The sequence below is a fragment of the Varroa jacobsoni genome, unplaced genomic scaffold (genome assembly GCF_002532875.2).
Source record: "Varroa jacobsoni isolate VJ856 unplaced genomic scaffold, vjacob_1.0 scaffold_735, whole genome shotgun sequence".
NCBI classification, from domain to species: Eukaryota; Metazoa; Arthropoda; class Arachnida; order Mesostigmata; family Varroidae; genus Varroa; species Varroa jacobsoni.
In genome coordinates, this window is record NW_019213637.1 from 215 (window position 1) to 72,303 (window position 72,089).

Here is a 72,089-nt window from a genome sequence, read left to right on the forward strand (position 1 = left end):
CAAACACACACACTTAGCCACAAAGGGTAATGGTACTTGTTAAGTATTTTATGAAGTCTAAACGGAACCTTATTGCTAAGATGTGCGCGGAAAAATTCTAGATTAGAGCAGACGATTGAGTCTAAATTGACAACTATTTGGACTTAAGTGTTCAATGAATTTGTGTTATAACGTTTTTCAGAAACCCCCAGTTTTCGTTCTTAAGTATTGAGATAACACTGTTATAGGCTAACATTTTCAACAGGCTTGTATCTAGCGGTAATCGCTGTCCTACGAACAATAATTTGTCTGTTGCCGCTTGGCGTGTCAACATTTAATTTTACGTGTTTCTGACTGCTCCGCTCACAGGCTAAACATGGCAAACCACTTGTTTGTGATAAAAAGACCGTCAAAGTCAACTTCATACGCCACGACCCACTGTACGTGTCAGGTGCGATCGATTTTTCAATAATGAGCGCTGATTTCTTCAGTGGCGGCAAATTTCAGAGCGTTTACCCGTGCCTAAAAAATGTGCACTATTGCTTAGGTTATTTAGCATATCAGCTCGTCTTACAAAGATTTTTTGGATGTTTACGCTGAAAGTTTGCGCATTCCGTTTCTCGCTGGCGCAGTTGTTTTAAAGCATTGAATAAAGGATAAAAAATGAGCAGCTCCTCTAGTCAGTACACATATTACATTAGGTTTAAATTTACCCTTAGGCTTCATAAAACGAGGTCTTGTTTTAAAAAAACTATCTCGTGCTGTATTCTCGAAGGTACGTCCGAGTTTGTCAAATATGACAGTTGGCTACCTAGTCAATTGCAGCCAGCTATGAACTTTATAGTTTCATGTACATTTCAGGTCTAGTTTGACCTTTAGTTTGAAATGTAATGACATGCTCAATATATTCTCTTTTTACAAAAATAGTTATCCAGATCAGCGTGGTAATAATGGTACTTAGTTTTTGAACCCGCTGGTGAATAGTTTGACCTGTTGGGTCTAAATAAACAAGTGTAGCTCTATTCAAAGCATCTATGACCGCATCTGTTTATTAACGGCGCAACTGAGCCCCATCATTTCTGTTTGGAGTATTGAAAAGGGTCTAGATGGCCCAGCTCCTATAATTATAATACCAAGCATCTTAAAAGTTTTATCAGCGCTTAACGATTATAAGATTTAAGATTAAAAGAATCAGTACAATCTAATTAATAAATTACATTTTATTTGTTTTTATTATAAACTCTATTCCAATTTTTTTCTTGTCTTCACTTTTTTTTAAATTATGTATTGGGCCATCGAGACATACGACGATATTTAGATGTATTCTGATGAGACTTAAACTTATGGCATGCTTAAAAGTTTGATGTCAAATAGATTTGCACACGATACTTGAGTAAGTTAAGTATCACATAATCAAAGGACTAATTTAGTCATATTAAGAATAAATATAACGGGCATTAACGGAATTTTCAAGATAAGCGACCATTTTTTTCGTCTGATGATCTGATCTCTGTCTAGATAAATGCCTGATAGCGAAAATCAAAATAGCATAGCACAAGTGTTTCGCCTATTTAAAAGTTTGGGTTGATTACTTTGCTGCTCGTTTTGATACAAGTGAAAGGAGTATTGCGTATCACACAAGACAAGTGTTTTTAAAGTATTACGTGCAGATCTTGACAGGCCCAGCCTTCACGCAATCAGCTTGACTTGACTTTCAACTGACTTGAATAACTAATATTCTTATATAGTCCTATCAGGAATTTTTCATGAGAAAGCTTACCTTTACGCATTGCATGCCAAAGGAACATCCAGGACACCAAATAGATGAGCATCGTCAGCAGCAGTGGTAGAAAATGGTTTTTACTATCTTTCATTAACAATAAGGCAGCTAAACGTTGCAGATAGCTTTTTACTTGTAAGAGCAAATTTTGCTGACCGAGCAGTGGCTATACATAAATGCGAGTTCTGTATGACAGATTTATCCCAAAGGTATTACATAGCTTGGCGGCAGAAACGTCTGGAGTCCATAGTGTATGCGATATACTTGTACGAGATTTCCAATTATTCGTCTTTCACTCGGCTCAATCATTTTTAAATCTGTATCTCTCCTTTACTTTGAAAAATTGCGTATTTGAAAATTTGAATAGAGCTATGTTGAACTTAGGTGTAAATAGCACAGAACAAAAAGCACTGGAAGCTCATTTTTAAGATGAGTTGCTATCAACAATTTACTTATTACGTGTGATCATATAACTAAAGATATTAGAATAAAATTTTTTATATGCTGGGAGAATTATAATATAGGACTAAACAATTATCGAGCCTAACCTGGTGTAAAGACAGTATCACATAATGTAGCTAATGTAGCATTTGCAATTCAAACGTCAGGATGTTTATATATTGTAGGAATAATTTTTACATTTCAAATGAGTGACCTAGCAGCTTTGCAGAATTTTACTCGGAGGGCATAATTCAGTTTTTTAATATTATCAGGACCAAATTTTCTTCATAGTGTTTATGTCCTCAGGAAGCGCGAGTTCAGTTGCTGTGCACTTAAAGAAAAACGTGTTGTTTTCTAATATTACGTCTTAGACACTTGGTATTGCCTGCTGCCTAATCAGTAAGATGGTGTATTATGTTATGCATGCACTCACAGCGAGCTTGAACTATTCAAGGCCCATGTACTGAACCTGAGCTGATTAGGCTACAAGTACTAAAGCAGATCGGGTGTTATCTGTCGTTACGGAAGTTTCAGTTGTCTGTTTAATTAAATTATTTTGACAATAATCGCTTAGAGCGTGTCAACCTTTAACGATAATTTGTATAACAACGGTTCTTAAAAAGAGTTTTCTTATTGGATTGTGGATTCACACACCCAGTAACTCAACACCTTTGGCCTGCATTTTTTTATATAAGATAGGATGTTGAATTGTCCGATATGTTTTTCTATTTGCCTATACCTTGTGTGTGTGTGTGAGCACTCTCGTGGAACGTTTCACACACTGTCATCTTCATGCAAGCAAGCTGGAAGACCGATTGAGCGAGATTGGCCGTTTAGCTTTCAAGATCGAACGCTGCCGACTCGGCAGTCCAGCAGCGAGATGAGCGACCATGCGTTATGCAGTCTTCTTTTAGTTGTTCTTGTTCTGCTTGTTCTTTACTGCCCGTTTGACGTCTTAATTCGCCGACTGTTCACGCCTTGTGTGCGGTTCGTTTTGGCCCGATAGTGATTTTACCAACTTGTATTTGCCAGCCGACTATCGTCACGAGTATAAACTAGTCATCCTCTGGATTTCAACACGGACACAGGGGAGTACCTTTAAATGAGGTCGTGCGATGACTGGACCATTGATAAGCGCGCTATTCGGACGAACACTCTTTCAACATTGACGAACTATCGAGAAAGCCGGAGGAAGAGGTCCTAGATAGTAAATGTTACTTTAAGCCGATAGCAACTACGGTGAAAGACCGCGGCTATCACAAGTGAAGCTAAAAAAAAACGGCTCGGCGAGGTAGTGACTAACCCTTTCAGGTATAAGTCAGACGACCATCTGTTGTGAGATTGTTCAAAGCTGCTTACTACACCTGGCTGTTCATCGTTCCTTGCTTAAGAGGACACATCATAATCCTATTGTAACCACAATATTTTCGATAACAAGGATTGTTTCAAACCGCATGAAGAAGGGCTGGGTGACTCGTGAGTAACTTTGAGCACGTTGCCATGGTAACCCCGAACGTGCAACTGTTGCTAGCTTAAATACCAGACGTAAAATCGCAGGTACTAGTCATTTGTTACCAATAACAAATATGTTTGTGTAAATTTGTCAGTCTTAACGAAATATGCTATATATAAAAACAAATAAAAATAATACAGTACTTTCGAATGATGTATAGATGTAGATAGTGCATGTGTATTTGTCTTACGTTTTTCCATTTTTGCTCTATGTGCTTACATTTTCCTTATAAACTATTGGCAATACTGCAAGTATTTTATGACTGAAAAATCATATCAATTCAACTAAACGTCGTAACAGGAACCGATTCACTGAACAGACAAATTACATCTAAACTGTTTTGACTAAAAACGGTATACATACGCGCAATTTTTCAATAAACTTTATAAGCCGGTCGAGATGGACCTATAATTTTTCTACTTAGGTATTGCAGAATTCCTCCGAACGCACTTATTTAACTGTATTTCACCAGCTTAGAGGGCAAGCCACACAAACGTAGGTAGGCTGGAAGTTAAATTCTGTTTAGTAATAATAATCATAAGTAAATCTTCACGTTGTTAAAGTCACGTAAGTATGTCGTTTGCCGTGAATACTGTCTTTATTGGGCGTCCAGCTAATGTGCGATATAATCGGTTGATACCCTGCCGTCTGCGTTGTTTGGATGGATTATTGTCACCTCTGCTAACTGAGATTCCGTGATATTATTTGTTTTTGTTTGAAATGCTGTATCTTTAAGGCTGTTAACTGATTGGAAAGAGTCCGTGTAAAATAATACATCATTAAATGTAAGAAAGGTTGCAGTGTAGGCGGTACAAGCACTCTCTATTTATAACGGTTGCGTCCGAAGTCGTTCGGGCAAGTTTATCGTTATCTTCTACTCTAAACAAATTATAGCAAGTGTTAGGGCTGGTCGCTCTGTACAATTTGAGAGCTGAATTTCAGGACGATCGGCGCGTCCTAAGATCAGGCCAAGAAGAAGAAGAAGAATGTTCAGAGTTTACAGTAACGCTGCTCAAACCTAGTCTTTTTTAGACGCATAGCTTCGAGTTCACACTGCCAATAGTAGCTGCTGAAAAGGGTCTGTGTCCTAAATGTCTGCTGCCACTGGAATCCACGAATCGCATCGGCGGTTCCTAGTGACAACAACTGGAAAAACTACAGCATCGAACCCTTCCGAACATTCTTCCTTTAGCTAATCTAGAGAATTTATTGTATTTAGGAAAACATAATACATATATTAATCGCTTAAGTATCATACAATCTATCTAATACAGTCGTATGTATGGGAAGCTTCTAACTGTGCTGAAATGCATGCAAATGACTCTAGGACACAGTGAAGGCGACGCAAATTTCAGACCCAGAAGCGGTCAGACGTTTCTACAGCTTGCACAACAATCACCTGACGGTAGCACGGGTTCGCTTATACTCCTCTTGTTGTGTATACCATGACAATATTAGTTTGTCTAACAAAAGGTCATTTGCATTTAACTAATAAGCATGGACAATAGTTCTCGTTACACATACACTGCATTACTGTTGTTATTTCTAATAACATATGAGTCGTACGCTGTTGTCGTGAAGTTTCTCGGTGGCGATTCTCACATGGTCCACACTTCTCTAATACCTGACGGGAGTGGGGGAGACGAGGTCGGTAATGAAGGAATTCTCATTAAGTCAATCTATGTTACACGTATGGCTACCGTCACTAGTACACCGCGAAGCCCGGACACACCAGCGACTTCCTCAATTGGAAAAAATTAAAGTTTTACTGAGCTCGACTCTACCAATAACCGTGAGAAAAGCAGTGCAATCGATAGTGGTTTTGACTCATTTTGCACGCGCAACAGACTGGTCGGCCAACGCAGTCTTTTCACTGTGCACTGTGTATGTACGCACGCGTAGTGGCAGCAATTGTCGATCTATTGAAGCAGTCAGTACCGTAGATACGCCGCTGTCGTATCCCTCTATGTTGTATTTTCTGCTGCGTAACTGTGTGTATGAATGTGTGCTTAGTTAACAACACACGATTGACTGCTTGCGCGTAAGCAATGCTGCCGCTTACGAAGCAACAGCGATGGCGGCGGCGGTAAGAATGCCAGAAGTCATCGTATTTGCTCGGGGAAGCGAAGCTTGTTCCTGATGTTGCCGCTATAGCGCAGCTGACAGCAACGGACTCAGATTGCCTTGCAGTCGCCATTAAACAACGAGGAAAGAGGGCCACAATGCAATCAGCCTGACCGTCGTTGTCGTTACGTTGCGACCGACGCTGCCTTTCCTCGCCACAGCCGCCGCCGCAAGTCACAACCTACCCGTAGACTCGAGTCTCTCATACAAATATACGCAGAAAGCACAGACAGATAGAAGAATTGTAGTGGTTATGCTGTACGATGTAACGATGCAAGCCAGCCGTCAACGATCGTTGGGGCAGTAACGGCTGTGCATGCCACAACCACGACAGGCAGCATAACTAGGCTCAGACAGGACCTCCGGTATCTTTGCCGAGCTAGCGGATATTCTCGGTTAGACAAGGCCCGAGCTACGGTTATTTGGCTATCGCAGATTTCTCATAGGCGTTTAGCTCGTGCGTCTATGGCCGTTCACTGGCACTTGTCGCGTTGAACTTCTCGTTGAGTAGCCTGCTGCGGAAGGCTTAAAGGAGAACACGTCGACAAGCGCAATCAGCTAGCCAGCACGCAAAGGCTTATGAGGACGAAAAGCGAGGGCTGTCGCGCCACTGCCGGAAGACACTGTTTATCGCACAGCCTGCTGTAGCGGCCGAAATTGCAGCTGCACGGTACCCGTGGCTGTGGTGGTAACAGTATTAACAGACCAAAGGAAGGCACGCAAATATCACGTCCTCGGCCACACGGCGTCGTCTTCGGGTGACGGCGAATCGGCCGCGCAGCTGCTGCTGCGTGCCTGTTTAGGCTGGTAGCAGTTGGGTGCCTATCTACTCTATCTGCAGGCTTAGCTTCGCTATCAAACAAGAATGGGGCTGCGGCCGGCTCCACTCACACTCCAGACTTCTGAGATACGAGTCGAATTGTGTTGCCCTTCTGTGCTAAGCGAAAAGGAATAGCACCGCCAACAGCAGCCATCCGTCTAGAAACCAACCTTTTCTACTTAACCATATTTTTCTTCGCAAGACAAATTCAATTACAAGCTCAACTTATAATGCCCTCTGACCGCCCCGACACCCGAGTATGCACTACCGCATTGTCACAGGATATCGTGCTAAGTAAACGTGAAGCCATAGCACCTATCCAGATAATTTAACCTCGTCATAAAGCTTCCTCCCCGCGTACGTCAGATCATACGCTCGAACCATTCTATCAAAGTTAAGAAACAAGTTAGTGCACGCATTGTTCAACTACGTAGTGACCAACTAACAGATCAGCCGACCTGCTTAGCTAGAGTTTATCCGTTGTGTTCATCGTTCCACTGAGTGTCGTCACTCGTCGCGAAGTTAGTGCGGCTGGCGGCCATCCTTTTGGAAAAATACTCAAATACGCGCTTACGAGCGCACGATAGAGAACACGCTCTTTGTGCTGGATTGGATGTTGAGCATTGTTGAAAGGTGGTAGTTGGTGATCATTGATCTCGACTCTGCTTGAAGCGTCCGGTCGTGCTGGAGGCTTTTACAAATAGAATAGTTCTTGTATTCACGTCCGTACAGGATAATATCTCACGTTAACATGAGGATCGTCGTGCCGTAATGACTGCTCATTTCCAAATTGGTGAGTCAGTCAGCATCCATTTACATGCATTGATGTTGCATGCATAGAACGCATCGATGCTCATCACAAAGCTTTAATACAAAACCACTGCGAATTCAGGAAGACCAGCAAGAACGTCAAGGATAGTAATTAAACGACAGGTTGTATTATTCTGTATATGAGTGAAAGCATCATCCAATGGCATTTTCGTATTTTTTTACTGACACTCATCGAAATTCTAACCGACCCATGGGAAAGAAATAGGCAGCAAGCACCCTCTATGTTCAGGATTAAATGTTGAGGAATTATCCATCGTAGTTCGCCTGCTGCTTATGCCTCTGTTCCTTTCATTGCGACCACCAAATCTCAAACTAAATATCCACCATTCAACTATATCAAAAACGCTAGATGATATTTGTTTGCAGGACGTCAGAAATATTAATGGTTGTTTTATGGACTAGAACATAAAAAAGAGTTGCTGTACTGATTGCCAATCAATGTCTTAGTCTCAGTGATTTCAAATCAGTCTTATTATAGCTATTAAGAGGCCTTACATTGGCCTTTTTTGTGGCAGGCTTAAATAATTTGTGACAGAACATAAAGCTTGGCCCCCAGCTTATATCCTTAGGTATTCTACGATCTACGACTAGAATTACCCCTGACCTATTGAATTTCGTCTGCTGTAGGTGCATTCGACCTTGTAAATAAAAAAAAAATACAGTTTGACACGATCTGAAGACTTTACAGCAATATTTTAGAGCGAGCTTTTTAGACAGGACTAGGAAAGTCCAGATAATATGCATTGGTGTTGCACTCTTGAAGGTGATACACCGTTTCTGAGATCTGACGCATTTTTAAAAAGAAGATTTTATTCGTAACTCCAAGACCACCGTCACTCGTTTTTCATTTAACGGTTCTGCAAAATATTAAATAGGGAAAGTTTGAGTTTTTGGCCTTTCATATCAACCAATGAAAAGAGACTAGCATTTTTAGCAATGATTTTTAAAAGCTTCCAAAAAACCTTTTTATCAGTACCTGAACAAGCGATCCTGTCGCTGTGAAAGTAGAGGGCTGATAAATCACTTAGATTAATGCTTCCGCTCTTAGATACACGTCTCTGTTATAGCTTTTGTATAAAATTGCGTAGATCTCGCTTTTGGAGTAATTTACTTGCCTAATTGCTATGTTATCGGTAACCTTGCATGACTTTTACAAATCATTGCTACGGTTTCAGCATATGGGGAAGATTTTAACGATTGGGTATAGAAGCCGTCAGACTATGTAATCCACTCGTTAGGGAGCACGATAAATATATACTGGTTTGGTTTTACTGCTTGTGCAAGGGCCTTATGCTGCAGTTATGCTTCCAGTTGTGCAACATGCTTCCTATTACTGACGCAACTGCCAACAGGATGTGAAGCGAGGTTAGATGCTGCGTTGTTGTTCCCGCACGGCGGCGGCGAGATAGCATATGCGAGAGGCATACGCCGACGACGTAAACCTTATTACCTGAAATGCTGTTGACTGACTCTCACGCTTTTTCTACTAGGGCCTATTCGGTAATAGTAGTTGTATTGCTAGTAGGAGACTGCGTGTGTATCTGAGCCTGAGAACATTTAAGTAGGCTTCCTCGATGCAAACAACGTCATTAAAAACATCTTTCAGTTCTATTTGTTCCGCACACCAAAATTAAGCAAATTATAATTAACAAACTTTTAAAACGCATAGATCAGATGCTGCCTCCGAGCGCAACAGAACCATAATTGCTTGACGACGACGGTGGCGCCTGAGGCATTGGTCAGTTAAACGTTACTTTGTAGCTAATGGAGAATATGATTATGAGCTCGAGCGATCTCCTTCACAAGAACGTTTCGGGAAGTGAAGCGCTTGTTCAGTAAAAAAAAATTTTCTTACTGCGAAGAGCCAGAGCGTTCGCTAAATTGCAGTTATAAAAAAATTGTACTGCGCAACGTGTAGTTATCCTCTGTTATTGCATAATAAAGTCCTCGATCTGATGCAGCTTTGCATGCCGTTATTGCCATTTGGTGGGCCCAAGAACGACTCTGGAAATAATCACATTCAGGTCGAAGTAAATTTTTTTATCGAAGTTTTTTGAAGCAGAACTGAGAGCCAAAGTAAACGCGTAGATCAGTAGGTTACTATTTTGTAAAACGGACTAAGAAGGGTAACTAAAAACACAAAATGCAATTTTTTTTATGTCAGTGCCTCCAACCGGGTGGCATAAAAATAGGGAAAGTTATTTCGACATAAATTTATGACTTCGTCTCGCGCAAATTTTGCGTCATACAGCGGACATATTACTTGTGGTGCGCTCGACAGGATTTCCTATATCATTGTTAGTTACAGTTCATTCAAAAATAATTCAAAGAGAGGTTTTTTTGTGGTGATACCGAGCATTCGTTAATTTCTGCTAGGACATGAATGGCAGCTTTGCTCGCTTTCTATATTAGTCACTATCCTTCATTATATCAAATGTATTTTACGATTTTAATAAAAAGCAAAAACACAATATTGAAGTTGTGCTTACAATTTAAAAATGCCGTTGAGTAAAATGAGTGTCACTAGGTATACGGAATATTAAGTTTTGATTAGTTGGGTTTCTATATTTTTAGATATCTATGATTATATGGCTGTGCGAGAATCCAATCTTCTATTTTGCTGCCATTTCTGATAAGGGTAAATAAACTGTATCCGATGCTCGAGCTTTGCATAAAATGAATATATCCCTGAGCAATGTCAAAACCAATCGCAGACAATTAAAGACTTACACAACGACTAACACTCGTAGAGCACAGAGTTATCTATATAAATAAACAGTGTACCTAAGTAATGTACATTCGGCTCTTATTATTGGCCGACGTTGATGTCAGTCCCCAGATAATAAGAGCTGATTCATTCGATCGTATCTGTTGTCTGCTTAAGCGGTCACTGTTGCCAGGGGATCAGCGCAAATGTGACGCGAGTTGACCCTGATGCGATCAGACTCTATACTGCGAAAGACTTCGACGATCCTCACTCACGATTCATTGTTCTTGTTGCCAAATCAGATCGGTCTCACTTTCGTCTCGTCACTGGGTTGTTATGATCACTAGTTGTGATCAGACCGTCACACTTAGAACAACAAACAATTAATTGTCTATTTTTCCCGTTTGACCGTGAGGCAATCGAGTAAGTATATAATCGTAATTAGGGAAATAAGGCCTTTGTTGAGATTGTCTTCTTCTGCCAAAGGTGTGGTGTGATCGCAGATTTGGGTTGTCTGTCGATATATTTTCAAAAAATTGAATTTCGTGTGAGTTTTTGTTAGATCGATGATATTCGCTTTGATGTATTTATGCATATCCTGTACGCAATTTTGTAGGACTAAATAAAAAAAAATGTCCATCTATTCATTTAGTTATGCACAGCATAAAACGTTTAACTAATACATTCACTTTGAACCGAGATCAAGAATTTTTAAATCACTTGGAATTACCACTTTGCGAAAAGCATACAGAAATTTTGGTTTAGTTTTTGTCCGCCCTCACAGTGCATCGAACTAAGGATTTGAAAAACCTAAAAGACAAAATTTAGAAGAGTGCAAAGCATACGCTCACGACGAATTTTAACAGCAAAAATAATTGGCAACGCAGTTTCTATAATCTTGAATAAATCATTATTTACTGGGTTGCATGATAGGTTACCTCGTTCGTACCATTTTTACAGTAGCTGGGCATAATTGTGTTACAGAACGATTCAACTAGGCCTTCAATGATATTCTAGGTCCCTTCTATTGTGGAACCTTATTATCATCATTATCGCCATATCTTTTTGTACGTATTTAATTTTATTTAGTACGTATTTAATCGATCGATTGATTGATTGATCGCGATGTGTGTGTGGCGGGAGCGAGTGGTGTCCCGATGCAATGGCGTAAACAAACAGATTTAAAATGATTTTTTTAATTTTTTTTGTTATTTATCCGCAAACGATGCCCTGGAAGCTTTTTTTTTCAATGCTTTCAAACCACGTGCATACATGCATGGCAAACAGAGCAAGTATAACCTCGCATGAAACATGCAGCTAATGGTGCCAACGGTTTACAAGCGATATAAACGTATACTACATTAGAAAATTAGTCAGTGAATCTTTTTGAATAATGCTGAGGCGTGTTGAATCTATTTTTAGCGGGCTTGCGTGTCCTTAGGACGGCAGGTACAGTAGCAACATAATCGCATTCCCCATATAATAATGATATTTACAAAACCGTTCGTCACTTTAGCTATTAGGTGAAGAGGCATGCGGAAAATCGTATAGAACAACAACGACTCTAATTAACCACACCTATACCAATATAATAAGCTCACGATAAGGCTCGGATGGATTGTGCATTGATTCAAAGTTAATAATTGGCTAAGTATTAGTTATATTTTGTAGATCCATTTGTATTGCCATAGGAATACCTTCGGTTGGTATGTTTACGCTGTCTGCCTTTACGTAACAGATCATGAAGTTGACAAAACGTGTTGAGATTTAACGACTTCCTTCCGGCCCTAATTGACAACAAATCGTAAAGAACAACTGTTCCACATTTATTTGGATATATTTATTCTGTTCTCCGAACTGGTACAAAGGTAAAGCTGTCCTCATGCAATGAAGCGTGTACAGGGTGATGAGGTCAGCGAGGGTACCGATGTAGTTCTATATGGTAGCTGAAGCATAATTTTTTCATACCGACACATTTGTGGACGATAATCCTTGTTTTCCGATCTAATAAACCGTGTTTTACGCCGATATCTAGATTCGACCACGCAACTTATACTAAAAACTGGCCCTATACAAACTTACTTACAATGTCATTACAAAGATCGTCCTTACAAAAAAAGCGTTTCTACTGTGCGAATAAGGCAAGCCCCGAGGGATAAGGAAGTTGCGTAGCCACAAGAGCAAACGCGCGCACGCCTTATGGCTTCCCTTATAGCAGTGATGAAATCAAAAGAGACTCCACAGGCAGAGGTAGTGACGAATTCTAAGCAGCAGAGGACCAATCAAGGAAAATTATTTATATAACAACGATATTAATATTAAAAATTAAAAGAAGTATATTTATAGTTCTAAGTCATATAATCAAGGCTGAGTGTTTTGCCGTTGTCTGTATGCGTTTGCCATATACACTAACCTTTACGACGCGAAAAAATATAGAATCCACATAAATCATCATCTGAGCTTAAGACACTGCTTTGTTTTTCTTTCTATTTGTGCTACTAACAACTTTTATTTTTGTTATCGATTTATCATTTAAGTCTTAATCTTGAAATAAAATTACAGATACCATTAGATTGTATGTCTTTTTTCTGTCAATCAGAGGTTTGACCGGGGCGGACGCACTGAACCACACGTCAGCTGTCTGCAGCTGATGGGCCCCGTTAGATCTGCGCAGCAGTTACTAATAAACTTTTTAAACATCGTATTTCAAATAGAAGGCGAAGAGCGATTTGGTATTTATGGTAACGATACCCGGACAGCAAACATCAGAATAGCATAGGATTACACAGGGTGCAGCTCAAAACGCGCTAGCCAATCGCATAAAGTAAATCCCTCACTAATTTTTTACTCTATTCTTTGAATAGCGCGTTAGCAGTTTACGGAAAATTGTTGTACATCTTAATATTTTGTAGGCACTAAATTCTGTTTTCGTTTTTCTGTTGCTATTCGAAAAAATAATATAAAAACCCAGCTTCAGAACTCAAACGTCCCTGCAAAATGTTCATAATATTTTGACGGAACGCAGTTATCTGAAAAAAGCCACTCATATACTATTAGACTTGCTAGCTGCCTGAACTAGACCTTGCGTCAGGGTCCAGGCCTTAAACGTTCAAGGACTCACGGTACCGGTCAAATAGCTTAGCAATAAGGTCCGATCCGCAAAATGCTTTGGTCCTTAACCTTTAAAAAAATTTGCTGGCCGTCTGAAACAATGCTTAGCGGCTGTAAACAACATAACACTCGAAAAATTTTGATTTTCTGAAGTTGCTGGAATGTACTATTAGCTTGTGGTCCAAATTAAGAAGTGCATGTCCAATGAACACGGGGTTAATCCAGGCCTTAGTGGGTGAGAGCAGTGTAGTAGCAGATGAATGCCATAGGACTGAAGTTCGCTCATCCGTGCAATAATATATTGGACTTTAAACTCCTCCTAAAAAATTACGTGCTCTCACAGTTTCGTGCTCCTCGAATAAAATTCAGTTTCTTTGACAATGGTGATAGCTTCTGAAATCAGGTAATGACTCAATCAGACTCTTGGAGATGATGAAGATTCTGTAGCATATTCATAACTGTGCTGTTCTTGTAATCGAAACATAGTAATCCGCCACTTACTTTTTGTGGTGAAACACAATGTCTAATTTGTCCCCTAGTCTGCGTCTGATTATCGCCATGTTTAAGCTTCTGTACACCTTAACTATCTCTCACTAGGTCTAATTTATAATTTTCTCTATGTCCAGATTCATATTCAGTCTCGCAGGGTCATGCCTTGTAATAATGGATCCATGCAACGGTTACACCTTTTTGCGTCTGTTGGATCAAGTAGCGTTAACGGTTCACGTTGCCTATTGAGACTGAGACAAATATAGGTCGCCCCGTTCTTCACATCTGCCCTTTAACGATCATGACGATAACAGCAACAAGAACGATGGAAATGGCGAGATCGTATCATTACACCACTCTTCCATTCTTGGCCTCTCTGAGTTCCTTGCACCTATCTATAACCATCTAGCTATAATATTAGCTGCTTAGCTAACAGATTAGTTCTTATAGCTACAAGCGTTACAAATAACCGAGTTACCAAACCCAAACACTACTGCTGTTCAGTATAAGAGACACGCTAATCCTTCTTTTATACCTTACATTATCTGCTGGGCCCTACTTCAAATAATATCAACCGACTGTCGTCATTGAGGTGGAGTGCCGATCACCGAGGCAAGAGAAAGTACTCGTTAACGTGACAAGCACATAGCGAGGTGGCTTGATTGTGGTGGGAACCCCCACGGCGACCTAAACACTGTCTAGCGGCGCTGCCGCTTCTGTGAATGCGGTCGTACACTATGGCCTCGAGGAAGGGTATATTTCAGCCGTCTCAAGCTTTCTGCTCTTGTCATCTAGCGGTGCTGCCATTACGCTGAAATTCAGTCTGTACTTATCGACCTACGGTCATCTATTAACGCAAACGGCGTGACTCAGGGAGTTGTTATGGCAATTATGACATCAGCCAAAGCTTTCGGAGTCTTTGACCTAAGCACACTACCTGGAACACAACGAAAAGCGTTAAAGATATACCAACTGACTTTGTACGAACACATAGATTATTCTAGTGAATCTCAGTGGTAGTCACGGTACACGAGTCTCCCAAGTCATTCAAAAAAAAAAACAGTGGTCAGATCCAGGCCAAAAAAAGGGGATGTCATTGGGGAAATAATCGGGAGTTATCACAACAGCTCAAAACGCACTTCTTCTGCTAGTCGGCGCGCTTTAGCGAATGGCCTGATCGCTTAAAGCAATATCTGGATTCTCAAGCAAGCATGCCTGCCTCGATCATTCGCACGCAAATCGCGCGCGAAGGATCCTATTGATCTATCCTGAGGGCAATAAACGTTCAAATGACTGACCGGACCACGGTGTAGTTCCAACACTGAAACAATGAACGCTATTAGGGCCTTTCTAGGAAAACAACAACGCCTTTTTTACACTAAATCACGGATGCAATTTGAGCATCTTTTACAGCAAGACAACTTAATAGTATGAGCAATATCAACATTTTTGCCCAGGTTGCGTTACTTTGTTTCTATATATTGGGTTTGTTTTTTAATGACGTCATTAAAATGCTTTTCTTGTAAGCTCTCACCTTGACAGCTTACAGGAAAAGCATTTTTTTTGGAAGCGGTTCTATCGATGCCTGTTGTACTGATTTCAGAGCCTCACGAAGTACGAGAGCCCCTAAGGCGGACTAGCCATTTTTTCCTCTATTAAAATTACATAGACAGGAGCAAAAATAGATAGACAGCAAATAATTATTATGTTTTGTTTATAATTACGCAATGTGTAGTTGAAAAAAAAAAAAAGAGATTTCTAAGCTACCTCTTGCATGCTGCTGCTGCTGCTTATGACACTTATTATTATTAGTTAAAGCATGTTGTAATTCTATTAAAACAAGAGATAATTGCTTACCTGTAATAAAAAAAGACGTAGCTTTTTTTTAAATTCAATTCATCGACTTATTACACAGTCGCAATGTCTTCCTGTTCTTAATAGCCTAATATTTTGATGATCGCGTCATCATCTTTTGTCTTGTTTTGAGTTGTGTTTAGCGTTCATGCGAGTTCAAAGTAATTTTTATACAATATATTATTAAATATAATAGAATATAAAGCAATGCTATTCTGTATGTTAAATGCTAAATGTCCTGTTGTTTTTGTTTTACATAAACTTGACTTTCAGACTGTGGATCGAGCTGAGACGTCTTCTGATACGATGCAGATAGACGCAGTAATAGTCTTGACGCTGTTCGAGAAAGTTCTTGTTCCATTTTGAAGGGGAGGTGGCGAGCTAGTTCAGTCGCGTGCAGACGCGTTAGGAATACGGTGGGCTATCTAAGCTAATTTCAATAGCAGTGCCAGCTTCTAGCAGTTTCCGTCTCTTATTCCAGATAAAAGAGAATCGCAGCCAATAGATTTCGATAATCGCTAAAATGGAGTCCGAAATTAGAGTCAAGGTAAGCGCCAACGATAGGATATGTCAAAAAATTTCTTATATGTTTCTTAAATAAAAACATAGATTTTTCAAAATTGCAGCAATGTATGGACGCGTGTCCGTTCGTTTTTTAATTTATTATTTATTAAATGCAGCTAGAAGCACAGTCTAGGTAATTGGTATATGTATATCTATGTATATTGTTATCAGAACAGTTTTAAGGCAACTCAGATAGCGTGCCAGGGATGTCGTCATTGTCACGCATCGCACACGTGTCACGATCTGCATAGATACACAGCTACTTGAAAGTGAAGAAATATTAGTTTATTATATAAATACTATTATGAGAGTAGTCTACTCCGAAGTATCTGCCGTCTTCTGTTAATGAGAGTTACGCAACACTTTATGTCGTTAATGGTTAAAAAAAACGCTACAACAAAAAGTTTTTAATTTTCATATTTATAGACTTCATAGAATAATAGCTACACATGCGTATATATATATATATATATATATATACATAGGAGAGACATGTGTAATTGGTTTAGTGCATTACGAATAAAATAAAAAAAATGAATGCTTCCTTAGCTGGCACCGATATTTTCTATGCACATTTGGCAAAGAACGTATGCAGGCTTAATAATATTTAAAAAAAAAAAAAAAAAAAAGCATAGTTAACCTATTTTATTAGAGCCTTGTGTATTTAAGTTTAACTCCTTGATTGTCAATACATTAAATTAAAAGGCGTTTACCTGTGTTTGTTAAACACTAGGAAGCTTGTGTTGATCTCCTGAAAATGGCGTGTGCACCACTATGTTTGACTACGTTTTGTTAATGTCGATGGACAAGCTATATTTATTAGAACCTTTTTTATTTGCATGTCTAAATGATACGGGAGGCAATATAATAAGCGTTCGCCTTCCTAGTACTTTTTAATTGCTATATCTGAGATCTCAGAAAATTCAGAAAAACGTTTCGTACTTTTTCGGTGAGATTTGGAGTTATTAAGCCTATTTCACAGAAAATCTCACTTCGTTCTTCCCCATACATTCACTACATGTAAATTTTTAACGTGTAGTATAGCGAATGGCAGTGTTTTTTTTTTTGGGGGGGGTTGGGGGGGGGTGGGGGGGGGGGATCTTCCTATCATATCAGAAACGCTAGTTTCCGCCATCGTGCAGCGCGTACTTAGGGATACCTAGTATTGACCAGGTTTAAAACTGGGCTCAGAGAGACATGCGGTTTTCCTGACGCTGAAAGGGACAAGCTGTTCAAGGCAGCAGCGCTCAACTCAGGTAGCAATATGACCAGAAACGAACCTCACCAAGCTATTTCGGAATAGCTCAAGACTTCACAGCTGAACTGTGATGGCTTTTCTATTCTGGATAGAGGAATCTTATTTGATTACTCTTAAATTACTGCTGGACAACAGATTATTCATTTCCCCTTAATAATTAAATAGCTTTTTCTACTAAAACGAATTGTATACCTTTTTGAATCACCTGCGGAACCACCATGAGGTTTTTACATTGCATTTGATGATATAACTAAATACCATAAAACCTACCTAGGCGTAAATAGGTCTATTTACACAGGACACTACAAACTATATAACAAAAAAAAAAAAAAACGTAGAACTAGTTCAGTTCGCGTCATGTAACAGAGAGATGTCATTAGATAAAGAAACAAAATAATAGATTTACGTAACACCATATACGCCGCACCGCCGCTATTATGATGTAGCTGCAGCATAGATTCAAATAAGTCCCAGCGATAAAATAACAATCATCTTAAAAATCTATTATTTTTCCATCGAATATTGGTAGGATAATTAAAGTCGCCGCTGATCTTTTGAAATATACCTTACAATCAAAAAGGACAAAGAATAAAACCGAATTTCTAGGTATGCAGCATTCTGTCAGGGCCACCATACAAGTTACACTCATCCGTTTACATTTCACTACGTACCTTGACGAAGAATATTATTAGGATTGGTGTATAAAGTGGCACATCAGGCTTTCCTTTAAGTAACAGGCTAATTATATAGTCGAACTGCTTAATGTATCTCCGATACATTGTCGTGTATAGCCCATCTAAGTAGATTATGCTCCTGATTTTGTAAGCAGTAGCAGCGGACTAGAATGGAGAACAGGTGTTGACCTATGCAAACGGCCGTAGTCGTGCGACTATGGGAGTGAAGCAAAATGATTCGACTGTTGTCTCTGTAACGTACTTAATCGTTTTGCGTTGATTTCAATCGAGCCTCTGTGGATCGTCTTTCTGTCGTCACAGCCTTGTACGATCGCGGCCGTTGTTTGCTAGAAACTATCCAGAAAATTAAGTGCACCCGTGGTAGAAGTATTGAATGCTACTATATAAATATCAGGTCACAATTAGTGTAATCTAACGATGCAATGAAGTCTGCCTTAAAGGAAGCTCAACGTAAGAAAGCGATGCAAAAACGGCCGACGGTAAACTGACTGGCGTCGAACAAAAAATATTCAACGAAAAGTCCTTGTGTTATTCTTCCTCACCTTCAAACGATCGACCCACCGCCACGCAACCATGAACCTGACCTTAGATCTTGTACGTCGTTGCTTGAATTATCTGCATCTAACTCAATTTTCCTTAACTAAAGGTAATCTGTTTCTTGTGTTTGCCAGGCGGCTGCATAATGAACGAATCGAATGGTTCGTTTTATTCCCGAAGACGCTTTATTCTCATAGCTTACAAGACACACGTAAAAATACATGGAAATCCTTATGTAGAGTTGAAAATTATTTTTGAAGAAAAGGCCCATAAGCGACCCATTGAACCCGTGTACACTGTCTATCGCATACTCCATCACCACGGTAAAGCGCGCGGACTAACAGTTTCCCATAAATTTCTTCAGCTTTATAGTTTATGCGATCAACAACAATCCTCAGTAGGAAAATGCTTACATATGGCTTGGCTTGGCTTGCCTTAACTTTATGCTAATGCGATCTGCAGGATAACATCTGCTAAAGTCAACAAGGTCTTTCCAGTTTGAGTTGTCGGTGTGGTATGCCGTACTTAAGGCACAGCTTGCCCAATGCTCTACATTTTTGACCCTATTCTCATAGCTCTGTATAACGCTAAAAGTATCTCGTTGGTCCTTCCAAAGGGGTGGTTACCCGTGTCATTAATATGGCGATTAGGTGTAGATCAAATGGATAAGTTCTCATGGGCGATATTTTTACAAAAAAAAAATGCTTATATTACCAGATCACAGGTAGAATAAGAAGTCACATCCAGCCAAGTGTTGCAATTTTTTTAGTACTTGTATAAAGTGTAAAGATACCTGGCGGTGGTAAGTATATAGTACGAGTCAAAACAAAAAAAAGCCTATTTTCAACGGTAGTTATCAATACTAATTGCGAAACGAGTAATTTGACAGCGATAGATTTAGTGGTGTTTGACAGGAGGTGTACGACCCTCTTAGCAGCAAAAGCATAGCAATAATTAGGAACAAGTTTTTTTTTTCGAAATTGTCAAAAGACAAACGTTTGTTCATGACGACAGCAATAGTAGCCAGTTTTCAATCTGAAGAAAACGAATTCGTCCGGCCATGGCGTTATATAAAGAGTTGAAATTTCAGTATTTAGGTTTTTTGTTCTTTACTCCAAAGCAAGTTGGTTCGGCTAAGACGATTACTTCAGTCTTGAAGCAAGGATTCGGTTTAAATTTTTTCTATAAACTTGCCACTTATGCACAGCGCTAGCTTTGCTACATTTTCATTAAAAGAGTAGAAAAAGAGATGCTTTTTATTTTATAGTAAAAGACTGTCTTTCAAGCTTTACGAAATATTGGATTTCAGAAAAAGATCAATTAACGATACGTCGATGATTTTTTCCCTTAATACTGATTATAATAATTTTTCATTTACTTTTTTCAAATGAGGAAATTCCCTTTTTAACTGAGGGCGCATTTGTTTTTCCTATAAGGGGGCGTTATGTTAATTTACTTAATCAGTAAAACGATATATAATGTAATATAACGATATATATCTCAACTATCTTGATGTATGACTTGTATTCTTAAATAAAATGAGTACTTTTTCTGAATGGTGAGAGTAACCGACACGAAAAAACAGTGTAAATACCACAGGGTATGGAGATCATGACACGTGTGCTGGTTCGCCTGCCTGTCCTAACTAAATCGTCCCCTTAGAGTAATGTAATTCGATTAATCTTTAGTAAGCCGCTAAAATTTTTTCGAAAAAATTCCCGCGTCAGATGAAGTTAATAGTTTTTCTGGGAGGAATTTGCTTTTGTTATAAAGAGTGATTTTAATTTGAGATATGCTCGATAACCGCTGATAATGTGTAAAAAGTTTATATCAAAAAGCTATTTGTAATCTCTGAGCTCTACAAACTGGATGTAACATTGGCTTTTTTTTTCAGGGTAATATCCGACTATCCATATGTTTTTCTGTTTAGGCGTAAAAGGTCAATTTTTGTCGAAACAGTTTATGCTTAATAAATTATGAACTAGCTATTTTTTTCAAAAATAAAATATTTCCTTCATGTATAAATATTTCAAAAATATTTCCTCTCGGGAAACAGTATTTTCTCTGATAGGCAACGTAATGCTTATTTGGTTAATTTGTAGAAATTATGTTCACATATCTTTACTGTATGAATGACGTTCATACCTATCCAATCAAATAATGTAAATTTAAACTTTCTCTTTAAGTTACGTCGTATGATTGAGCATAATGTCAATTTGCGATTCGCGATTTGAGCGACGATTTACTCAATAACGGTAGAAAATTTGCAAAACGTTTATATTGGAAAACTGTCTGTTTTTCAAACTTTTCAATTTAGCAATAAAATTGTGACCTTGACCCGAATAGGTCATAGACCATGAAATTTAAACCTTTATATTGACGATTCGGAAGTCAAGCTCAGTTGTCGCTTCAAGGAGCCCAGTACACGCAGCAGTTAAGGGATTAGTCGTGACAAAGTAATGGGATAACCCATCAACAGAACAGGGTAATTGAATAATTACACTATTACCATGAACTACACTACGGTGATGGGGTCACGATGAAATGACCGCGGGGTAACAATAGGACTGTTAAAATATTCTAGTGAGAGAACGAAATACGTAAATCAGGATAACTAGGACGTGACAGATGTTGCTAGTGGACTTACGGAACCGGAAAAATAATCTTACTACAAAAGCTTAATGCAATTAGTACTGTAAAATATTAGGAGAGTCGGATGGTGTAGGTCGGTTTTTTTAAAATTTTTTTCTTTATGTTAGGGTAAGCTAAAACAGGTTGAAAAAGTAGCTGCAAAAGGGTAACGAATTATGTGGGGCTCGTATTTGCAAGGGGAGCTCTTGGTATACATTATGGTTTACGTTTGACTGGATTTAGTATCAATGGGTCAGGTAAGTTAACGGAAGAACAGGCACGGGGCGAAGCTCGCGAGTCCGTCTCGTGTATTTGTAAGATCTTGTGTTTCCCTGTTTACTCATTTTGAGGTTTATCTTCGTATAGCTAGTAGACAGTGGCGTAGTGACATGGTCCATAGCAGCCTACGATCAAACCTTCCATGCAGTAATAAAATTAAATACGTAGTAATATCGGTGGTATGAATGGAAAGTGCCTCTTGTAAAATGCACGATATAATCAGCCTGGTTCTACATTTACGAAAATCATATATTGTATTTCGTCAACCGGTAAGGATGTTTTGCTGATCCTCTTCCAACTAAAGTCCAGACACTTCGCCTATGTGGCTGACATTTTGTTTCGTGATCTCTCAGCAAGGATCTAATCTCATGTTTATGTAACACACTGTTCCGATAAGGTGCACATTATTTGCTCTGATTGCCTCCGTCTGTGTTTCACGTTCATTTGATGGGTATTAGTGAATACAAACGTGGCTATATGCTGTGTTCAAGCGCGCTTTTCAAGCTTCTGCGAGATATAATGGAAATATCCTAAACTTGCCTGCTATTATTCTTATTATGTTGAGTAAGGCGACTACAAACTGGTGGGGTTTCATCGTTCTATGCGTGTTATAGCTAGAAGTTAGGATATATGTCTTCGGAGAAGATTCGTCAATTTTGCATCGCGTTTGGAGTTTGTATGGCTTTCCTTTTTTGTTACAGCTTCCGCGACTTTCACTTCACTTGTTTTGGCTTTGTAACACTTAATATAATTTCTGAGAGCTGGATTCAAAGCGTTTCTTGGCAGTACTAAAATGGCGGCGTTTATCGAAATTTGCCAATGGTGCAACTAATATATGATGCTTTAAAGTAGCATTAATGTGAAAAAAGCTTCATCAAAAGTAGAGCTTCGTTTCGCGCTTCTATTGACTTCCTGATGAATGACTGATGCGTTTGGGCGTGTGGACGGTGTCACATGATTCGCACCACATGACTAGCCAATCTTCATATTGTTGTGTAGGGCACGGTGATGAAGAGACGACGAAGCCAGCTCGTCGAGGATATAAATACCCACATGGCTAAAACCAACGACAAGTAAGTCTCTTCATGTGAAGCTTCCTTCGGTACAATTGCTTGCAGTATTGTTTTCGATAGAAGTAAAATTACATTGCTTTATGAAACTAATTTACGAAAAATATATTTTTTTTACACCTTTTTTCTTTCAAATAAGGAGCCAAATTTTTTTACTAATGAATCAAGTACTGGACCCTCTGCCTATGATCTAACAAACAATACGCGCCGCTTTCCCCCTTCAGGATGGCCATTTCAGAGTCGATATTGCGTGACATGCGCCGCTATGCGGACATGGACATCGATGATCTGCTCTCCAAACTAACAGACACTGAGATCGAACAGCTTTCAATGATGGTCGATCCTGACGACTCAATGATACCTCCCTCCGAAAGGTCATTAAATGATCCAATTTATGCAATAAGCTCAATTTGTATAATAAAGGCGGTATTATAGGTGGCAGTGCTATTATAGAGTTTTTCAGAAACAGACCAGAGTTACAAACCACGCAACCAATGCAAATGAAATTTAATGAAGTTACAAACTTAATATGTAGTTTGCGTTGTAATCTACACCATACTCCTAGATGTCCCTGGTAAAGTCGGAGTAGTGTAACATAGAGGCACGCTATAGTATAACCAGACTTTCTGTCTATTACCGCAACGGCTTTATCTGATAGACATAGATCGCCGGTCTTGGTAGATCGAACATCTAACAATGAAATAATTGAAGGCCAGTTTCAGGACAACATTGTAACGTGTGTACGTTATATTTCAGATGTAACTATCGTACGAATAAAGAACCAACAGGCCCTTTAAATCGGCAGAGGTTGCTGAAGTTTTTAGAAACCTATGCATCTCAACAGGAGGATGTACCCGAGGTGAACAGCAAATAGCTCGAAAGAATGGTGCCGCAATATAGTGTTGTCCAATCAGTTCCTAGTACATACGCTTCTCTTTCATTATTGTGTCATTTTTTTCCTGCTGCAGACCGAAACTATTAATTCTATCTCTATGTGATTCTTCTCGTCACTTCTAGGATCACACACACAAAGACTTTTCTATAATGCTAGTCATTCTGTTCTTCTGTATGGCGTCTGAAGAAGAAGACCACACCTTGCGCCTAGTGTGTTAATAGTTTTCCCTTTATAGATTATAGTGTAACTGTACGTACAAGTGAAACGATTATTTTGACTAAAATTTCCGTAAGAGTTTAGTGTTTATCTATCTATAACACTTACATAAGGGCATCAAAAAAGTTGACAAAATTAAAAATGCTTTTCTTTCAGTGTTAGATTAAAAAGTTATTAAATAGTTATCTTATCTCAGGTGGTGAAGTACCAGCCTGGGGTTAAAAGAGGTCGAGTTTGGGAGCCACCGACAAAAAAAGCCAGTGAACAGACAACAGATGACAGTGTTCCGGTGAGTTAGTCTGTAGTTGATAAATAGCCGATGTGTTATGATTAAATAAGGGTGAATAAAAATAGCTGCCTACTTGAGCGGTTACGTTAAATCGTCATTCCACCCCTTTTAGATTAGATGTAATACACAAATAGAATCAAATTGGAGTGTGAACTCTGAAATATTGGGCTTAGTAGGTAGAAATCTCAGTGCATCTTACAGGTATGTATAATTTTCTACAGGGTGATTTCGTTGCATCTTTAAGTCGGAGTCAAATTTAACCGGCCTATATTTTCGACAGAACTTAATGAAACATTACGCATTGTTTGACTAGTTCGTGTTTCTTAAAATTAGCATGCATCATGCTTAGGAAATTCATAATAGCAAGCTTTGGTCGCTTAAGCGCTCACATAAGAAATACAACATGCATTCTTAACAACGGCCTTCGATTATTGAAGCAATTACTATTGGTACCATATGAAAAATGTGAAAATAGAAAACAACTGAAAAATAAGTCAAAGAATAACCGGGAATAGTCAGAGAACTATATAATAATAAACACAAGTAAACATTTACGGAAGTATTACCAATCACGAAAGACTTGTATACAGAGGATAAATATAGATATCAACGCTTGAATGATACGAGGCTCTGACTAAACCGAATATTTCGAAGTACTGAGACGTGCACAATTATATTTTCATATTGATCTCCATTATTGTATAGTATCTGGACCGAGTGACCTTCACCACTTGCCACTTCGTAGGACCAATTGCTTTATGATGATGACTTATTTTCACCGCACCCCGTTACTTGTACTCGCCCACAGCAGCCACCTACTTACCGTAAATGTTTATAACTACGTGATTTACCAACTTTTCGCCGTTCTACTCAAAAACATTATTTTTCAAAATTTTTTTTTCGTTTTAGAATTCAGGCTTAGGTATAAATCTAAACAGCCACATAGCTATTAGCTCAACCGCACGGCCGAGCCAATAAAGGTTTGAATTTGCGGCGGAGCGCAGGGCTTACTTATGTACACGCATGTGATGTGAATAGCACATTAGCTCAGTTCAACACACCTCGATCTGCTGCAGATGTAAACATAGTGTATATACATGTGTTTCAGACGTACCTCCTGTGGCAATATCAGACGTTTCAAACGTAATATCGGTCTGCAATTATGTTCTCAAGTAGGCTTCTAAAATGTCCAAACACGAAAGTGAAATTTTCATCGTAGTCTTTCTCTCGAGCTCAGCCCAAATGGACACAATCGTTAATACTGTCAATTACTGGGGACGAGATCCCGGTTCTTTACTCCACCTAACAGGCATATTTCGGGTTACCTTTAAGACAGCTCGGCATATTACGCATATCGAAGGTCCTCCGTCTATATAAGAAACTTCTCCGAGTTGTCTCTAAGATTGTGCCAAAAAAAAAAAAAGGCGGATATCTCAAAGAATCTCTTTTCATGTGCCAGAGCTATCATCCCTGACAATCATGTTTATGAAACCAAACCACTATCCACAGTGATTGTGTCGTCGATTTAGGATCTGGCCCAGTCATTAGCCATTCTTAAATTGATATGAAACTAACTTTTTAAATACTAGCGATACGTGTACCGATACTAGTAGAAAGACTCGGTTTAAGTATTGCATAAATATGCTACATACAGGAGATTCAAAACAGAGTCCGAATAGCAAACCAGAAGTGCAAAAGATAGAAGGGCTCGAGACGGCAAAAGGCCAAAAAGACGAAAAATTACGCAAACCGGTGTGGAAAATAGGCAATAGCTGATCTTTTCTCAAATGCTGACGCGCTGCTGTGTCTTATGACGACTTCGTTGTTTTGTTGTTCGTGGTTTTCCTCATATACCGGGAATAAAAAATGAACAAATGCCTGCCACTTAAGTTCTCAGAGCACTTCTGCAGGTATATTTCTCTGATATTTTTGTCGATATAATTGTATTATCGAAACGAACAGCAAGTTTTTATTTACCTATTGCAAGCAAATTACAATATAGGCTCTCGCTGCCATGGGACAGTGAGCAAGAAGTTTGAAGGAACGAAAAACTTAAAACGTTCTTTTATGACAAGTAATACATATCTAAATAGAGGTATTCCAGTGCCACATGCACCCCCCTGTTGTTATGCTGGAACGTCTTATCTATCGAATGTATGTCTATCAGTTGATCCGCGTACCAAAGCATTTGATACATATACCAGTACTGAATAAAAATCGGATTGATCATTTCCATGCGCTAAATAGAGTATATGTATAGACGCAAAGTCTCTATATGCATATAGCCTGCTTTCAAAATTTTTTTAGCGCGTGTACATCCGTGTGTAGTTGTTTTAAGATTTCTGCATCGGTATGGAAGAATCTTTCTTGTAAAATATATGTTACATCATTCAAGCGTGGTAGATAATCCTATTCACTTACATGAGTTATAAGGTAGCACTGGTTGATTGATGGCACTGGCTGAAATTACCTGGTGCTTCATCGCTCTTTAAGGTGTTAATTTAAATTAGAGTGCGTCGCATCACTGGTAAACTTAGGCAGTATGACAAGTCTTTCTTATCCACTTCATTTCTTCTTACTCGTTTCTGAGGGCGGCCATTCACAGTGGATATAGAACTTTAGTGCCTAGATGTTCTGGAGAACAACTTTTTTACAGAGATACGTCCGCGACACTCCAAGCTTTAGCTTGATTAGCTGATTCTGATGTACGTTACTTGGCGGATACCTATCATGAATAGCAAATAATAAGTATGGACATGACGCCTGTAAACTCAAACCGTGACAGCATAGGGACAGTAAAAGCGAAGTCGCTGCTGGCTCTTAGAGCTTGTGTCTGCATATCCAAAAGAGGAGAGATGACAAATCCTCCGAACTAATGTAGTAATTAAGCGCTCTGTCTACCTGTTATACGAAATCATGGTAGTAACAGATAGACAGTACAGTATTTATATATTTAGATTAAAAACACGTTTCTTTATATTTGGCAACGTTTGGTAGGAAATCAGGTACGCAAAAATGCTACAAGGACCCTCAATAGTGTAGCCAATGTAACCATACTTTTCAAAGCCCGCTCTCTACTCAGTCCAATCTGAGCTTCGATTCGATACCTCAACCTTTCAATGCTTATACCATCGCCATTTCGGCTTAAGTTTTGTATATATTTATTATTACTTTGATTAGCTAAGCGAAACTAAACCGCCCGACATATCTTCGCTCGCATTTCCGACCTTAAAAAGGCCTGTTACCATAATGAATGCTGATTAAGCGGAACGATCTCCTTTCAATGCGATAATCAGAAAACGGTGTCAAGTGTATATATACATATATATATATATATATATATACTGAAAATAAAAGGACGTAATTACGGATCATATCGGGTGCATTCACTGCCTTTTAAGTTACACAATCGTCCATAAGGTATAACACGCACTTTCTCGTGTTTCTTTTTTACAATAGGTTTCATTCAATTGTACATGATCGTTTTGCACAACAGGCGAAGGTCCACTTCAGAGGTAACCTTCCGAGTGGGGACTGGGATCCCCACGCAGAGCGACAGTTATAAAATGCTGAAGTCTAACTAAGGGTGCTGTCTGGACTGCGTGCTTAAAAATAAATTCCAATGTAAAAAAACTTCTCTTCAAAAATTACCTTTGATTCACTGTTGTCGATTGGTGGAGCGTCCTGTTGCCATACGCATTACACAGGACCACAACAAACAAACATGGCATGTGAAACATACGATTCTTACCTTCCAGGACAGCGAAATTCAAGTTTGTTTTAATTTTTTCTCAAAACAGATTGTTAGTCGTAACATGCTGTTTTGTCGATAATCAACTATCCGAGCAACAATGAACTTACATGACGGACAGATCATGTAAGCGTATTCGCGCTACTTAAACTTGAGTCCGGGCTGAAGTTTAAGAAGAATAAGTTAACAGGTTTAAATATTGCGCAATGAATGTATGAGCGCAAGAAAAGTATGAAAACCGTTCTTTTGTTGAGATTTTCATTTTACTTTTTTTTTTTTATTTATTATGCTTTTATTTTATTTTATGTTGGTAATGCTACGATTCATTTATCACTCATTAAATTATGCATGAAATCAACCATCAGCTCATTGGCCTTTGCACTACTTGCAGATCGAGCTAGATATTGAAGAGTCACAAGCGCTGGCCAACGCGACGACAGCTGACCTCGTGGACCTCGCAGGTCTGATTGGCCTTTATTTCAATAGCTACATTTTCCCTTATGTACAAAACCTTAATCTATGACGACTATGATTAAAGCAGCTGTACACCTATTCGACCAGTAATGTTAAAAAAAAAAATGGTACGCGTGCAGTCGACCTCTTTTAGGACTTACTTGATTAATACAGACAAGTAGCTTTTGAGTTCCAGACTAGTCACGTGAGGGCATCGCCCAGAATGCTACTAGTATCAATATTTGCACTCTAGCTTCAGCGGCATACGAAATATAAAGAAAACACAGTTCCTAGCTAGTATTCAGCCCTATTTTATTATTTAGAAAACACTTGTGCCATTATTTTTCGGTTCAGTTATTTGATACAGTACATGATAAATAGGGTGCCGCTGTATGTATGGCGATGAATATATTGTCCTTTAATACTGTGCCATTGCAGCTATCTTGGGCCTACACAGCACGTGGGCAACGTTTGAAACTTTGGTGAAAGCTCACATGCCCCGACCCCTTCCGCCGCTACCCGACAACCCCACGAATCCCGAAAAAACCGCGCAAAAGGTTCGAGGAAAAAGAATATAGATAAATTGAATATTCTCGTTCGCTGGTGAAGTAGAGAGCGGGCAGAATCGCTGATGTTACTAACATCCTTGCATGTGCTTCCGACCAGGATTTACGAGGCGAAAGACCTGTTCCTGTTCAAATGTCTCTTTAATTGATTAATGTTTAAACAAAGTGATGTGTGTCCTTCACGCAAACTACGCTGATTTAGGTGTATAATGACGATGACGATATGGTCGAGCTGAACTGGAACAACATTTCAACAGTAAAGCGCGACGCTTTTCGAATGCTCTTTGACGGTCTTCGGCGCAACACAAACCTTACAGCGTTGTCTTTAGCCAATACGCGGCTAACGGACTCAGCGGCCGAACACTTGCTCGAGGCTCTTCGATCTAACAAACATCTACGTATTCTTAACGTTGAGTCTAACTACCTCTCAGGCAACATGCTCAAGGTAAGGCAAATGCACACATGCATACATGCGCACGCGGTATGTACACCATATAGAAAAGCACTGACTTATGACTCAAATACAACGAACTTCGTTAGCAATTTGACTGTATTTAACCGCATTTTGATTGTAACTATGCTTGCGAAGGAACTCGATAGGGGCACTAATCCGAAAAAGTCACCAATGATTGCAGAAGGTGACCTGCGTTTTTGACATTTTTGTGGGCCTCAAATTAGCCGATATCTCTTACCTTCGTGGCCAGCTAATGTTAATCAATACTTTTAATATACTTGTAGACTCAATGCGGCGGCGGCGGCGGCGGCGACTATACTGGGAAGCTTCATAAGACGTTGTGTAACGGCAGTCTGCTAATATCAGCATTAAGCCACTGCTATATCATGCGCGAAGATTTTCGTTAAAGTTGTTATGTCCCGTACGTGTTTATATGCAGCCCTCACCACCGTACGCACTATGGGGAGCCGAAAGATTTCATCTGCTTTTGAAAAGAATAAAAAAGTGGAACAAGCGAAGTTATTCAGCTTTCGTCGTGTTCCACTGAATGGCTTACTTGACGCTTAATCCTCCGTGGTGGAGCTCGTTTCGAAGTCTTCCTTATACGTTTTGTACTCTTACTAGGTACAGATTTCAGTTGAATTTTTCCGCCTTGCGGAGACCCCTGTAGGCGATTGGGTTCGTTTGCTTGCGACCGGCTTGGAGAGCTATATTCGGCACGCTTGTCCGGTGGTCTAATGCCACGCCTAAGCGTAGCACGAGCACCCTCAAATTTGTCCATCGAAAAAGTTCCTGCAACAGGCAAATTAATCGACTCAGAAAAAGGAGCAGTATAGAATTGCCTAGGTTTAACATACACTAAGGCCTAGTCATTCAACAAATGGTAATGCGATTCTGGATACATGACGCCAACATTCTGACATCTCCATCTACGGGTTACAGCACATCTTCGAAGCAATCAACGTTACCCAAACCGTTACGGAGTTTCGTGCGGCTAATCAGCGACCGTCCATTCTCGGCAGTAAGGTATTATCAGCACTATATTCATGCATTGTATTGTTCACAAAAACAAGGAAACTGCAAGTGTACGCCACAGTTTTATGTATAGATAATATTTGTGCTATACGCTTATAGTATATATAGATAGCGAACATGTGAGAACGACCTGAACACATTTTTCGCGCCCCTTTGATGCTCTTTGTCAGACCTGACAGATCCTACCACAATTAACGTTTGATTAAATTGAAAAAACAAAAAAAAAGTTTCGATTCTTATCTACAGGTGGAAATGGAGATTGCGCGGTTAGTAGAGCAAAACAGGACTATACTTTCGGTGGGCCTACATCTTAATTTCGCTGACGCACGAACACGAGTTGCCGTTCACTTGGAGCGTAACCTCGATAAAGGTACCATAGCTGGTGTCCACTGTGTAACTTTAGTAGAAGTTATTTTACTCCGAAATTAAGGTCAGGTCACGGATAGAAGTTACGTTATCTGATCATCGGCTTTCCTCATTGATTATTAGATTACTACACATAGTCTGTTCGAAAGCATCGTAAAGGAAAAACAAAAAGCTTACGAGACTATTCGTAACGATCTTTCTTTGCCTTCTTCATTCAGAACTCAGTCTAACGAGAAGAAAGTGACAACATTTCTGATAGAACATCATTTAGAGGATACTGAAGGTAGCAAATGCACACATTTTTCAAAAGACATAGCTGCTAAAGATTAAGACTGTATAAAACGTCTATACTCCTGGCGCGCTGTTCATTCGGAAACTTGGTTTTTCTTTTGCCTTGCAGTTCGGAAATTACGGGTAGGAAAAGATTGAGACCCAAAGGTATTAAGTCTCTAGTATACGACGCATGTGTAATAGAGTGGGCCTACGAAGCGGAAATCTGCGAAGCACACTGGGTTACAAACCATGGGGATGTGAGTGAAATCAACGATATCTTTAACTAGCAATCGTATACAGGTCCCTTATTTATTCTGGTTTTGGCTATTTATTGAAACAGAACAGCAGAGAGTGGTGGGCTGTTCTCGGCGCAAGGCGTTAGAAACATTGTAATATACATGATCGTAATAATTCTAACAGATTTTTTTTTCCGCTGTTGCTGTTATGCGAATAACAACTATAATATGATGACTTCAATAATGAAATTAAATAAGGAAAAAGAAATAACAAAGCGAGAAGTAATCCCGAAAACGTCTGGCTGTATGAAAAGGGAATACATAAGGACGTGAAGCGAGCGGTGTTGAATGAGACAATCCGTTTTTGATCGATGTAGCTGTCAAGTGGTAAACATGACAACGTTGGCTAAAGCGCTTGTAGCTATCGTGTCGTCTGATAGCAAACGGGTATATTTTATCTAATTGACAGTACGTTATCTGAATCGGTGTCCGGTGAAATCCGTCGCTAATGAAAATAAAAATGTTTTCCATTCCTAGCTGCCCCTTTTTCTTCTCAGGGAATCATATGTTAGATGTCACCGAAACAGCAGGTGCCGATCTAGGGCAAATTATTTGAAATTTCTGTTCAAGCAAATTCCAACAATGGCCAACTGGTAATTGAATATCAACTTGGGTGATGCAAAGGATATAATGAATAGCAATCATTGATTTTCAACCTTTTTTTTTGAATCTATTCTTAGCATAGCATGTTTCGCCCAAATTGATACTCGTATACTGAAAACTCGAAAGAAAAAAAAAAGTATTGAGCCTGCAATAGGCGTTTCTTCGTGAGCCTTAGACAGGCACAAATCATGATATCCGTATTTCTAGTTGCTCCTCCAAGCCAGTCGGTTACTGTAACACAAGATACACTCGAACGAAACTTCTTTTTATTAGACTACAAATCTGCATTTTCCTAACCTAGGAATATGCATACTTGACTCATTAGTAAAAAAATATCCATTTGTCGAAAGTATAATTCCACAATAACGGGAACGTTCCCGCTGCTCACTTATCTACCTTCTGCTATATTTTTCATCGCGTCTAAAACAGGCTTTTTCTGAAAGCAGTAACATGGAGACGTGCTATGGAAAATATATCTATAACAAGAAAAAAATCTTATTACTATAAAATGTTAATTAACTGACTATGCGGCGCAGCTTGAAATAACACTAAGTAATATTTTATCATGATAGACTTTATTGACGTACACGTTACAATAAGTATCGTACAAGAAAATAGGTAGGTAGCGCTATTCGTAAACGGAAGTGATTTTCTATCATCCTATCAAATAAACAACATTTACCATACTCCGAAAATGGCCTTTACTTTAACCCTGGCAAACGTTCCTATCAATCAGTCGTCATTAATGATATCGACAAACGAGATTTGTTCACTTAGCTTAGGACGTATCGTTTGTCATATCGCTTGTGTCTCGTCAATAACGTACGTCCTTCGACGTATTTAGGTTATGTAGAATATACGATTGCCTGCGACGTACGTCCTTCGACCTATTTAGGTTATATTCGACATAACCTAAATACATAAGATTGCCTGCAGCGTACGTCCCATATGTGTATGTCCCATATGTAATTTGTTTCATTTCAACAACGGCTGACGCTTTCGTTCACTCAGTCGAGCTTTGCTATTTTGCCACAACATATTCGGTACGCATCTGTGTGTGGGTATTCCTACATGACGTATTAGTGCTACTATATAGCAACAATCCGTTCACATCCACAGCTAAAGCTTCCATTGACGGCGAACCTCCTGTCTACGCTAGAGCCTCTTTCATATTGTACGGCGTTGCATTGCATCACTCAGTTTTTCAGCACCATTTCTCATCGCTAAGTTGATTTGGGCCCACTTCGACGAAACAGGTGCGTTCCAATTCACGAGGCGTCGTTCATTCGGAGATTGCTAGGACCCCACGAACAGCATTCTACAGTCAATCTATCACGGATTTCATGGCCGTGGGAAAACGGCCGATGGCAGTAATTGCTACCAAGCTTCGATGGGTACGCGTTGCACAAAATGTCCACACGGAAATGAAACACGGGATGGGATCGTTTCGAGTCAAGACAGACGACACTCATGGAGGTCTCCTTCGAATGTAGACCATCTAGTTACTGAGCGCTACAGCGAATCGTAAAAGCGGAGATGGCAAGGAACATTCAGTTACAGCAAAAACCTCTGAGAAAGGCCTCATTTATTTGATGCTGTATATACGACGGCAAAGCGGCCAGCTTGTAGTGCCACGATTATACTGCCTTTGACTTGTATATGCTGATTCCAATTAGATATGCACCGCTCATGTGACAGTTGTTGACACGAAGTTATTGATGACAATAGGTCTGCATACGTCGTCGGTTAGGTCGGACTTTAAAGTTACAACAAAGTTTTGACAAGTGTAACTGGCTGCTGTGCTAAAAATAGGATGTTTAAAAATAGATTTCATCTATTTTTAGGCTGCCTCGAGCCTCTTGGGGATTCGGCCAAACAGTTCGTTGGCTGGAAATGGCCTGAATGAATACTTTGCGACTTATCCTTTGTCCATAGTTTGATGCGCCATTTAAGTTTTGCATTATTTTGCTAATAAAGTTTAGCTAACTTTGTGCCAGCATTTGTCTTGTTGCCGGCAGTAAAGGCACAGGATTAGAGCGGCTTTGCAACTATCTGTATGTTAAGTTTCGGCAGTTTAACTGCGGCCTCTGTACTGATTATTACCAAAGATGATCCTATCTTTGGTAATAATCAGTAACGATGATCCTATCGTTCACAAAATGAGCCTTTTCATTGCCCACGCCTACGCCTCTCAGTATTTACAGCTACAGCGCCCAATAGCGATGCCGTATGCCGCCTACTAAGCATAAATTTAGGTAAAGTTTGTGATGAACCATATAATAATCTCGCTAGTCACACGCGACTCTGCCATGAGGTGAGCATCAAGAATAAATGAAAATCTCTTGGTCTCGGTTGGGGACCAAATCCTAAGCGTGGGCCCTTGTACTATAGATATAAAGCGTAGACGCATTGCAGCCTATGTATGCAGTTGACTGGGACTCAGTAGTTAATGGCAGAACGCCGTATCCTGTGGCGTGTACATCAATCTTCGGCAGGATTAATGCAAAAAAAATTGCCAGACACATCCGTGGGCTGACGATGCTTTACCCCGAACGTCATTCAGTCGTATCCTTGTACTGTATGATATAATATATCTAGTCTACGATATGATATGATAAAAAGCGTAAACTACAAACGTTTCCTACCTCGCTGAGGTACGCTCTTGGAAGCTGGCACGACCGGCTTTTGCTGAATAGGCTGACTTCGTTGAGCGGGGCCTTGATATGGCGGTAAAGCGGGTTCAGTAAGTTGGGCAGGTTGATTAGAATGAGATACCCCTCTGTTCATGAGGGAAGAAAATGCTTTCTTCAACAGCCTCATCACAAAGCTTATAGTCCAAGCCTATTTCGTCGAGAAGGATTGTGCGACAAGACGAAAGTAGAACACGAATTAATATCCAAACTCCTTTTGCAACGTGTTTATCTAACAGACAAAAGGCTTTTAACTTGAGGCCAGAAGAGACTTTCTACTTTTATAGGCGGTGGATATTTTGTTAAGATGAAACTGTAAAAACCGTAAAAAGTAAAAAGACCTTATCAAGTATATATCAAGAGTGGCTTATAAATACAACGTAGTACCAAGTCTATGACTTTGGTTAGTGTCGGTCCTGTGTATGTACCCTTGTAACTTTCGTTACAAGGGTACATACATAGGACACCATGTTCTATATTGCAATCAATGTTCAGTAAATAATTATATAATTCACTAGTACAGAATGATTGATTCGTACCTATTATAGCAAAGACACTACTATTGATAAAGGTACACAGTCCTCTGCTGTCAAGTGACTAACATTTGCAGAAAATTGATTGTAGCATAATAAGGTGTTCATATAATGTTAGACATTGATTTTCAATACCACAAAATGTTGTATGTTACAAAAGTTCGAGTTCGAATACTCGGTGTATCACTTCATGACAGATCGTCTCTGTTGTGTTGAGTTCCACGAGGAAGCGTCATAGGGGTCAGAATATGGCAACTAAGGCGCCCACAACTTAGTTTCATAGAAAGGCTATTTTGGAGGACAATCAATTACGTTTATTTACATGTTTCATATTGGTGCCTATATACACAGACACTATCACACTCCAGAAGTGAACCAGTGCCGCGTCGTTCAGGTAATGCTGTCTGATACTCCACGTTCAAATTTGTCTCTGTTGTTGGCAGTCAAAAAAAATGTGTATATTTCTATGTTTGCATCTAATATATGTATATATATATATTCGCACAAGCATATATACATACATATGCACACACATAAGCATACTCACCACCCCAGCCGCTAGAAGAATTACGACAAGTGATTCAAATATATTGGAAGCTTCCCAGATATTTCCACGATGTTTCTGACGAACAGCTGCATTTAGCCAGAGGATGCATGTGAAGGTGAAGTATAAAAGAGTGAAAACTAGCGCAAAGACATAATAGAAAATGTTGACCACAAATGTCAGCGTATTCCACAAGAGCATCTAAAAATAGAACAAACAAAAACACGACTTAAGTTTTTGCCTGACGAAACTTCTCTATGATTCCAATAGTGAACGTTAATTTCCATGCAATCAACTCTCTGCAAAGGACACTCATCATTTCAATTCTATGTCCTCCTGAAACGGTACTGCACAAACGTTTACTTCTGATTTGTACGCATGATTAGTGGCCATGTTGTACTTCATATGACCATTAACTTTGCCTACGGTCACCATATTCGCTTTCATACAGGCTTCATACGTAGCAGTGGATATCAGACGGGAAATTTTCAATTTATATCACTGATCCTCAAACTCTGCACCCTCTTCAAGCTGAATAGTATTTACTAGCAGTCTACATAGAATATCGTTAAGCGAATGCTTAAAAGACTGACCGTTTTGGAAGGCACCGAAATGGACAAGTTTGGGAGTAGGGTCAAACAGAAGTAAAAGCAGGATTCGATTGTTTGCGGATAGCCAAATGGAAAAGAATCATTAAGTCAATAAACATTCTTTTCGAGTTCTACTATCTACCGGCATTACCGTTGCAATCTCTGGGAGGATCCTGTACGTTCCATCACGATGTTAGATTATGTCGACTCAATTCAGCTGGTTTCCAAACAAAACATATGCATCGTTACAGGTAAACGGTGCTGAGTTGTGGGCGGTAAACATAATTAAAAAAAAACCATGATTTCTTTAAATTACCCATGCAGCCACGTAAACAAGTGTCCACAATACTTTACTCATGGTCGAGATGCCTTCGATCTGGTCAACGTATTAAAAAAATCAAAATTCTACACATCGTAGAAAAACAGTTGTGTCAACTTTTTATTTTCTAGAAACTTGCTAGGAACTGCTTTCGCTGTTCTTTTATTTTTCCCGTGCGCTACTGTGCGATCACTGGAACGCAAATTGGAAATTAACTGGAATTCTCACCTAATTTTTTTCACTAAACATATATATAATTGATGGTGAGTTAGGAGTTATACAGATTTTTGCTTGATGGAACTTGTGACTCCTACACTTCGGTGTCGGTAAGTCATCTAAGATAAAAGTCAAATGAAACCACGTTTCGAGCTATGAAGCTATAACATAAGGACATAACCATAAGGACACACACGCACAAGTATCGATGCCTTAAAAGGGACATGCTTCGGAGAATACCAACCAAAAAAGGTAAAACTGTGTCACTTTCACTTTGGCCTGTGCAAAATATTTTGTTACTGAGTGAAAAACTTTCAAGCAAGCGACCTTGTATATTCTTGAAAGACTACTACCGTACACCGTAATTTAAGAACTCATTAATTAGAAGCAATTACACTTCCTTCATGAAAGACAGCGTTTTCGGACGAATGCATTGCCCTCTAGTCGGAGGCAAATTCCGGTGAGACAGTTGGCCTTTTACAAGTTGTACTTAGCTGTATGACACTTGAACCCTAAAGAACGAAGCTTCGGAGGGTTCGGGGGGAAACGTGTATTCCATCGCACAAAGTGTGCAAAACTAGCTCTTGTACGGTGACAAATCTGAAAGTCTAGTAGAAACAGCTTCCGGCCGGTAGAGTGCACGGTCCAATACTACCCACTAGTGAAATTTTACTAAGAAATACATAATATTGGTTCTCAACTTTGAGCGCAGATCCTATAGTTCACTTACTGTTACTTCTCCCATGGCAACCACCACGTTATTGATCGTTATCGAGCCCACGAAGTTAGCTAATAGCTTTAATATGACGGTACAAAGTAGCCAAAGCGCATGAAACGGGGTCACGGCAATGTAGTGCAGGAAATTTTGCAGTATCAACACAGCGTTTTGTGCGTACATATCCTGCAAATTGTCGAAAAGATTGATATCGAATCTGAACTCCCTTAATCAATAATTTAACGCATTTTGATTCTAATTGAACATCATGAGAAACAAATTTCACATTGAATTTGTTGTGAGAAACTTTGTTTTTCTACGGTTAAAGGCACACTTCCAACGATAACCGTGAAGTAGGCCGTTTCCAGATGGATGTGCCAGAATGGCATGACCTACATGGAGTGACATCCACATTCTACAGAATACCACAGTAGTAAGGAGTTAAATGCAAAAGAAAGTATGCCTAGTATTTTTAACTTTGCACGGCTCAAAAATGATATGTTTGGCTATTTATAACCGCCCTATTGTATTTTTCTATTAGTGACAAAACTTCACTCTGAGAAACGTCCACCATTTTGTCATGTGTTCCAATTTACAGCGTTCACTACGACATTTCACTATTATGACGATTTCACAAACGCAGACTAGAATTATCCTTCCCAGCGAATAACTCAACGAGGGATATTTCGCCCTCGTCGCCCATTGACTCACTCAAATGGTACATGGGCGTGCATTTTATGCCCGCAGACCTAGGGCTGTGAAAGGTACAACATCGTCGTCCTCAGCAGTCAATTATCATGCTCATAAGGAGAGCACAAGGCGTGGCGCCATTGATCAGCTGCTATTGTAAAATAAGCGGGAATTCAAAGCACTTACAAAAGGGCATTATTATATATTCACATAACGATTAAGTGAAGATACCGCCTCTTGTACTAATATATAATAACGACCTTCAATGTAATCAATTGCGATATGCAAGCAAAGGCCTAATAGGGCAGTAGGTATTAGTAACCAACAAACTACACGGAGATTGACGATCAATGTTATTTACAATAACAAGCATCTGTGTTATTTACGTTTTGAACCGTTTTCAAATAAACGCTTCTTTTAAGGCATTAATTAGAAAATTCCGCACGGCAAACGCGAGAAGCAAAATACGTTCGCACGATATCTAATACTTACTGCATTGTTTGCGTATTTAGAGTTCCAAGTAATTAGGTAGGCATTACTAGAAGGGACAACTGATAATACTAGGGTACGTCCTTGCCTATTGGAAAACACTGAAGATTCATGATAAGCAGAAGATTTACTGGAGGTGCTAGCTTCGTAAGCTCCGTAAGAGCTTGCTAGACGAGTATCACAGAGACGGAGAGACCTAACAGAGGTGTTTGTGTTTTCCATTAACATACTTTACTTCGGAAATACCCTTGAGTTTTCCTGACTGTTAGCAGCATTTCATTCAATGGAGTACAACAATACACAAATTTAGTTTATACCAGAGCATATACACCATAGTGGCATATTCTGGCTTTCAACTACGGACCTAAAGAACTGATTGAATTATATTTGTAAGGTAAATATATTAATAATAAGCTCATAACAAGTTAAAATTATCTAATTGTACAAGATAGAGCACGCAGGCTCGTGGAAACGCAGGGCCCTATACGAGCCGTTATTAAACTTGACGTCCGGAAGAGGTTAAGATCAGACCACTTAAAACGAGATTCAAGTATATAGCAGACGTTTGTGTAAATACTTACGTCCCGAAAAGTCTCGACAACTCACATGATCTGCAAAAAATGCACTCAATAATGAGTGCCCAGAATTAATCTAGTGACGAATGGCTGAAACGCTCGCCGTCGCCATAGTTGGACATCACCTACCGTTCTACTACCGACTGCTAGATTAAATATCCATTCTCTACTACCTAGTAACTTTACATAAAGTTTCTACTTTTTGAGCATACAAGTTTACGGGCTGATTAGCTCAGCACGTTCATTTAACAGATCGTACTAAGACAGCATCCCGATAACAATCATGCTACGTAAATGCTGCCGAGTGTGTAAAATCATAAAAAATATACTAACTTGGAAATGATAATTCTCTTACGCTGCATCAATTTAATATTCTGAAAACGGTTCTAAGATTCGCGGATGCTTTATTGGCTTAATACAAGCTTAAATGGGAATACAGGCATACAAAACATTACTTTACCATCACATTACTTTTCCATCTTAACTTTAAATGTTGGTACAGTGCTAAAGTTCAACTAATAACAATATCCTCTTAGGGCGCTACTTTAACTGATTCGCTGTATATATACACAGTTAATGAGTTGTACAATATGCTTTTTATATCTGAGTAACTTAAATAAATTAGTGCGCTTTTCGTTTTCGAAGCGTCATCAAATATCTGCATTGGCTGTTCGTCTTCTGTTCTCAACTTAAGTACTTTTTTATCTGACGAATACTGAACGGTTGGTATCCCTCAATCAAATTTTCTACTAAAATAGACCCAGCACTGCTAGCGGCGAACGAGATGACTGCCATCGACAGGAAAAACATAGCAATGAGCACGAAGGAAGCTAACATTGGAACATTATCTACGTCCCGGCAACGCTCCTGGTAATTCTGACTATGACGGCCAAATTCAGCGGTCGTTTGACCAGTCTCTTGTGAAATTACCTCGTCGCCGACGACAGTACTTTTCAAGCTTGTCAGAGATGGAAAATCCGGTGATACCCTAGCCGTAGCATTTTGCTTGCTGTTATTTGAATCAACAGCGCTAGTGATGGAAAAACTGGGTGTGGAAACCTGTGGGTTTGCTTGCGACTTCCTCTTGTCAACGCATTCCCATTCATCACTGTCTCCTCCCTCGTCGCTATGCCGTTGCTTGACACCGCAGGCCCTAATGAGCTTTTCCCCTTCAAAGGCAGAGGCAAGTTTATCGATAACAAGGAAATTTTCTAGCACACGAGCGTCCCCGTCATCATTATCGAATTCTTCCGTTACCTCGTGATCAGTGGCTTCGCCTTCTGCGACTTGCCCGTTCGGTCCAGTGCAGGTCCATTCTTCTTGATTCGAAATGTTTTTTTCGGATCTTTCGTCTCCCCCGTATTCCTCAGAGTCTTCAAACTCAGAACCTCTGTACTTACAACCTTCATAGTCGTCGATCCCGTCGCAGCTTCCTGCACACCCGTCGTGTCCATAGTGATCTTCTTCAAAGTCGCAAATGCCACCGTCGTTGGAAGCACATTTTTGATCATCGGCTCGATCGTACTTAGAATTTTCTTCCTTTCCGCAATCAACACTATTTTCATTCACGACTTCGACACCTGTAAATATTCCATCACTGCTTTTGAACGCTGATTTAGGTCGGCTATGGCAATCGTGAATGGGATCGGACGTGCTTCCATTCGTTGGTTCAGCGGGGCAAAGTGGAACTGCGACATTGTCCACCTTACTCTTGTGTTCTTTAGAAAAAAGAAACGCAGCTAGCACGGCTTGCTCAGCCAGCTTCGAGTGGAAATTCTCGAACAGCTGATTCAGCTGCGAGTCTCCATAATTAAAAAGTAACCATCGAGACATGCTGCGATTCTCGTGGATAATTTGTAGGACGGCAGCACGCTGAAGACTCTCCCGCCCATTGTGAGCCTGGATATTCGATCGAATGTCAGCCAGCTCCAAGTCCATACCAGCGAGAACTTTTTTTAAGCCCGCACCAATAGCTCGCATGCGTCGCTGCTCAGAGATCATATCGAGATGTCTCATATGTGTAATCAAGGAACTGACATCCTTATTTATATTATTTCCCATGCTGTCATCGTTTGGGATTCCACACTGTGAAGCCATTTTGTACATTTCGTAGAATAATCACGAATTTTCCAGTAAACAACTACGCAACTCTTCGGAGATTCCCAGGGACACACTCAAAGGAATATTTATCGGACAGAACTGGCTTTTTACGAATTCGCAAGTTCACGACAGACATCTGTTTCCTCAGATTGACGAATTCCGCTTCGACTGTATACGCTGAATGCATTTAGGGATCATTAAACCAAAAGACAATTAACAATGATATCGCACAGACAATATATAACACTTGTGTTATTTAAGCCGAAGTTGATATTTTCCAACAGTCTTTTCACAATGTTTTTTTTTTTTTTTTTTTTAACTAATAATCGAGTTAAAATTATCGCAGTAAGCTAAAGGTTCTCAATGGTTAAAATGCGTCCTTTTAGAGCGAACGCGCCGCAATAACGACGTGTCTTCTGTGTTAAAGTATCAAATTTTCAGTGTGGCATCAGCCCATCAGTCCAGTCGTCTAGATATGGCTATGGGCTTAATGAGGGTTGAGCCGAAGCGAGAGACCTAGAAGTGGCTGTACGTATCCGTTCTATCACAGTCGTACAGAAAGGTACAATTTAAGAAAATGTTAGTGTATTTAAACAAAAATACGCAGGTTTAGGCGCGCCTAAACACATCCTTATCACTTGATGTAACAGTTGGCTTACGACAGTGCAAGGAACACATTTAACTAGAGTCATGGAAATATCGATGATTGCTCTGTGAATGATCAATCAGAGTATGGCGTGAACATATGGAATCATATTGTCGTAAAGGAAAGCAACTGCCATCGAGCAAAGATTATACATTGTGTGAAACAATAAATCGTTTATTTTCGAAGGGATAAATACAATTACTTACCAAAAATGCTACAATATATGATATAAAAATGTACGTACGAAAAACAATTGGATTGCAGTAAATTTTTAATTATTTTTTGCAAACGTGTACTTGTTTATAGAGAACACAAAGGTTAATATATACGCAGCACAGTTCGTAAAACAACGAAGTTGAATGTAACTGTGTCTGTTGTATACCTAAGCGAACGATTCTGCACCTTTAACAAGAACCGTATTAAGATTCTGCCGTGAGAATAACGGGTCAAAGACGAGCTTTAGCTCTTATTCCCGGCGGTGAGGGGGATTGGGGAAGGAGCTGTTTGAAAGGAGCTGTTTGCAATAAGGCGGTTGTTTTTGAAAATGAACAGCTATCCTGCTGAATGATATTTCGTGATAGCTCGACGGTTTCAGCGAATTATAAGTCGACTATGGCACGAAGCTCTCTAATGTGGTAGTTCTCTCTAGTGATAAGTTGCCAATCCGGGTACGTTCTCGATTGCGACATTCTTACCGTGGGTAGCGATAAAGTGCTGTTGAGCAGCTACTTCTAGTGCTTGCTAGAATAGTCGATGTGGATGCAATTTTCTGAAGCCAACTTGATTACGCTAAAGCCTGCATGAACCCTAGTGGTTAGCCATACTCAGCAGCTATAACCGAAATACAACGAATAATGGCGATCTTACAGCAGTCTTCGGACAACCTTTATGGTTTATATGGACGATTTTGCTGCTTTCCGGGCTTCCAGCGGACGCACTTATGCTAATGGGCATATTTGTTCCGTAAGAGACATAAAACGTGGCCGACATGTTTCCATTTCTGGACACAAAGGCGAACGATATAGCCGAAATTCCGCTCTGTTTAGATGTTACTTGAGCAACGAGTTTCGTACCGCTATTCCATGTGGAAGGCGTGCATATTAAAAATATCTAAAGGAATAGAATTCAGTATAGTGGATGACTTCACAAGCGCTTTGAGATTACATACGTAAAGTTACGGCTTGCTTGTTGAAGCTTATTACACGTGCAAAGGGCATGTTTAGGGGTTCCCAAGGAAAAGCCTTATCAATTCTCTTCTGCACTCCGATATTAACACCAACTGTGTGCTACGTTTAATAGACTTGTAGCGCGATCTACCTTATTTTAAACATGGCATAATTTTGCGTGGTCTTTTGCAAGTTGGACAAGACAATCTGTTAATACTGCTCACTTAGATTTCTAGCAGTTGGAGTGTTTTTTCTATAGCTCCGAGCTATCGGAGCAACGCTTCCTTATTTTGCTACAGATTCGATATGATTAAGAATATAATATAGGTCGACAACTTTCTACAGTGGTGACGATATAATACACTACGCGTCGAATCAATTCTATAGCAGTGCTTCGTACTCGTGAACCGTTGATATATAGTATATGAAGTTTACAACGCTACTTAGTCTTCATAGTGGGCCGTTGTGGGGTTTTCTCATTCAAGCCCGAAGTATTACTTACTATCCCAGATTGGTTATAGAATTGTAACTTGATTTGACTTTGCCTTTAAGAATGTACCTTTGAAAGGGGCAAAGCTGTTGCAGAGAAGCGTGCTGGTCATTTTTGCTTTTCTGTCACTCAACAAAAGTCCATCTGTTGATTTTAATGAACGGACGTGTGAATGTGCCCATGGAGCTTGGACATACAGAAGTAACACGCAATAAGATCTGTACTCATCTACTGCTAATATGAGATAACTGTAGTGTTAAATTCTGTTATCTTAATATTCTCAAAGGCTAGTTGTTAGCGTCGAGTAAAAAAATACAATGCGACAGGTCTGGTCTACATCATCTATGGATGGGTCCTATGTTATAAATGTTGCCTGTTATATAAATGCATTTGGCAATACCATATCGCGGCGGCGTTGTCACACTTTGTATCCTTACGTAGAGAGTACAGCATAAAGCTTAGGAAACTAAAGACAAGGCAAGTTAAGATATCAAAAGCGGCTTGAAGCTGTCAATCAAAGGTTTCTAGAAACAGCAAATAGTAACCAAAGTATTTTATCTGGAACAGATCAGGGCGAGCTCGAAACAAGCAGCTGTATGGTATGGAGTTTTTGCGGTGGGTTCAGAGCGAACAAGAACGAAGGTTTCTTTAATTTTGATTATCAATATATATATATATATATATATATATATATATACGTCTATAATTGTAGAACAGGTAACAACTGAAAAACCAAACAAAGTAACAACTTCTATACAATAGGTCAGATAAGACTATAACAATTACGTTGAAATCGAAACTAATATTTGGGTGTTTTACCGTGTGAGAAATATACCCTAGAATGTGCAATGTTCTCCTATTAATATATCATATTTGCCAGAAAATTCTGTTTATACAGATTAAGATAAACAATTTCAAGTTTTGAAACTTCCGCCATAAGGGCAAGCTACTTCGAACGCGCCATCCTTCAAAAAAATTCCAAAAATAATTCGACCGCTTCTTAAATGGTTATGTCTGATATACAGCATAACAATATACGGCTAGAATGAGTTCATATCCACCATATTATTCAAATATCATCGTTGACTTCATAGGTAAAGTTACCATGGTTACTTAGATATTACGTTATAATCGTAGATAGTAACTTATTGAATAAAAACAGCAACTGCGGTTTCGCTGTTTATGATAATTTATTACCTTACCTGGATCCTTATCGACTTTTTATAATTATTAGCATGTATGTACGCATAAATTTAGTGGTTGAACGGTGGCTTAGTTTTTTTTTAAAAAACTGTACGCTGCCGATACCGCCGATACAGATTATTGGCTAAAGGGATCTTTCTCGTTGTTTTTTTTTATGTTTGTGAGCATACTACATCGGCGGAATAGTCATGAATAAACACGACCCATGTACTTTTTTTTTATACAGATTGCAGGTGCAAATAATAGTGCGTCATTCCACACAAGTGTTCATTTGTGTTAAGAATTGTGTCCCATGTACATGTACCCTTTGAAATATTCTTTAGTTAACTTCATTTAGTAGCAATCATTTCACGCGAAAGCTAAAATCTCTCCCCATACTCTCGTATACTTATTTTTACTATCCCGGCCACCCGTGGCACCGTCATAAAGTACTAGCGGAAAAAATGCATCCCTATATCAAAATGCTTCACGATTTTTACACTATTCGAACTCAATATCAGCATAAGTACCATCATAATTACATGAATTCCATTATTTTCAAATCCAAGTTAAATATGTTGACTAAAATCTTGTACCTAAAACGCTCAAATAATTTACCTCACACGGGTGTCAAAGACACCTGGAACGTCAAACGTCTCACTTTATAAAAATGGAAACATTGAGACATGTACTTTCCCAAAACATCTCGCATCTTCTTAGGCGGCACCATTATGTCAAAAAAAAAAAAAAAAATTAAATAAACAATACGTAAATATTACTTCAGCCTTGCTTGAAATGGACCAGGAGTTGATCCATTAACGGCACATATTTCACAACCTGTGTGAATAAGGAACAAATATAAATATTATTTAGACCCCATGATGACGACGACGACGACTTTTTTCGAATGATAATAACTGATCTTGCAATCACCATTTGCGACGTACTCTTCCTGTCATCGTAGCTAATCTTATGTTTACTAGAGTCAAAGGCAGATGTGCTAACTAAAGGAAAAGATTTTCTCAGCGTCTAGCTAGCGTAACGCTAACCATTAGATCCGATTTCGTGAATGAATATGCTAGTAGTGAGGAAGGGCAGTTAAATTAGAGTGTACCGGCATATGTGACAAAGAAATGATCCGGCAGAAAAAACTCCATGTTGCATCACTGTGGAATCGCATTCGGACTATCGAATAATGGCCCATGTTTTTAAGCGCCACTAACCGTAGCAGCAGAAAGTTTCCAATAGCGTGCTCTACCTTCAGCAGTGAATCCGTAGGATTAGGGCTGCAGCTATTTAGCGTATCATGAATCTTTATTAGTAAGGAAATTCTTAATATTATGGTTTCAACAACGACGCAAATTTATTTGTGTCGTTGTGTGCCAGGTGGCTTGCCTCGATCGGTACATAGAAAAATCGGCTTTTGTCCTATGGACAAAAACATGCCTTCCGTTTAATCCACGTTGTATGCCAAGCCGGGGAGTAGTGGTACCAGTGGTGCGTTACAACAAGAATAATAATTAAGGTATATTAACATAAATAATTAGTATCTACAGATGAGAACACTATCGTTACGAAGATCCGTCATAGTATATAACGACTGTATTTAGTGCTTTTCATGATGCTGCCTAGATAGACGAAGCGTTGCCCCCAATGACGTCTACCCTATACTGGATCGATATTATCGCAAGTGACCGCTCAAACACCTGTCGGCCACGAGGAGAGATCATTAAAAGGATTGACGCTATCCCCGAACTCAATCGATCATACAGCAGAGTTGTCCTTTCAAAACACCACGCATGGGCACATGCACCCCATCCCACCCCCCACCCCGCATTAGCGATTATAACGAAATCTGAAGAGTGATACGCACTCAGTCCAAATGAACGTAACGAAGTTCAATTATTACAATCATCATTTCATTAGATACCATCTGTATGTTTGAACAGAGTTAAATACCTCCATAATACATCAATACACTATAGGCTATACACGGTTAGCTCACTGTGCGCCTCGCCATCAGCAAGAATACCTGCCCGACATCAACAAGCCCACAAGTGGTCCAGTCATATTGTTTAACGTATAAGTTACGTCATATATATATATATGTGCGTGCGTGTGTGTGTGTGTGTGTCTGGGTGGGTGGGTGTGTGTGTGTTTGCGTGTGTGTGTGTGTGTGTGTGTGTATTCCATCAAAGACCGACTCGTTCCATGCCTAAAGTAGAAAATCGTCCAAATCACCAACTGGGCAGCAGTACGGTCAAAGGGATAATAATCTTGTTGAATCGAATAGCTACATATTAAACATTTCGCTGTTGTCCGCACTTCTATTTGTAATAAAAAATGAAGAAATTATATCGCCAGGTTTATTTCTTAGCCTTGCGATATTCGCGTACGTTACAGACGTCACCCCGGGCATTGGAACTGAAGCCGAGGTTATAGTCTTGGTGCAATACGGCTCGAAATACCGATTCTTCAACAGGTTCTCGCTGAAGGCTTTCTTCTGCCGATGAATACATTCCATACAGCGTCGAAACATCTGGAATTGAAGCCGGGAGCTCATACAATTTACGAGTGCATTGTTCATTCCTGCAATCAAGGCAGACCAATATGAGAGACGATATTGTAAATGGAAAGCACTAGGCATCAATATGCACAATTCGTTTCTAGTTAAGTATATACAGCACCGACAGGTGTTAACACTCGAGGGTAAATAAAGATTTAAGCTTTCAATGCATCGCTTAATTACATCTCGTCCACACGACATAGTAATGTTCAACAGGTACAAACCTGCAATAATGAACGGGCAAAGCCGGCAGACCTTGGATGAATTCTCTGAGTAAAAAAATCTGCTCTCGAGAGCAGCCTTCATAACCCGCGGCTGGCGACCATTCTCCGTCATCGAGGTCGAGGCCTGCGCTCCCCACGAAGCGATACACAAAACCTGACAAAATCCGTTCGGTAATGCCGAGGGTCGCTGCAAGGAACTTTTTGCAGACTCGTATCTGGATGCGCATGAAACAGAAAATAAGCCAGTAAATACGATTGCTAGAGATAGGTATGTTTTGAGTAGCAGATTACGCGTCAAAATAAGTTACCGTAGGATTTAAGATATTGATTGTATTAATGTTAATGTATCAAGATACTACCAGATATCATAGTTGGCTGGCAAATCAATAAATATAATCTATACCTCTAGTATTTTCATATAACTAATACTAATTATAATATTGTAACTAGTGTAGACGGCATATCTGACATATATACCTTTTGCATGTTGTCGTCAGGCTGCGGTAGGAAGTAAAGGTAGACGAAGGTTCGATTTCGTGTTGAAGCCATCGACTTTGAGCTCACTTTCGGGATTGCCTTATCGATGCAATGTCTCTCCATCCACTTTTGTTGTTCCTGAAAAATCGAACGGCCCAAACAAACGCAAAACATACAAAAAGGGAAACTCTCAGTGGCAAGATTAAATCTACGATTGTTTAAGGGTAATGCTTCTCGACGGAATAAAACGACCTTTGTTAAATTTACCTTCGGCATCGATTCACATCTATAAAACTGCAGCCTACCATCATTAGTACTACAAATGTCATTACTGTCCGAACGTCTATATTCGACGTTGTCTGGTACTATATCTGCTACTATCCAAGAAAAGCCTCAATGCACTTCACGATCTCTCTAACAAAGTGGTCCTCAAAAATCTGATGGCCTTAATTTGAATTAAAGCAAAGTCGAATTATGTCGTCAAATAAGCGTTTCTCCATCTCTGGGAAGAGATCTGCATGTTTCACTACCCATTCCAATCCAATGCAATATACAGCTAGTGTGAAACAAGAGCTGTGCATTTCAATGCGGTCCCAAACATCTCCCATCAGGCCACAGCGATAAAATAAACCCACTTGGCCTGTCGTCACGCGTAGACGAGATCGTTCCTTCCGCCCAGGAGTAGAGCTTTTATTTTTATTTCTCTAATGTTTTTTGCTAATATATTCTATAGGTTGATGCTGCCCCTAATCATCGTGAAGATCATACATACTCGTTTCCTATATGCTAACAAAACATGTAAGTTGATCCACTTTTTCAGTCTCTTTAATGTTGTTCAAAATTAGCAAAATTTTGCCATAAAAGCGATCGGAAAATTTGAGCAAATATACCTCCGAACCACTCGCGAGCGCCCAGTAAATATCGTAGACGCGAATTCTCTGATCCTCCGTAAATTTTCCGTTGCATCCATTTGAGCAATCATTACCACAAGGTGACTCACGTATTAACCTAAAAAGTAGCATATATACAATAAATATTTTTTGTTATCTGTACATGTGGCCAATTCTGTATATATACGAGTGCCACTAGCCGTTTGATCGCTAAAACTGTTTTAATCATTTCGATTTTTCTTAAATAACATACAAGGGTGCCCCTCTCGTGTTGAGCACATTCAATCGACTCAACATGTGTTTTTCACTATGATAAATCCTGTAAACCTTTTCTTTTCGGTAGCAACAGGCTCCTCTTTTTGGTCCACATCCATCTTCTCGACATTGTCGCCGACACCTATGTTTACATAAACGACATCAAAACAAATCCATTTCTTGGTAATTCAGGTATACAAAGAAACTAAACTTACTATACCCGAAACAGTGTGTGACATTGACCCCGAAATATTCGTGTGCATAAATTACAGCTGGCATTTTTCAAGAACAGTTTTTTCTAAAGAGCTCACATTACGGCTGCACGAAGGAGCACTTTGCCATCTACACTTTTGGGATCCAAATAGTTAACTTTGGCCGATATGCAACGTGAAGTTTAAACGAATACATCATTTCACAACAAAAAAAAAAGGGCATCTTAAACATTTTCTTGAGATGAATGTGGCTAGGAGCAAAATTAGGCCGAAAGATTTAAGAAACTATGAATTAAACTCTTCTGACCTGCGTCTTTTTCATCGCCGCCTGTTTTGTTATCTTCCGTTGACTCGTTACTTCCCGTGACGGAGGAGGGCTCGGTACCATTTTCCTTCTCATCCAAGGATTTGTCGTCGCCATCTTTGCCCCGCGCTTGGTCACCTGTCTTAGTATCGAACTTATCCTTTCGCTTGACCTCCGGCTCGTCACATTTTGCGTCTGTGTCCTGCTTGCTGTCCTTGATGCCTTTATCATCAGTTTTACTGTTTGTTCCGTCCTGTTGATCAATATCAACAAAAAAAATAAAGCGAACATCCCAACCCATGAGTGATGGAAAGTACTCACCATCAACTTTGCTATTAAGTCCAATTGAATTCATTCAAAATGAAAGCTATAGGAATTGTATAGCGAATAATTATAAGATTTTATAAGGCGTGAAATATATTATAATATGATCTTGTCTAAAACCATAACGAAGTCCTTCATCAGGCCATTAGGTGGCGACAAGATCCTAAAATAACAATAAGATAAATTTATCACGGCAAGCATAGAAGCTATTAAGACCGGATAATTAAGACTGAAGAACCTCGTTTACGGAGCAGATTATAAACCATCTGTCCTCCCGCTTACCAAATTTTACGTATGATCTCGGACTATGAGATGACCTTTTTGAACTGGCTGATGCGCGATGAGGATACAATCGCCAGAGACGGTTCGACATTAGACGACGTTGCGAAGACGAGGTTGATTATCAGCAAGTTAGACGCTTCCTCATTGAAACCCTTCTTGTCTATCTCTATTGCCCCAAAAACCTTTGAAGTTTTCGAATAATGACACTTTGGCTACGGGTACCGAAAACATTTTTTGACTCTAATTTGTTCTTTTAAAATCGTCAAACCAAAAATTATGATACCGCATTGCAATAACAGTAGTTTAAATATTTTTAACGAATACGCGGGGACAGTTAGCCGTCTTCAAAAGATTGCAAGAATGTCCATAATATGTTCGAACCAAAGGAACTTTTTATTCTGGATGGTGGCCTGAATAAACCTGAACATGAGGACGTGACTAACTTAAACCGAATGCAACCTTAAAAGAACTGTACACTCATGCACGTCAATTCATGCTGCTTCACGCCGCTTGTTGCATTGTCGTTGGCGACAAGGTCAATCCGATTCAGACTCATAAGATTGGTGCATGATGAAAGAGTCGTGGGTTCGTGCTACTATGGATAAGCAATTTAGGTCCTTGCCTCCATATCCATATTCTAGATGCAGTGGCAACCCCTGGCATGTGGAATGCACCTACAAGAACACATTTGCAAACGTGTAATATCGTAGGTCATAACGACAGGTATTGCCCTAAACATTCAGAATTACGTCATAAGACACCTAGTTATCGCCAAATATTTAGATAGGATTTAAGCTCCAATTCTAATACCAATTATATGCAGGCATTCGACATAAGGACAATAAGGCTAGAAGTACGTCCACCGCATTGGCAAAGAATCTTGCCGGATATAGTCAATAACAGTTATTATAGCTAACGGATAGGTTAAGACATGAAGTTCGACGTTACTATTATAAGCAACAACGTTTAGGAAAGTAAGTCAGCCGTTTCTCGACAGCAGACATAGAACCTGCGTTACGACTCAAACAACATGACCTCGAATGATACCACAAGCTTTGTGGAGTGGTACACAATCGTGACTGTTTGGTTTCTAATACTAGGTATCCGTAATTTAGAGATCATTTTGAATCAAAATGGTCCTTAAATTACCGATGAGCCCCTCTGAGGACCCTAAAGGTCATGATTCGGCACCTAGTCTTAGCAACATGGTGAAAATGTTCAGCAAAACGGCAGCTAATGGCGTATTTGAAGCGGAACCAAGCGATAATGTTCAGCCTTCGGCTCAGAAGAATCTCTAAAAACGAATCAATAGCAATTTTTATTAAAGCGCGCCTCGTATCGTGCACTGTTCGTCTACAAACTGAAGACGGTTCGAACTCCAAACATTGATAAACTGTGCTATTTTAAGCCACGTAACTTCTCTGAATGGACAACACCGATTGTTGCCCAGGGACAATCAAAAGATTCAAGACTTCGCGCTGACGACTATCAACAGGCCTACATGATGCTTTAGCTGACCATTATCACCTATTTCCTGTTCCTGATAACATATTTACAAAATTAAACAGAAGTCGCTATTGATTTAGCATAATATTTTTACGGTTAGAAGTTAATAGAGACTCAAGATCGCTTCAACGATCAACACACCAAGAGAATTTATCCGGCTAACATTCGATATCAGACTGCGTCCCCACAGTTTCAATAGTTGATAGACCCAGTCATTTCAGGTGAGGAAAATGTTTCAATTGAACATAACCAAAGAGTGAAGCACGTGCAAATGCCTCCTTCGGCATAGCTAAATCTAGGTACAATGACACCGTGGACGGCAGGAAACCGGGCACGAGAAAGATTGAAACCATCAAATGCCTGCACTCATTCGTTTCGGAGTTCTCTGAAAACGCAAAACTATATCAAGCTTACGTAGCCGTTTGATGAAAAACTGAAAAAGGACTCAGGCTTCTCATGCGCAAGACGATGTCAGAAAAGCTTAGACAAAATCAAGAAATTCATTTTTTCTTACTTGTACCATCTCGTTACAATCTAACTCTTCCTCTAATCGTGAGAATCAGTGCACAGCAGTACGGTATCGGCACTGTTATTCCGCATAGATAGCCGGATGTCACCGCAAATGGTCCGTCTTAGCCGCTTTCCAGTTTGTAACAACTACTCTCAGAAAAAAAGGAGACGCTTGCAGGAAATTCACACAACGGTGGCATTTTACTTTACTGACACTTTTACAAAGGAGGAAAAAAAAAAAAAAAAAAACAGTTCGTACGGCGAATAACAGTGGGCGACTATATAACTGAATCATTGCTCTAAAATCAATACGAGACGATTACTGAGTTCGGATAATTTTTGAATGTCAAGTAAAGCTTCGAAACAGAACGACAGTTATCGCATCCAAAAGTGGCTCTTTTAATGACTAAAGCCAATTGCGTATTTGAATGTTCAATACAATACCTTTAGGTCAAAATGGTTTGAACTGGCAGATTATTGTACAGCCTGAATAGTAACTGGAACTAACTTTACTCACTATCACTAAAATATATACTGATAAACAACCGAATCGTCACTCCCACGAAATGGCGCCGAAATTATTTTTGAAGATCTACACCGAACGCATCCCGGCTCAACGAACATAAAAAGAACAACTATAGTATTGGTCGCGTATCGGCCAGGATATGGACCACCTGGTCCGCAACTATGAAGAGAATATAGATGAAGTGAAGGGCAATAACCCTGCCCCCTTCCTGAAAAAGCTTCTTTCGAAATGGTGCGCATCCAGTTCACTGGGAAACCCTTAATTTTAACAATTTTTATTCTAATAGCCAGAGCCGTACCTTATGAATAAAACGATGACAATACGTGCTTTAAAAGCTATATTGAATCCAAGAGCGCTTGTGTCCAGCAATGAACCCTAGTTTTAATCAAAAACAGCTTGCGAATTGTCAGATGCGGTTCATATGTGGACGCTCGCGCTTCGCCCACAGCGAAGTGGACGAATGGAAAGTTTTGTTGGGTTATTCAAAAGAGGTCCAGTAAAACAGTGACAACGATATGACGTTCATCGAACGATGTACCCATCCCTTCAATTATATCAGTAACTATCCTCAATAAGGAGGGAAATAACTTCTCCCAAAACAAAAACCCAGAACACAACTTGACATATTAAAAAAGGAACGACACAGAGGCGACAAAAACACAAAACGGTTGTCAAAATATTTTTCTAGAGAGGGCTGATATACGCAAAGAATTATAGATCGACACGACTTCACTTCGGACTACGTACAAGCGAATCGGAAAGATACTTCATGAAACACTGATTCATGGACTTCTAAACAGAGACATGCACGCACACACACACACACACCTATCTTGGGCTAGAGCAATCCCTGCAACCCCTAACATCAACACCCGTATCGTTAGTCGAAAAGACTCAATACAAGTTAGCACACCATCTAAGTAAATGTTTCGAATTTTATGCTTGATACTACTGTTAAACACTGCTTCGGACGACTGGCTCCCAGCACGGAATGAAATGTCTACGCCGAGTTCCAAGCCTAGGCCAGCACGGATCCCTAAGTTTAGTAGGCAAACACGCTACCCACAGCGCTATCACGAGGACTCTCGAACCACCTAACCGATTGCAAGTGACTGAACAAGACAAAACATGTAATTGAAGGTAGCCGTTTACCTAATATTTACGAAGAGAAGGTATAGGAATATTGTACGACAGATTGTAGCACAAATATAAAAAGCGCCAAATATATTACAACATTATCTCGTCCAAAATTGTAACGAAGTCATTGCTTAAACAACTACAACGATTTTGTAAATCACCTTGGTTACACCCGTGTCGTTCGTTGTCACTTGGCTCGCTCCGGCTGCCGTGGGCGATGTTCCTGTATTCTTCTCAGCGCCAGCACTATTCTCTGTATCATTGTTATTGGAGTTATTTGTGTCCATCGGGGTGCCGACTTCGGGTGCTTGGGTACTTTCAGTCATTACTAGTTTGACAAATAATTATCGGAGCGAATCAGCAAGACCGCTAAAGAACCTAGTTAACTGTAGAGCTTATTCGCAGAATCAGTTCACTACGATAGCTGAATAGTCGAGGTAGAAAGGGGCGATTGGAACAGGGGCGAATTCGTCGGCAGCACACGCCAGGTACTAGGCTGGAATCGACTGTAGCTACTGAAAACTTGCTATGACTGAATACGATAGGCGTTTTCCGGATATTTGGGTCTCCTGAAAAAGAGCAACGATACTACGTCATTCCAGGTGTATTGCAATGAATGAAAACATGCTAAAAGCGAATGTTGATGCTTTTTATACATTTATGTCGTATAGAGTGTAGCTTATCGCAGCTACACTGGTACGGATCCTGTTCGGAATTAATATACAGCTTAATGGGGAACTAATATTGCCTCGAGCATTTGATCGTGCTGCCAAACATTTTTACGGCAACACAAATCCTTAAAAAGCAGTTGCCGGTATTCTTATAACGTAGTGTTGCCACACACGTGGTCTGTTTACCATATAACACCGGCAACAATAAAAAGGTACAAACCAAAGGCGCCTGTGTCCTCGCACGACCTGAAATTGGTTTTAATACTTGTCTATCTATAATACAAGGTCACTGTCGCAGCTTTTTTCAAAATCGATGCAAACACCGACTTGGCTGAAACAATATACCGGAAACAGGTAACGCAATAAGACTATCACATATAACTTTCATATCGGAATTTTCTCCTAGACAGTTTTATTATGAGGTGTTTGTGACATCTCTCGATACTCTTGTTCATATCGTGTGTCAGTAATAACAGCAGTTTACTGTTTACTGCACTTCATTCATGTAGTCCAATACTTAGCATGCAATTGTTGCAATAACTGGCATATCTTCATATTTCATGCTGTCATTTTTCGCAACGCATAAAATAATCAGTCTTGCAGAATAATACTTCCAAATATTCATAGAAGAAACTCCACACAAAGAATTTTTAGGCGACGAAATCTCATCTAAAGTAAGTCAAAACGCATTATCTGTTTCTGCTATGCTAAAGCAATGCACATACGAGCGCGCAGTTCTCCTCCGACTCCCCAAAAATGTCTTAGAGAAAAATTTGAGTCATGAGTTTCTGCGGTGTGTCTAAGGCGTCGACATGAGCTCGACGACTATATAATATGGCGTAAAAACTTCCAAATAAAGCACTTACAACATAGAATCCCCCCCTAATTATGATACTTACATACATACATTCATCATAGATACACAACATGGCGCTGCGAACACCAAACAACCACTGCAAGCGCCACTACCGGTCGATGGTCGATGCCGGCTTATCGATATATATATATGCTTTGGCCGAGCGGTAACTAGATGTCAAAATAGTTCCCTCAGCGTGGGATAATATAAGAGTAGTGTTTATTTTAACGCAAGTCGACCGTCATAATAGTAACACTCACACAGTATGTTCTATTAGGATATCACTTCCGACAGATACTGGTTTTATTTACGGACAAAAGCCGGTATTAGAAAGGCGCTGAAGTTATAAAACGAGCAGAAACATCCTACGAAGCAACAACATCGCACACACGTATGATATGCTAACAACAAGCAAAAGTAAGTGTTACAGTTAGCGAAATTGCAATATCGGCACTAAGTGACCAGCCAATCGTAATCGCACTGGTAACGAAGACGGCCCGAAACACACATACACTTAAGGCATCATCGTTGGCCCCACAGTCGTCTTTTGTTCTTACCTGTATCGCCTGTCCCCTTAGAATTTGCGCACAGCCGAATACCGCGAGAATAGAAGCAGTATTATCCGTTCTGAAAACGCGTGTTAATAGCTATTTGACGCTAAGAAACTGGAAAACGCTGCTATCGCGGGTCATCGGCAAAATGCACTTACCCGAGAGTCTTCGAAGAGGACTCGAACCGGCGCCGTCTTTCCGCTGGCAGCCGGTGCCAAAAAGCAGAAGCACATCACAAGACAACCGTACTCCAACAGCCGTACATCAAAACAACACACGCGCACACACACACTCACACCAGGGCACACACATACACACACACCCAAACATGGGGTGAGAACAGAGAACTTCAAAAACAACATCAACATAACACAGTTAGGAGCTGGTAGCGTTTGGTTGTCCTCCTCCTCCTCCTCCTCCCCCTCCTCCTCCTCCTCCTCTTCGGTGACGATGTGCGAGGCGGCCGCTACTACGGGTCGACATGTTACAGAAATGCCTATGTTCACCGAGCGCTAACAGTTGTACCAGCACAATAGGGAGCACTCGACGAGCAGTAGAGTGCTCTTCTGGACGAAAAAAAAAGTAAACACTCAAGTGGGTTTTGCTCCTCTCCTGTACTTTTCACTTGTAGTTGATATAAGATGTCGTCTGCTTTATTGACTAGCGGGTGGTTGACAACGAGCTTCTTCTTTTTGATTTTGCTGATGGCGGGCAATACGAGAGTTCAAAGAAAAGGAACACCCGCAACATAGACAGCATAGGATTGACTATCTCATGCGCCTCACTATTTGAATTTTGTTGTTCTGCAATACTTTGATATTAATAATCTGTTCCAGATACAATAAGGTTCAAGAATGAAGTAAACTGCAAAATTGCGAGTTGCGAAAAAACTGAGTGTTATTAAATAATACAAGTACCTTTGGAGAATGTGGAGCAATCGACTGGGCTAATCTTTCGTTTACCTTCCCTCACCGCTTTTCAACCTATATATTTGAGATTACACTCTAGGAGCAAATTATAAGTAAAGTGCCGAAGAAAAGATACAGAGCATGGAGCCTAAACTAAACACTGATGATTTGATCACATTTACAATTAAATAATTAGTTTAAGCTAGTAAAAATGCGCTCGCGGAGTTTACTACCGTTGTGAATTACGGAGTACTTTTGCAGCAGTAAATACTGATGTGTGCAAAAGTCTGCTTCCGTAAGCAATGGTTAACAAATTCTTTCAACTTTATCATTGGCCTCTGAGAAGCCGGCCCTTATGGAAAGCTTTTTATTAAATTTGTTTGCTTAGGTTGACGCTTTGCCGGTAACGGTCTAGAAGTTACACAAAACGTCTGAATGCACCTCATACCCAGTTGGCGCCCAAGTCGTGAAAGTCACTGAAGGCAGATACTGCTTCTAGGTGTTTCACTACGCAGAAATCAATGCGTTCTTTCTATCTTACTAATTACTATAGCGCGCAAGATAATGCTATTTATTCGGTTTGTATACAATCTATCCTTCATGGCTACTTTTCTCCGTCAAGAGTGATCTGGATTGTGGAATAACAAAACAGTGATATATTCGGATTGGCGTTATAGATTTCGTTCGGAAACAAAGTGTTTTAGCACCGAGCCGCTTGGCTATGTCCGCACACAACAATGGACTTGTTTAAAGCAACTTGCCACGCGTATATATCAATTTACAACAATATAGTTAAAGACAAGACTAGTTATGAAGCATGTCTTCCTTTTTTATTCTGATTACGATTGTCTCAATTTTATAAAAGTTGCTAGATGTCATCCGTCAGCTGCGCTAGAAGTTTGCACTCTAGAGCACCAAAAGGAAAATATTTTCAAACGAAAGCCGTTTCATTCTCTTAAACGTGGAGGATGCGAACGTCGTGATACATATTGCGGCCAATACGAACGCATTATTTATTTCGCCGGAGTGAGGTAGCTGTTTTCTCTGTCCTTATTCTTCACTTCGTTCCTTGTCCCCCGCCGGGATAGCAGATCCTCTACGCAGACATACCATACGTAATCATGAGTGATCTAATATCTGAAAGGAGTGCGCGGAGTACTTGATAAAATGAGCAAACATTGTGGCAACAAATAAATAGTTAATACGGCTACCATAGTATATCGTAGATTTTATTGTAGGATATTACGCATAAAATATATGAATTATTGCATACATAATACTCATGAATATTTTAAGAAGTACAAAAACTTGCTAAAAGAAATTATGCCTTTCTATCGTTAAACGGGACTTGCTGTAACAGTAGGACCTGCATGTTTTGAATGAAATAACTGACGCAATCATATGCTTTTGCGGGCATTATGAGCTAACGAATGCTAGTGGAGGAGGGTCTACTTTTTTACACCTGGTTCTCATTTGTGAAGGCTGAGCGTACGGACTTGTGAAGCAATACACAGTTTAGATATGTCCTGTTTAATATTAATCCCCAAAACTATACTGTTAGGAACTTGTCACAGTATGCCTGTCTAAATCGAAGCTGATGTATCTAATTATAGTTCACGCTCAACCATGAGCCAGTGTGGATGCAGGAGGCACATCTTTCTCAATCACTCACCCTCAAAATAGTTAGCTGAGTTTCGGTTTATATAAAGCGATAGTGGGCTAACAAAAAAAATTTTAATACCTTTTTATCAGATGTCTTGCAAGGACAATCGCGTGCAGAACGATAAAGCTCAACGCAAGCATGCTGAATTTTCAGTCATAGATTTATTTCAAATATACTTAATCCTATGTGGGATAGATAAATGACATTTTTACATGCCGGCTAGGCCGTGGAAGTAATCTTGTTATAGAATAATTGAAATAGCATAAAACTTCAATAATAATAATAATATTTTCTTGGCGCACTACGACTGACTTAAATTTAATGCGGGATAAATCTTCAAGTTTATCGTCCGGCAACGTCTACATGGTGCACGACAAAACGCAGTGTGTCTGCATTCAGATTCCAATCTAAACCACCACATATCCCCTAAGTTTTACTCACGGCAAGCATGCGACCCACTACACTATTACGGCAACGAAATGAATTTGGACTGGCGCTTTTCCTTAGTGCCTGGGTTACATCGTACGTAATATTAAAGATATACCTTCTTTTCGTATAGATAAGAAAGGCTGATTACTACCAAAAGAGAAAGTTGTAGTGAAAAAATAGAGGCACACCTAGGTAACAACGGGAAAGTTACTGTGATGGGAGAGCTGTTTTTTTCTAGTAAAAAGATATTTTATTGACAGATGCGCTGCAAAGAATAGTTACAACGAAAATTTCAGCTAGCCATATGCTTTGTCCTAGTTGACGACGGTCTCAAAACTTAAAGAAAGGTTAAGACAACTGGACATGGAGACGAATGTCAATAATTATTCATTTCAAAGTTAGACCAAGATCCGAAATAGGGCATCGTAACACGTAGGTGGACGCTCCAACGCGCAGTTTTGTGTATAGATGCTCTTGCTTCTACACCAGCGAAAAATTTCAGATGAAAAAGAACCTATTATCATAAGGTATAGCTTTTTTTTTTTTTTTTTTTTTGTTTCACAAGCCTTCACATAACACTTACAGAGAACTGGGGACGGTTCGCCGGCGTGGCCGCCATAAAAAAGCAGAAATCCAGCTTTAGCTTTAGCAGTTGCAGCGACAGAAGACAACTGCCACGGATAATGTTAGAGTTAGGACATTGAATTCTACTTACGAATCTTGAAAATAAAACTACAGTTGAACGTTAGTAAACCAATTCGTTCGGAGGTCAAGTTAGTAGTACAAAAAGTGCATGGAAAATTATATGAACGAAAAGTTTGTCTAGAAAAATACAACTACATCCGTAAGGCGAAAGTGACTGCCGGAGAGAATTCCAAGAGTACAGGCAAGATCTTTGCAACGAGACAATTTCCTGACAGCTCTTCGAAAACATCAAATAGCTCAACCATACTCTACAGAAAGCTTGAATACTTTTAATAAACCTGTACAAAAGTTGTCGACTTACAGAGGATGGATTCCAAAATTTCGGGGTCGTTTAAGGCAACGCATGTAAAGGCGCGCTGACTTGCTAATCGCTCATCAAAATGATGTGTCTTTCTTGGGGTTTCACCTTTCCGTCCCGTTTTCAGATCTCCACCTGATCAGTAGGCTATCGCCCTAATCTACAAATTCTTTCATAAACGAATCGTAGGTTCTCGCAGAAATAGCATTTACTTGTCAGAGCAACTCTTATGTAGTTTGTTTCAAAACATATTTTCTTAGCAGATTTTGGTACACCGAGTATGTAGTTAACTACATTCGTACTCTAAGTACCAACAAGTCTAAGTTTGCAGTGATCAGTTTTGATGCGGGGGCTTAATAAGAGAAATATAGAATATCCGTTAGTTTTGTTCAACTTAAAGAATTGCTTTTATTTCAAAAAGGATCAGGTGTTGTTGCGGGACAACTATCGTAAGCTATAGCTAAAAATTATATGATAACTATATTCTTGAATATCTGAAACGAAGATTTTAAAGCAACTGAGAGTTTTAGATTATGGCACATAAATGGCTTTATCGCAGCAACCAGTAAAGAGGGCCAAGGGTGAGCGCAATGTTTGAGGATAAAGACAATCTTAAACTATAAGGGAATTGCGGCCTACGTTACAGAGGAAACAGTGGGCTGAAGGAACGCGTAGCAGCGAGGGTCGAGCCAAATCGGTGTTCCGGAGCTTGGAAAGGTCCGCTAAAAGACAGACGCAGGCCTTATGGAGCTATCAAATACTAAACAGAGATCAGCAAATGCGGGCTGATGAACTCCAAACCGCCTCAAGCTTGGCGTGAAGATAAATAGTTCCATCTTTTTTTAACAGCACCATAATTTTTACTAAATTATAGTGAACAGCTTTTTGGGAAGAAACTTTTAAAATGAAATGTTTTTTTAGACACAAACCTTCGGATTTTTCCATGCTTTTCAGCAGACTTCAAGGAAAAAGAGAAGGCTCTTCTGCAGTGTCCAGCTAACGTAGATTAGAAGACATCTTCGTTGAAGTCCGCGGCCAGGAATAATGGTTCGCAGGACTCGAGAGTTATTGAGGATTGTTTTTCTTGCAATTGTAATTAGCGACGCTACAGAGCGAAGGAACATCCGAGTGATTAAAGGGCAGAGCAGTCCGAGAAAGCTCTGTACATGTGACTGGTTGCGTGGGTGTCGTAGTCTAAGCCTAAAAAAAACTGAGTAGTGGTTCGACAAGCCAAAAGGAAGGTAGGTGTTAAGAATTCGACGTTTCAGCATTGTGAACAGGCAGCCCAACCACAGTTAGGACAAATGCCAGAGTGAAATCTGGCGAATGTGTCTGTTGCTTAAGCCTAGAAACCTCCGCTTATGAAATTACCCTTTAGCGCTAGGACGTCATTACCAGAAGCCAATAAGTTGGCATTGATATCTCCAATGACAAAGGTCGGATACTCGGTAGACTGAGATAGAAGACAGACTAGACAAAAAATACCAGCTACAGTGAGTTTCTTCGATAGTTAAAATTAGAGCAAATGATTGTTACCTGGATACCACATCCTCTGCATTATACAGTAAAATTTTAAGTAAAAACATTTGATGGTTATGATTATTACTTGAAGACCATTGTCGAGACACATTGCTACTCGCAGTCACTTCGTCTCTATATATTACACAGTACCTTAGTGATGAAGAATAGAGAGGCGCCGCACGGCACCATACATCGGACTCGTAAATGTAAAACAAAATTAGAAAGGCCTTGTCGTATCTCCCGTCCGCTCTCCACGTACTGATATTAATTCAACTCCGAAAAAGGGTAAGATAGCAATTTATTTAATAGGGAATCATATTCAATAAAAAAAAAAGAAAAACAGAATCAAAATATCATAGCAGCGAAGCATGGTGTTAGCAAAATGCGGGATTATTTGGCCCTACCACACAGATATGGCAGCATTATTAAAACGTATTACTATCACCCGTAATAGACTACAGAGCGTAATATGCTTTCGGCGCCATTTCAAGCGCCAGACGCCATCGAACGCCTGGACTCGTCGTACATGCTCTAGCATTTTTGAGCGGGATAAACTACTAGAAGATACAAGAAATAATTTCCCCAATGAATTGTCCGAGCTAGCTATGTTTGCCTATTGTTCAGTTGGTGTTCAGTGATTTTGTTTATATTCTTGACAAAATTCCAGTTGGCATTCGTTTTCCAAATTCTATTTTCTAAGAATGTCCGATTCTGTATCGCTGGATCTTCATTGAACTACCCGTTTGTAACGGTGCTTTTTCGAAAATTCAAATACTTAAGGCAGCAACGGTGGCTTACGCGGATTGTACGTTTGAACCAGACTTACGTATCAACGAATTATTCAATATCATTTGTTGCAAATTAACACGCCGTCCCTGTCCTTTCCTACCATTTGCTGCGCTCAACACCATCTTCGGACTCAGTTAATCGTTTGTAATAAAATTCTATTTATGCAAATCAGCAAGGTCCGCTGCTAATCTGAACTAGATCAGACAGTGCGGGAATATCGATGAATGCACCGCACTGTTGTCTTAATAGGTAGCGACCTAATAGCGGGGTCAGAGAGACACCGGCGAACGTCTCTATCGCCATGTTTCCGCGAGAGCCGTGTTGACACTGCTTACGCGGTCCGCTTTTGCTGCCTCACTTTTCTCGTTCGTTCCTGCCACTCGCATTGCGTGTTGCTGACAGCCCACGGCTGCTGCTCGGCCGCTGCGTGCGCTCTCTTCACGGGACAATGAGAAGCTGCTGACCGAATAACTCCCATGACAAACGCAACTCAACGGCGTGGTGCGCTGTCGGTGACGACAGCCGATTCGCTTTGTGTATCGTTCGTTCTGCTAACCCACTCACCCGCTTTCTTGGTTCGCTCTTTATGTGTTGCGGTGATGATTTAATTCAGATGCGCCTGATCGGTCGATGACTTGAAGGCTGTGCAGCAATTAGCTAGACGTACCGGGTCGACTTCAATGAGGCGGCAAGTGCTGGTAGAACGCAAAGGTGTTTCCACGCTACCTAGATGGGGCGGGATAGGCGCGTGAACCTGTTCTGAAAACTAGTCTGGTGCAATACAGTGAGTTAAAAAAGAAAGCAAACGCTTCTTAGGATGACGGCCATTTAGCCGTTATCCAAGCAGTATGTACAATGTATTTTAGGAACTGAACATTGAAAGAAGCGTAGCGTATCATCTTCCATAATTCTTATCATTTACGGTGGACTTATCAAATAACACCATTACGAAATCCGCATGTCTGACAAAGACGTGTGTATGCTTAGGTACGACAAAAACTTCAATCGCGCTCATTCGAATTAAAATGATTTGCACGATTTCAATGATCGTTTGACTTATTTATGGGGTTAGCAGTATTTCTTACAGCAATCCCTAATTAGCTACAGGAAATAATCCTAATTTTCTAAATTTATGCACTTCCCAAAACCGAAATATGAGAGAGAAATGAGCCTTTACTCCACCTAAATATGTTGTTTTTGGTAAAATTGAGTTGCCATTAATTAAATGAAAGATTTTTTAATCAGCTAACAAAAACACTGTCCGCAGCTTGATAAACAACAATATTGCTAGGATCGTGCTAATTTTTTTCTTCGTCACTCGTTGGTACACCTGGTAGACAGGTGTTGATGACGATGATTACGTTCGTTTTTGCTAAGCTCGGTCAATCTTCGTACAGTTATTTGATATACGAATATGTAGTCTTGTCTAGAGCTCCGCACAATTTGTCTCCTAGCGGACACTATTACGGAAGCTATCAAACTAATCTATCCGTCTATTATAGCAATAGTGGTAGTATGAATTGAGCGGGCCAATTGGCTTGCCCTTCTGCTACTAGTGCGTCGATAAGTAAATGCCGCGCCACTGTCGGTCGCCGCCCTCTGTTGTTTTTGCTGCTGCTGCTGCTGTTGTCGTTGTTGTTGTCTAGCCGGCCGCCGTTGCTGTGTCGTCAGCAGGCTAGCATAACAAGCGTTATGTGTACAGCGGCAGCACAGAATCAGTCGCGTGGGGCTGCCACCCCTGCTTATTGGCGCATGTGTCCCTCCCTATCTATCTGTCCGTCGGTCTGTCTGATTCGCCTATGTGTGTGTGAGAATTTGTTTGCATGTGCCTGGTGATTTAATGTTTCGGCGGTGAGACGGCCGACAAAAGTACTCCCTTCTCCTCTCTCTCTTCCCTCTCTCGCTCTCTATCCCTCCCTCCATCTTGTCGTCTCTGGCTCCTCGTCACTGTTCTAACACTTCTTTATCGTCACTCCTGTGGGGTTTCTCCCGTTCGATTTTGGCCGTGCCACTCTCCCCGCAATCATCGAAGTGTGCTGACCCGGCCAAGCCACGTGACCACGTGTCGACCAATGGGAGTCGGCGACCGCGCGACCATGCCACAGCTCAACAGCGGCCATAACACGAATGAACGTTCGCTCACAGCCATTGCCTCCGACGACACCAACAGACTCTGCGACTACGACGAAATGTTTTCAGTCCCTCCCCCCTGTTTCTTCGCTGTTTTTTTTCATCTGTCTGCCTCCGTAGCAGCTTGTTCGTGCTGAAGCAGCCGCGACGGCGACAACAACAACGCCCGTAGCCACAGCTAGCAGGCGGTCGGCGCCAGCGCCCGCAACAACCCGACAGACCGCGCCGCTAAGCAGCAGCAGCAGCAGCCGCCGAGAGCTTTTCGAGCGGGCGCTGTTTCTGTGTGCAGTATGTGAGGCGGCCTGTAGCGGGATGGAGTTGTGGCGATGAAGTGGGAAGCGGCAGTGAGCCGTGCTGCGGAGCTCTCTCTGTTCTGTTGTGTTCTGCTGCTGGAGCAATCGAAGACAGGCAGGGGGAAAGAAACCAGGAAGGCGGCTCTCGACAGTATTGTGAGTTGGCGGCAGCCCATCATAGCGCATTGCTATCCCCGCTACCGGCAGCTACTACAGAGCAGTAGGGGTAGTGCTGTGTACGCTCTTTCATTGTCGTCGTCGTCGTCGTCTTCATCATTTTAGAGGATCGCTTCTTCTTTGTCGTCGTCGTTCGCCCCACCATCCTTCTTCCATCTCTCTGCTCGTAGCGGCAGGACCACCATTGCTCCCACGGCTGGCTGCTATAGGCATTCGTACGCACGTAGATGCTGCGTTCTAAGCGCCACAGCAGCCTCGGCCACCATCAGCCCGAGCGGCATCGAGTGATAGTGGCAGCAGACGGTGGCGAGGCGAGTGGGTGAGTGGGTTGAATAGAGCTGACAGCAGCAGCAGCAGCATCGTCGTCACGGCAGCTAAGCAGCCAGCCATCCAGCTAACTAGAAAGGAGGCAGGCGGGTTAGTGAGCCGCTAAGCGGGCAAGCGACGTGCAAACTAGCAGCAGCAGAAAAAGTCGCGTCGTTGCTAAAACAAGACGACGACGACGGCGGCGACGACGACGACGTCGACAACGACGAGGAGTGCTGGTGAGCAAGCGGACAAACGTACAGGAGCCGTTGACTGTGCTTGCTTTGGCCGTCTGTGTTCTACTACTGCTGCTGCTGCTGCTGCTGCTGCTGCTGCGAGGAGCTGAGTGCCGCGAGCAGCCGCCATCAAGCCGCCGAGTAGGCAGCAGCAGCAGCGGCTGCCGCCGCAGTGCCACTGGCATACACAGCAATAATACTAATACAACAGTGCTGGTGTAATAGGCGAGACAACGACAGCCACAGCAACATACATTGGCATCAGCAGCAGCAGCAACGGAGTCAGTAGGCTGTGGAGAGGTGATGTGCAGTGAACAACAGTAAATGTTGATTTCCAGTGCTGTTCAACTATCTGCCTGTCTGCTTGTCTACCTAGCTTAGCCGTTCTTGGGCTACCGTTACCGTCGCCAGCAACCCTCCGCTGTAGCAGTCACCGCTGCCGGGAAAAAAACAACGCGAAGAAACAGTTCTTTTCGCTGTTGTTGTTGTTGTTGGTGGTGGTGGTGGTGGTGGTGCTGTTGTTGTTGGTGTGGTAACTGCAGTAGTAGCAGCAGCAGCAGCAGCAGCAGCAGTAGCAATGGTGGTGCTTACCTATAGTGAGTGAATGGTGGAGCGTCGGATGGACGAGCGAGCGGCGACCACCATCACCAGCAGCACCACGGCCATAATCAACATCATCATCACAATCATCGTCAATCCTTGTGGTCTATGCCGCTACTCGTTGTAACAGCAATAAGCATCTCCCGTAGAACTGCTACTTCAGCGAACACTACTATCAGCCGTGGTATTAGTGCAACGACGACGACAACAACAACGACAACGACGACGATGATGACGACGACGACGACGACGACAACAACGATGATGATGACGATGATGATGATGACGTCCGTCAACCAAAAATACGAGAGTTCTGCTAAAATTGCTACAACAAGCACTACCAGTGCGGTGATGATCATGATGATATAAACCAGCAGCAGCAACAACAACAACAACAACAACAACAACAACAGCAGCAGCAGCAGCAGCAGCAGCAGTAGTAGCAGCAGCAGCAGCAGCAGCAGCATGTTGGTTTGCTGGCGGTCCAGCATTGACGGCGATACAAAACAGCGGTGCTGCTGTTAGTGACTGCAGCACGGCGACAGATCAACATCATCGGAGCCGCGACGGCAACGAATACTAGTAACAGTAACACTTGACGGTTCTCGTGGTGCGTTCTAAAAATCGGCCTACGTTAGAGTTGTATCATCCGTGGAGAGCGCTGTACAGTAGCAGGCCGTGAGTGTGGGTCGAGTTAGCACGAGTAACACTACTCAATAACAATAGTCAATCGAACGAAAAACAAAATACGCGGCCAATCTATCCCCCACGATGTTGCCTTCTACGACGAGAGTATATCTGTGTATGTGACCAGTCACCGCTATACAAAGCGGACGGCAGCTGCGGCAGTTTCATACGAGTACCATTTCTACTGCTACAACTACGACTACATTTACGAATGCTATTATCTCGTTTCGCTACTCGTACTGCTATTACGAGAACAAGTCCGTGCCGGCAATCGGGTTTGTCTGTGAGTTGTGCTGGTGCCGCCATCGAGGGCTGCGACAACAGCGGCAGCGGAACACAGGGAGCCCCGTAGCAGAGGCAAAAAGTGCTCGGCATCAGAACGAAGACCGCCAGACAGCCAATCAAGCGAACACCCCGCGAATCAGTGCCTGGTTGTGATAGTGATAGCAGCAGCACTTGCTGGCGTTGGGCTGGGGTCTGCTACCTCCGCGGCCACCGGCAGCAAAAGCAGTAGCCACCGCGGCCGCCGGCAGGAACGGCTGCAAACCGAGGCCGTGTCTGTCTGTCTGTCTGTCTGTCTGCCCGTCGCTCAGTGCCGACAATTGCAACGCGACGACAACAGTGGCAACGACAAAAGCGCAAGAAGACGACGTCAACTAATGAACGACGGTTACCATCGTCACCGCCGTTCGCTCATCACCGCCCGCAGTCTGTCCAGCAAACAACAACAACAGCAGCAGCTGAGAAAGAAGCATGTGCCTGGACTGCCTGAGACGGCGAGTGACTTAAGAAACGCAGCGGTAGGCCGTCTAGGCATCCACTATTCCTCGATGGTTGAAGCATGAAAGAACCAACGAAACAAGTAGTCATCAAGCTACGAAGGCTCTCCAAATCGCTGAACGTCCAAGGGAGCGCAGAAGTGTGCCTTAGTGGGTTACGACACCGTTCCGTTATTCGAGTTTCTACGGTGCATTGAGTCTTTGTTTCTTGTGAAGATCTGTGGTAAACAACAACAACAAGAGCAGTGTTTCGACTGAATCGCTTGTCAAAACCAGCAAATAGCCTGTTTATTCGCTAATAGTGTTCGCCGTCAGTGCAGAGTGTGACATTGAAACGTAGTAGCTAATTGTGTTCTGCCCTGGAACGATTGTGTGCTCCGCCAGGACAACCCCCGATCCCGCACTGCTCCAACCGATCCTGGTCTTGGTCTCGTTGTTGTTGTTGTTGTTGCCCTCGTTGTTGTTGTCGTCGTTGTCGCCGTTGTTGTTGTTGTTGTTGTTATTATCATCGTTACCGTAGTTTCAGTCATAGCGCTGGCAGGTAATAGTGGTAGTAAGGATTGTACTAACGTGAGTTGAGCGAAATTGCCGGCCGCCGCGGCATCGGGGCCAATCGTAACACAAACGAAGGACGGACAGCAGCTGGCATTGATACTTTCAACATTACGGCCAGCAGCGGCAACAAGAACGGCGCTACCGAATCGTCGCTGTTACTACTACAACAACTGCTACAACTATTACTGCTTTTCCTTTTTCTGCTCCCACAGCAACGACGAAGACGGAGGCAGATACACCTCTGTTCGCGTAACGTAACTGACCAAACGTCAACGAAACCAACGGCAGCAGCAGCAGCAACAACAACAACAACAACAACAATACTCGTATGGGGTCGCCGGTCGTCACCGCTGTTGCCCCTATCCGCGGCCGCGTTCAGTAACATCCCTTCCGTCTTGGCTACCTATCTATCTATCAATCAATCACAAAACCCTCGCGCTCACCTAGCAGGCTAGCTACTGCTACCTGTCGTTATTACAGAGCTTCTACTTCTAGCTTTACTTGTCGGTTATTATTAAGAAAACCGGGAGGAACAGAGCCGACGGCAACGACGTCGAAAAGAACAAGAAGCACGAGGCGAAGCTGACTACAACGAAAACGTTCTCTTCCCGCCGATTACTAGTGCCATTGTAGTCGACCCGCGTCTAGGCATGTAGATAAACATATATAGATACAGCGCGGGCGGGTGTATGCGTGCCTGCCTGTCTATGACAATTGTGATGGTGACAATATTGTTATTAGGCGTTGTACAACGTGCTCGCGTCCGGCAACGTTATACACGGGGCGGTAGCGAACGACAAAACTGAAAACAACTAAAACAATCTGCAACCGAAGGCAACAGAAAATGTTCTATCCAAGCAAATTCGGCAACAACGGCAGCACGGTAACGTCAGAAGCAGCACAGACGTAGGCTGAAAGAACAAAGTTTATCATTCCTAACTCTGGAGTAATTAGTTAACTGAAAGCCACTGATTAGGAATCACAGGCAGAAAGCACACGTACTCTCCGTAAGCCTCAATGGCTCAGTGCCACTCTCTGTCCACGTAAGCATTCAAGTATAATCGGAGGCCATCGCTCGAGGTTGTTGGTGCCGCTGTTCGAGATCGAACAACACACGGAATCGCAGGGGATCACCAACACAGAGTAGCGAAAGACGAAGGTTGAATCAACGCATGGAAGGTGCCGGCGGGGGCGACGGCATTACGCCACGGCTTTTCTCCTAAGGCTCACGAACGGACACCGGCAGAGAACGAAAACAAAAACGCAAACAGAAGCAGGCAGCGGGAGCGGCGGCGGCGCCGGCGGCGGAAGCTGCAGCAGCACCGAAGCAATCCACAGATAGAATCGGCCTGTGTCCTACCACTCCTCTAACCGCCCATCCGAACCTTTTTACATGCAGATTTTCTGCGTCCGACCGCTCAGTAGATCGATCAGCCGCGATTTGGCAACTGTTATTCGCAAGTATTAAATCCGCATGGTTGGCACACGGTCAAAAAACTAGAGCATTGTTTTAATTTGTTAGCAGCGCCGCCGCCGACGGCAGGCAGATATACACACGCGGAGGGAGAGAGAAGTGTATAGATACAAAGGCCGAAGTAAAAACGTAACAAGCTGCACCAACTCGCCTTGTGCCAGTAACCTCAACAACGTAGTGGGGTTCTATGTGTGTCCAGCGTTATGCGTGTGTCTGTGTCGAAGTGTAAAAGCAGTTTGGGAAAACTCTTGCCTTTTTAGGGTAACTGTATTCATTGTTATCGCAGCAGCAGTAAGAACAACAACGATTATTCCCGTCACAAATTTTAGAACGACGACGTCGTCGTTGTGTTCTGCTCATGTGGTGAGTATGTTTGGGTTTGCGAGTGGTGAGTGAGCGAATGACGCTGGAAGAGCTGTCTGTACCCCCGTTGTTCGCTCATCCAGTCGTCAGTGGTCTTTCCTCTGCAGCGGCTTCAATCAGCGGCAAAAGCGGTTGTGTGGTGTTTATTGACGCTCGGTAGCAGTTCGGACGAAGCGGACTGGTGAGGCAAGCGTGCTGCGGGCTGAAATACTTGGCTTTGGAGTTGCTTTTTTGATCGTGCATTTGAACGTGCAGTGGCATGCGTATGTCGGCGATGCTGATAGAATCGTATCGTTAATGGAATTGTTTGTCGTATGCATTATAGTGACAGCTCCTCACAGCAGCAGCAGCAACCGACTCGTCAACAACAGAAATCAAAATGAACAGCGAATGAAGTGAGAAAGGGAGGGGGACGAAGAGAACGAAATCGTTTTCTGTTGCGGTCGTGGCTGTGAGAAAGGTGGTGTTGTTGTTGTGGTTGTTTTCACGCCGTGCCAACTACCGCTATTACCGCAATAACAAATTCAATTTTAGTGTAATAGTGCCTAAGATCATGAACAGCCCGTGTGGCCGTTTTGTCCTGCAATATTGGCGGTAACTGCCGGAACATCGTCGTTCCCGACCTTCAATTCGCTGTTCAACGAACAAAAAGATTAACCAAATTAGAGCTGTAAGCGCTCTCCTGCCTATGTTCGAACTTTGGGTGGCTTTTGGCGGCAACTTCTACAATTGTTCAAACGGTAACAACAACAACAGCAGCAAACACGCCTTCAGTAGCTAGGCAGCTAGAGTTAGTATTCCTTCGCTACTGCAGGAAATAGGCTGAGTGTCAAACACCCCATATCGACATACCACCAACGATCTGTGGGAGTGCTGGTGACTGGAACCCACGTCCTTTGGACCGACACAAAACCTCCGATGCCTGTTCGCTGCAATAGCAACAGCAGCAGTAGTAGTATCTGTGACGCGGCCGTGATATCCATCACCAACAGTGACCGACCGACCGACCGACTCTCACGCCGCCGCTGACGACAACGACTACGTCCGTTCGTAAATAGAACAGACAGACAGACAGACAGACCGACCGACCGACCGAAACACATTAGCCAGATAGCCAGCCACTGAGTCAGCTACAGCCTTAATTCCTAAATCGCCATTGGCTTTGATACTCCATTTCTATAACGACAACAACAACAACAACAGCAACAACCACAACCACAATAGTAACTACTAGCGGTACTACTACTTGTCCGAGAGGTGATACTTGTTGTCGGAGCGAAAGCGCCACGAAAGTACGAGGACGATTCGAAGGAAAAAATTTGTGCTTGTTGTCGTCATTGTTGTCGCAATACTACGATCAACAAAAAGAAGCAGCAAAAAGAAAGATCAGGAAGGCAGGGCACCTGCAACAGCAGCGAAGCGAATGATTCTGTGTTGCTGCGTTGTGGATGTGTTGACCTACTGCATGATAGCAGCACGAAGTCTGTTATTAATATGATTATTGCTATTGTGTATTGCTGTTGGATATTCATCGCAATAGTGAGTGTAGGTGTAGTGTATTGTACTACCACCGTTTAAGGGCCAGTGTCCTTATACCTACATCGATCAAGAAGGACGTGTGCCAGGAGTTGTGCTGTTGTGCGTTAGTTTATTGTGCTTCTACTACGACTACGACAACTATATCACTATTGCTTGTTTTTGGTGTCATCTTCATCGTCAATGTGCTACTACCGCTACGACTGCTGGTGCGGTCTTGTTGCGATGCGGGGGGGACCAGGCTGAAAAGAGACTAACGGTGGACGGACTCTTACCGTCCAACCGGCGGCCATCAATATCCACCACCTGCATCGGCATCGAACCATGGCCCACTATCAGGGAGGACCAACTGGTGCCTCCAATGGAGCCAGCCTTGAGGACTGTCACACGAACTTCTTCGCCTTGGTACGAGAAAGCATTCCTACCATGCTGCCTTAATATTTCATTACACTCTATAGATAAAACCTAATGGGTAACAAAAGCAAAACCCCATTTATGACTTTATTCTTAGGCGTGTATATATA

The 72,089-nt window shown here is 41.1% G+C and overlaps 4 protein-coding genes across 9 annotated transcripts in view; 2 read left to right on the plus strand and 2 right to left on the minus strand.

Annotated features, from left to right (window-relative positions):
- The first annotated feature begins 3,856 nt into the window (after positions 1-3,856).
- On the plus strand, positions 3,857-31,753 carry LOC111263114 (tropomodulin). Of its 3 annotated transcripts, none has more exons than XR_002682030.1 (13): positions 3,857-7,450; positions 15,923-16,196; positions 22,613-22,686; positions 22,908-23,057; positions 23,440-23,542; positions 23,991-24,083; positions 28,226-28,295; positions 28,726-28,844; positions 29,056-29,298; positions 30,250-30,333; positions 30,589-30,712; positions 31,109-31,238; positions 31,476-31,753. XR_002682030.1 is itself a non-coding variant. In XM_022837934.1 (13 exons), exons 3-13 carry the CDS (start codon positions 18,740-18,742, stop codon positions 31,135-31,137), a joined length of 1,110 nt encoding a protein of 369 aa, XP_022693669.1. In that variant the 5' UTR covers positions 3,857-7,450; positions 15,923-16,196; positions 18,595-18,739; the 3' UTR covers positions 31,138-31,753. The 3 variants fall into 3 exon arrangements, 2 of the variants coding, with proteins under 2 accessions (XP_022693669.1, XP_022693668.1); XM_022837934.1 differs by adding an exon at positions 18,595-18,760 and having other exon boundaries at positions 31,109-31,753; XM_022837933.1 differs by having other exon boundaries at positions 31,109-31,753.
- On the minus strand, positions 29,386-38,309 carry LOC111263116 (uncharacterized). Of its 2 annotated transcripts, none has more exons than XM_022837936.2 (5): positions 38,059-38,309; positions 37,503-37,673; positions 35,651-35,848; positions 34,526-34,721; positions 29,386-30,099 (listed from the first exon to the last, which is right to left on the minus strand). In XM_022837936.2, exons 1-5 carry the CDS (start codon positions 38,059-38,061, stop codon positions 29,831-29,833), a joined length of 837 nt encoding a protein of 278 aa, XP_022693671.1. In that variant the 5' UTR covers positions 38,062-38,309; the 3' UTR covers positions 29,386-29,830. The 2 variants fall into 2 exon arrangements, with proteins under 2 accessions (XP_022693671.1, XP_022693672.1); XM_022837937.2 differs by having other exon boundaries at positions 38,199-38,307.
- Positions 38,310-44,814: 6,505 nt separating this feature from the next.
- Positions 44,815-56,422, minus strand: LOC111263118 (uncharacterized). Of its 3 annotated transcripts, none has more exons than XM_022837940.2 (8): positions 56,275-56,422; positions 54,200-54,607; positions 49,757-50,006; positions 49,310-49,379; positions 48,983-49,100; positions 48,093-48,230; positions 47,616-47,830; positions 44,815-47,414 (listed from the first exon to the last, which is right to left on the minus strand). In XM_022837940.2, the coding sequence occupies exons 2-8, from the start codon at positions 54,362-54,364 to the stop codon at positions 47,192-47,194; spliced, it is 1,179 nt and encodes a 392-aa protein (XP_022693675.1). In that variant the 5' UTR covers positions 54,365-54,607; positions 56,275-56,422; the 3' UTR covers positions 44,815-47,191. The 3 variants fall into 3 exon arrangements, with proteins under 3 accessions (XP_022693675.1, XP_022693676.1, XP_086825581.1); XM_022837941.2 differs by lacking the exon at positions 56,275-56,422 and adding an exon at positions 56,123-56,234; XM_086969455.1 differs by lacking the exon at positions 56,275-56,422 and adding an exon at positions 55,609-55,625.
- Positions 56,423-65,447: 9,025 nt separating this feature from the next.
- LOC111263117 (mediator of RNA polymerase II transcription subunit 13-like) overlaps positions 65,448-72,089 on the plus strand; it is a gene marked incomplete at its 3' end in the record, with an annotated part of 11,399 nt that continues 4,757 nt past the window's right edge. The window contains 1 exon segment of the mRNA XM_022837938.2: positions 65,448-71,970. Coding sequence (XP_022693673.2) covers positions 71,890-71,970 — 81 coding nt within the window.

Bases quoted from the DNA above. Each gene is read 5' to 3' on its own strand.
- LOC111263114 (XM_022837933.1), top strand. From the start codon at position 16,173: ATGGAGTCCGAAATTAGAGTCAAG. The intron at 22,687-22,907 runs GTAAGTCTCTTC...TTCCCCCTTCAG, and splicing joins ATGGCTAAAACCAACGACAA to GATGGCCATTTCAGAGTCGA. The intron at 23,543-23,990 runs GTGAACAGCAAA...ATCTTATCTCAG, and splicing joins AACAGGAGGATGTACCCGAG to GTGGTGAAGTACCAGCCTGG.
- LOC111263116 (XM_022837936.2), bottom strand. The intron at 35,849-37,502 runs GTAAGTGAACTA...TTCTATTTTTAG, and splicing joins TTGCCATGGGAGAAGTAACA to ATGCTCTTGTGGAATACGCT. The intron at 34,722-35,650 runs GTGAGTATGCTT...TCGACGAAATAG, and splicing joins TTCTTCTAGCGGCTGGGGTG to GCTTGGACTATAAGCTTTGT.
- LOC111263118 (XM_022837940.2), bottom strand. From the start codon at position 54,364: ATGACTGAAAGTACCCAAGCACCCGAAGTCGGCACCCCGATGGACACA. The intron at 49,380-49,756 runs GTCAGAAGAGTT...ATGTAAACATAG, and splicing joins CGGCGATGAAAAAGACGCAG to GTGTCGGCGACAATGTCGAG. The intron at 48,231-48,982 runs GTATATTTGCTC...TCGATTTTTCAG, and splicing joins CGCTCGCGAGTGGTTCGGAG to GAACAACAAAAGTGGATGGA.